Source organism: Daphnia magna, unplaced genomic scaffold (assembly GCF_020631705.1).
Source record: "Daphnia magna isolate NIES unplaced genomic scaffold, ASM2063170v1.1 Dm_contigs294, whole genome shotgun sequence".
NCBI classification, from domain to species: domain Eukaryota; kingdom Metazoa; phylum Arthropoda; class Branchiopoda; order Diplostraca; family Daphniidae; genus Daphnia; species Daphnia magna.
In genome coordinates this window covers 16310-80274 of record NW_025533228.1, presented here as the reverse complement: position 1 = coordinate 80274, position 63965 = coordinate 16310, and the positions used below count along the sequence as shown (strand labels likewise).

At 34.2% G+C, this 63965-nt stretch overlaps 8 protein-coding genes across 9 annotated transcripts; 3 read left to right on the top strand and 5 right to left on the bottom strand.

Moving 5' to 3' along the window:
• Positions 1 to 17674: 17674 nt before the first annotated feature.
• LOC116930041 lies at positions 17675 to 20306 on the bottom strand. The gene is given in 10 exon segments (XM_045167776.1): positions 17675 to 17853; positions 17914 to 18031; positions 18091 to 18376; positions 18379 to 18439; positions 18502 to 18598; positions 18659 to 18867; positions 18938 to 19176; positions 19244 to 19354; positions 19418 to 19771; positions 19838 to 20306. Coding segments are annotated over 8 exon segments (1698 nt in total). The 5' UTR covers positions 20247 to 20306; the 3' UTR covers positions 17675 to 17853; positions 17914 to 18031; positions 18091 to 18158.
• Positions 20307 to 21207: 901 nt separating this feature from the next.
• On the top strand, positions 21208 to 22556 carry LOC123466448. Its single transcript, XM_045167775.1, has 5 exons — positions 21208 to 21345; positions 21415 to 21519; positions 21589 to 21824; positions 21894 to 22093; positions 22155 to 22556. Exons 3-5 carry the CDS (start codon positions 21804 to 21806, stop codon positions 22411 to 22413), a joined length of 480 nt encoding a protein of 159 aa, XP_045023710.1. The 5' UTR covers positions 21208 to 21345; positions 21415 to 21519; positions 21589 to 21803; the 3' UTR covers positions 22414 to 22556.
• A 996-nt stretch (positions 22557 to 23552) lies between these two features.
• Positions 23553 to 24330, bottom strand: LOC123468114. The gene is made up of 3 exons (XM_045167774.1): positions 24291 to 24330; positions 24022 to 24221; positions 23553 to 23959 (listed from the first exon to the last, which is right to left on the bottom strand). Exons 1-3 carry the CDS (start codon positions 24309 to 24311, stop codon positions 23701 to 23703), a joined length of 480 nt encoding a protein of 159 aa, XP_045023709.1. The 5' UTR covers positions 24312 to 24330; the 3' UTR covers positions 23553 to 23700.
• A 15-nt stretch (positions 24331 to 24345) lies between these two features.
• LOC116934524 lies at positions 24346 to 25626 on the bottom strand. Its single transcript, XM_045167771.1, has 4 exons — positions 25301 to 25626; positions 24771 to 25240; positions 24598 to 24699; positions 24346 to 24528 (listed from the first exon to the last, which is right to left on the bottom strand). The coding sequence occupies exons 1-4, from the start codon at positions 25521 to 25523 to the stop codon at positions 24514 to 24516; spliced, it is 810 nt and encodes a 269-aa protein (XP_045023706.1). The 5' UTR covers positions 25524 to 25626; the 3' UTR covers positions 24346 to 24513.
• A 13-nt stretch (positions 25627 to 25639) lies between these two features.
• On the top strand, positions 25640 to 26377 carry LOC123468113. Its single transcript, XM_045167773.1, has 2 exons — positions 25640 to 25986; positions 26058 to 26377. The coding sequence occupies exons 1-2, from the start codon at positions 25660 to 25662 to the stop codon at positions 26190 to 26192; spliced, it is 462 nt and encodes a 153-aa protein (XP_045023708.1). The 5' UTR covers positions 25640 to 25659; the 3' UTR covers positions 26193 to 26377.
• A 64-nt stretch (positions 26378 to 26441) lies between these two features.
• On the top strand, positions 26442 to 27571 carry LOC123466447. Of its 2 annotated transcripts, none has more exons than XR_006642074.1 (7): positions 26442 to 26586; positions 26649 to 26735; positions 26793 to 26873; positions 26932 to 27012; positions 27073 to 27126; positions 27223 to 27290; positions 27353 to 27571. XR_006642074.1 is itself a non-coding variant. In XM_045167772.1 (7 exons), the coding sequence occupies exons 1-7, from the start codon at positions 26563 to 26565 to the stop codon at positions 27431 to 27433; spliced, it is 483 nt and encodes a 160-aa protein (XP_045023707.1). In that variant the 5' UTR covers positions 26442 to 26562; the 3' UTR covers positions 27434 to 27571. The 2 variants fall into 2 exon arrangements, 1 of the variants encoding a protein (XP_045023707.1); XM_045167772.1 differs by having other exon boundaries at positions 27216 to 27290.
• A 2356-nt stretch (positions 27572 to 29927) lies between these two features.
• On the bottom strand, positions 29928 to 31523 carry LOC123468116. The gene has a single exon (XM_045167778.1). The coding sequence runs from the start codon at positions 31521 to 31523 to the stop codon at positions 29928 to 29930; it is 1596 nt and encodes a 531-aa protein (XP_045023713.1).
• A 10992-nt stretch (positions 31524 to 42515) lies between these two features.
• On the bottom strand, positions 42516 to 45900 carry LOC123468115. The gene is made up of 2 exons (XM_045167777.1): positions 44456 to 45900; positions 42516 to 44412 (listed from the first exon to the last, which is right to left on the bottom strand). The coding sequence occupies exons 1-2, from the start codon at positions 45898 to 45900 to the stop codon at positions 42516 to 42518; spliced, it is 3342 nt and encodes a 1113-aa protein (XP_045023712.1).
• Positions 45901 to 63965: the final 18065 nt, after the last annotated feature.

The following is a 63965-nucleotide window of genomic DNA, read 5'->3' as shown; positions in this document are numbered from 1 at the left end:
TAAATACCATGAGTTTTTACTTCTATATGTAAACTGCATGGAATATACTTGTATTCAATGTGAATACACTGTTATACCATGAGTTTTTACTTCTATATGTAAACTGCATCAAATATACTTGTATTCAATGTGAATACACTGTTATACCATGAGTTTTTACTTCTATATGTAAACAGCATCAAATATACTTGTATTCAATGTGAATACACTGTTATACCATGAGTTTTTACTTCTATATGTAAACAGCATCAAATATACTTGTATTCAATGTGAATACACTGTTATACCATGAGTTTTTACTTCTATATGTAAACTGCATGGAATATACTTGTATTCAATGTGAATACACTGTTATACCATGAGTTTTTACTTCTATATGTAAACAAAGAGCATGGAATATACTTGTATTCAATGTGAATACACTGTTATACCATGAGTTTTTACTTCTATATGTAAACTGCATGGAATATACTTGTATTCAATGTGAATACACTGTTATACCATGAGTTTTTACTTCTATATATAAACTGCATGGAATATACTTGTATTCAATGTGAATACACTGTTATACCATGAGTTTTTACTTCTATATGTAAACTGCATCAAATATACTTGTATTCAATGTGAATACACTGTTATACCATGAGTTTTTACTTCTATATGTAAACTGCATGGAAATATACTTGTATTCAATGTGAATACACTGTTATACCATGAGTTTTTACTTCTATATGTAAACTGCATGGAATATACTTGTATTCAATGTGAATACACTGTTATACCATGAGTTTTTACTTCTATATATAAACTGCATCAAATATACTTGTATTCAATGTGAATACACTGTTATACCATGAGTTTTTACTTCTATATGTAAACTGCATGAAATATACTTGTATTCAATGTGAATACACTGTTATACCATGAGTTTTTACTTCTATATGTAAACAGCATCAAATATACTTGTATTCAATGTGAATACACTGTTATACCATGAGTTTTTACTTCTATATGTAAACAGCATCAAATATACTTGTATTCAATGTGAATACACTGTTATACCATGAGTTTTTACTTCTATATGTAAACTGCATGGAATATACTTGTATTCAATGTGAATACACTGTTATACCATGAGTTTTTTACTTCTATATGTAAACTGCATGGAATATACTTGTATTCAATGTGAATACACTGTTATACCATGAGTTTTTACTTCTATATGTAAACAGCATCAAATATACTTGTATTCAATGTGAATACACTGTTATACCATGAGTTTTTACTTCTATATGTAAACTGCATGGAATATACTTGTATTCAATGTGAATACACTGTTATACCATGAGTTTTTACTTCTATATGTAAACTGCATGGAATATACTTGTATTCAATGTGAATACACTGTTATACCATGAGTTTTTACTTCTATATGTAAAACTGCATGGAATATACTTGTATTCAATGTGAATACACTGTTATACCATGAGTTTTTACTTCTATATGTAAACTGCATGGAATATACTTGTATTCAATGTGAATACACTGTTATACCATGAGTTTTTACTTCTATATGTAAACTGCATGGAATATACTTGTATTCAATGTGAATACACTGTTATACCATGAGTTTTTACTTCTATATGTAAACTGCATGGAATATACTTGTATTCAATGTGAATACACTGTTATACCATGAGTTTTTACTTCTATATGTAAACTGCATGGAATATACTTGTATTCAATGTGAATACACTGTTATACCATGAGTTTTTACTTCTATATGTAAACTGCATGGAATATACTTGTATTCAATGTGAATACACTGTTATACCATGAGTTTTTACTTCTATATGTAAACTGCATGGAATATACTTGTATTCAATGTGAATACACTGTTATACCATGAGTTTTCTTTCTATATGTAAACAGCATCAAATATACTTGTATTCAATGTGAATACACTGTTATACCATGAGTTTTTACTTCTATATGTAAACTGCATGGAATATACTTGTATTCAATGTGAATACACTGTTATACCATGAGTTTTTACTTCTATATGTAAACAGCATCAAATATACTTGTATTCAATGTGAATACACTGTTATACCATGAGTTTTTACTTCTATATGTAAACTGCATGGAATATACTTGTATTCAATGTGAATACACTGTTATACCATGAGTTTTTACTTCTATATGTAAACTGCATGGAATATACTTGTATTCAATGTGAATACACTGTTATACCATGAGTTTTTACTTCTATATGTAAACTGCATGGAATATACTTGTATTCAATGTGAATACACTGTTATACCATGAGTTTTTACTTCTATATGTAAACAGCATCATGGAATATACTTGTATTCAATGTGAATACACTGTTATACCATGAGTTTTTACTTCTATATGTAAACTGCATGGAATATACTTGCATTCAATGTGAATACACTGTTATACCATGAGTTTTACTTTCTATATGTAAACTGCATAAAATATACTTGTATTCAATATGAATACACTGTTATACCATGAGTTTTTACTTCTATATGTAAACTGCATGGAATATACTTGTATTCAATGTGAATACACTGTTATACCATGAGTTTTTACTTCTATATGTAAACTGCATCAAATATACTTGTATTCAATGTGAATACACTGTTATACCATGAGTTTTTACTTCTATATATAAACTGCATCAAATATACTTGTATTCAATGTGAATACACTGTTATACCATGAGTTTTTACTTCTATATGTAAACTGCATGGAATATACTTGTATTCAATGTGAATACACTGTTATACCATGAGTTTTTACTTCTATATGTAAACTGGCATCAAATATACTTGTATTCAATGTGAATACACTGTTATACCATGAGTTTTTACTTCTATATGTAAACTGCATGGAATATACTTGTATTCAATGTGAATACACTGTTATACCATGAGTTTTTACTTCTATATGTAAACTGCATGCAGAATATACTTGTATTCAATGTGAATACACTGTTATACCATGAGTTTTTACTTCTATATGTAAACTGCATGGAATATACTTGTATTCAATGTGAATACACTGTTATACCATGAGTTTTTACTTCTATATGTAAACTGCATGGAATATACTTGTATTCAATGTGAATACACTGTTATACCATGAGTTTTTACTTCTATATGTAAACTGCATGGAATATACTTAGTATTCAATGTGAATACACTGTTATACCATGAGTTTTTACTTCTATATGTAAACTGCATCAAATATACTTGTATTCAATGTGAATACACTGTTATACCATGAGTTTTTACTTCTATATGTAAACAGCATCAAATATACTTGTATTCAATGTGAATACACTGTTATACCATGAGTTTTTACTTCTATATGTAAACAGCATCAAATATACTTGTATTCAATGTGAATACACTGTTATACCATGAGTTTTTACTTCTATATGTAAACTGCATGGAATATACTTGTATTCAATGTGAATACACTGTTATACCATGAGTTTTTGCTTCTATATGTAAACTGCATGGAATATACTTGTATTCAATGTGAATACACTGTTATACCATGAGTTTTTACTTCTATATGTAAACAGCATCAGAATATACTTGTATTCAATGTGAATACACTGTTATACCATGAGTTTTTACTTCTATATGTAAACTGCATGGAATATACTTGTATTCAATGTGAATACACTGTTATACCATGAGTTTTTACTTCTATATGTAAACTGCATGGAATATACTTGTATTCAATGTGAATACACTGTTATACCATGAGTTTTTACTTCTATATGTAAACTGCATGGAATATACTTGTATTCAATGTGAATACACTTTTATACCATGAGTTTTTACTTCTATATGTAAACTGCATGGAATATACTTGTATTCAATGTGAATACACTGTTATACCATGAGTTTTTTCTTCTATATGTAAACTGCATGGAATATACTTGTATTCAATGTGAATACACTGTTATACCATGAGTTTTTACTTCTATATGTAAACTGCATCAAATATACTTGTATTCAATGTGAATACACTGTTATACCATGAGTTTTTACTTCTATATGTAAACAGCATCAAATATACTTGTATTCAATGTGAATACACTGTTATACCATGAGTTTTTACTTCTATATGTAAACTGCATGGAATATACTTGTATTCAATGTGAATACACTGTTATACCATGAGTTTTTACTTCTATATGTAAACTGCATGGAATATACTTGTATTCAATGTGAATACACTGTTATACCATGAGTTTTTATTTCTATATGTAAACAGCATCAAATATACTTGTATTCAATGTGAATACACTGTTATACCATGAGTTTTTACTTCTATATGTAAACTGCATGGAATATACTTGTATTCAATGTGAATACACTGTTATACCATGAGTTTTTACTTCTATATGTAAACAGCATCAAATATACTTGTATTCAATGTGAATACACTGTTATACCATGAGTTTTTACTTCTATATGTAAACTGCATGGAATATACTTGTATTCAATGTGAATACACTGTTATACCATGAGTTTTTACTTCTATATGTAAACTGCATGGAATATACTTGTATTCAATGTGAATACACTGTTATACCATGAGTTTTTACTTCTATATGTAAACTGCATGGAATATACTTGTATTCAATGTGAATACACACTGTTATACCATGAGTTTTTACTTCTATATGTAAACTGCATCAAATATACTTGTATTCAATGTGAATACACTGTTATACCATGAGTTTTTACTTCTATATGTAAACTGCATCAAATATACTTGTATTCAATGTGAATACACTGTTATACCATGAGTTTTTACTTCTATATGTAAACAGCATCAGAATATACTTGTATTCAATGTGAATACACTGTTATACCATGAGTTTTTACTTCTATATGTAAACTGCATGGAATATACTTGTATTCAATGTGAATACACTGTTATACCATGAGTTTTTACTTCTATATGTAAACTGCATGGAATATACTTGTATTCAATGTGAATACACTGTTATACCATGAGTTTTTACTTCTATATGTAAACTGCATCAAATATACTTGTATTCAATGTGAATACACTGTTATACCATGAGTTTTTACTTCTATATGTAAACAGCATCAAATATACTTGTATTCAATGTGAATACACTGTTATACCATGAGTTTTTACTTCTATATGTAAACAGCATCAAATATACTTGTATTCAATGTGAATACACTGTTATACCATGAGTTTTTACTTCTATATGTAAACTGCATGGAATATACTTGTATTCAATGTGAATACACTGTTATACCATGAGTTTTTACTTCTATATGTAAACTGCATGGAATATACTTGTATTCAATGTGAATACACTGTTATACCATGAGTTTTATTATTCTATATGTAAACTGCATGGAATATACTTGTATTCAATGTGAATACACTGTTATACCATGAGTTTTTACTTCTATATGTAAACTGCATGGAATATACTTGTATTCAATGTGAATACACTGTTATACCATGAGTTTTTACTTCTATATGTAAACTGCATCAAATATACTTGTATTCAATGTGAATACACTGTTATACCATGAGTTTTTACTTCTATATGTAAACTGCATGAAATATACTTGTATTCAATGTGAATACACTGTTATACCATGAGTTTTTACTTCTATATGTAAACTGCATGGAATATACTTGTATTCAATGTGAATACACTGTTATACCATGAGTTTTTACTTCTATATGTAAACTGCATCAAATATACTTGTATTCAATGTGAATACACTGTTATACCATGAGTTTTTACTTCTATATGTAAACTGCATGAAATATACTTGTATTCAATGTGAATACACTGTTATACCATGAGTTTTTACTTCTATATGTAAACAGCATCAAATATACTTGTATTCAATGTGAATACACTGTTATACCATGAGTTTTTACTTCTATATGTAAACAGCATCAAAAATATACTTGTATTCAATGTGAATACACTGTTATACCATGAGTTTTTTTATTTAATGTAAACTGCATGGAATATACTTGTATTCAATGTGAATACACTGTTATACCATGAGTTTTTACTTCTATATGTAAACTGCATGGAATATACTTGTATTCAATGTGAATACACTGTTATACCATGAGTTTTTACTTCTATATGTAAACAGCATCAAATATACTTGTATTCAATGTGAATACACTGTTATACCATGAGTTTTTACTTCTATATGTAAACTGCATGGAATATACTTGTATTCAATGTGAATACACTGTTATACCATGAGTTTTTACTTCTATATGTAAACTGCATGGAATATACTTGTATTCAATGTGAATACACTGTTATACCATGAGTTTTTACTTCTATATGTAAACTGCATGGAATATACTTGTATTCAATGTGAATACACTGTTATACCATGAGTTTTTACTTCTATATGTAAACTGCATGGAATATACTTGTATTCAATGTGAATACACTGTTATACCATGAGTTTTTACTTCTATATGTAAACTGCATCGAATTATACTTGTATTCAATGTGAATACACTGTTATACCATGAGTTTTTACTTCTATATGTAAACAGCATCGAAATATACTTGTATTCAATGTGAATACACTGTTATACCATGAGTTTTTACTTCTATATGTAAACTGCATGGAATATACTTGTATTCAATGTGAATACACTGTTATACCATGAGTTTTTACTTCTATATGTAAACTGCATGGAATATACTTGTATTCAATGTGAATACACTGTTATACCATGAGTTTTTACTTCTATATGTAAACTGCATGGAATATACTTGTATTCAATGTGAATACACTGTTATACCATGAGTTTTTACTTCTATATGTAAACTGCATGAGAATATACTTGTATTCAATGTGAATACACTGTTATACCATGAGTTTTTACTTCTATATGTAAACTGCATGGAATATACTTGTATTCAATGTGAATACACTGTTATACCATGAGTTTTTACTTCTATATGTAAACTGCATGGAATATACTTGTATTCAATGTGAATACACTGTTATACCATGAGTTTTTACTTCTATATGTAAACAGCATCAAATATACTTGTATTCAATGTGAATACACTGTTATACCATGAGTTTTTACTTCTATATGTAAACAGCATCAAATATACTTGTATTCAATGTGAATACACTGTTATACCATGAGTTTTTACTTCTATATGTAAACAGCATCAAATATACTTGTATTCAATGTGAATACACTGTTATACCATGAGTTTTTACTTATATGATGTAAACTGCATGGAATATACTTGTATTCAATGTGAATACACTGTTATACCATGAGTTTTTACTTCTATATGTAAACTGCATCAAATATACTTGTATTCAATGTGAATACACTGTTATACCATGAGTTTTTACTTCTATATGTAAACAGCATGAAATATACTTGTATTCAATGTGAATACACTGTTATACCATGAGTTTTTACTTCTATATGTAAACAGCATCAAATATACTTGTATTCAATGTGAATACACTGTTATACCATGAGTTTTTACTTCTATATGTAAACTGCATGGAATATACTTGTATTCAATGTGAATACACTGTTATACCATGAGTTTTTACTTCTATATGTAAACAGCATCAATATACACTTGTATTCAATGTGAATACACTGTTATACCATGAGTTTTTACTTCTATATATAAACTGCATGGAATATACTTGTATTCAATGTGAATACACTGTTATACCATGAGTTTTTACTTCTATATGTAAACTGCATGGAATATACTTGTATTCAATGTGAATACACTGTTATACCATGAGTTTTTACTTCTATATGTAAACAGCATGGAATATACTTGTATTCAATGTGAATACACTGTTATACCATGAGTTTTTACTTCTATATGTAAACTGGCATCAAATATACTTGTATTCAATGTGAATACACTGTTATACCATGAGTTTTTACTTCTATATGTAAACAGCATCGAAATATACTTGTATTCAATGTGAATACACTGTTATACCATGAGTTTTTACTTCTATATGTAAACAGCATCAAATATACTTGTATTCAATGTGAATACACTGTTATACCATGAGTTTTTACTTCTATATGTAAACTGCATGGAATATACTTGTATTCAATGTGAATACACTGTTATACCATGAGTTTTTACTTCTATATGTAAACTGCATGGAATATACTTGTATTCAATGTGAATACACTGTTATACCATGAGTTTTTACTTCTATATGTAAACTGCATCAAATATACTTGTATTCAATGTGAATACACTGTTATACCATGAGTTTTTACTTCTATATGTAAACTGCATCAAATATACTTGTATTCAATGTGAATACACTGTTATACCATGAGTTTTTACTTCTATATGTAAACAGCATCAAATATACTTGTATTCAATGTGAATACACTGTTATACCATGAGTTTTTACTTCTATATGTAAACAGCATCAAATATACTTGTATTCAATGTGAATACACTGTTATACCATGAGTTTTTACTTCTATATGTAAACAGCATCAAATATACTTGTATTCAATGTGAATACACTGTTATACCATGAGTTTTTACTTCTATATGTAAACAGCATCAAATATACTTGTATTCAATGTGAATACACTGTTATACCATGAGTTTTTACTTCTATATGTAAACTGCATGGAATATACTTGTATTCAATGTGAATACACTGTTATACCATGAGTTTTTACTTCTATATGTAAACTGCATGGAATATACTTGTATTCAATGTGAATACACTGTTATACCATGAGTTTTTACTTCTATATGTAAACTGCATCAAATATACTTGTATTCAATGTGAATACACTGTTATACCATGAGTTTTTACTTCTATATGTAAACAGCATCAAATATACTTGTATTCAATGTGAATACACTGTTATACCATGAGTTTTTACTTCTATATGTAAACTGCATGGAATATACTTGTATTCAATGTGAATACACTGTTATACCATGAGTTTTTACTTCTATATGTAAACTGCATGGAATATACTTGTATTCAATGTGAATACACTGTTATACCATGAGTTTTTACTTCTATATGTAAACTGCATGGAATATACTTGTATTCAATGTGAATACACTGTTATACCATGAGTTTTTACTTCTATATGTAAACTGCATGGAATATACTTGTATTCAATGTGAATACACTGTTATACCATGAGTTTTTACTTCTATATGTAAACTGCATGGAATATACTTGTATTCAATGTGAATACACTGTTATACCATGAGTTTTTACTTCTATATGTAAACTGCATGGAATATACTTGTATTCAATGTGAATACACTGTTATACCATGAGTTTTTACTTCTATACGTAAACTGCATGGAATATACTTGTATTCAATGTGAATACACTGTTATACCATGAGTTTTTACTTCTATATGTAAACTGCATGGAATATACTTGTATTCAATGTGAATACACTGTTATACCATGAGTTTTTACTTCTATATGTAAACAGCATCAAATATACTTGTATTCAATGTGAATACACTGTTATACCATGAGTTTTTACTTCTATAAGTAAACAGCATCAAATATACTTGTATTCAATGTGAATACACTGTTATACCATGAGTTTTTACTTCTATATGTAAACAGCATCAAATATACTTGTATTCAATGTGAATACACTGTTATACCATGAGTTTTTACTTCTATATGTAAACTGCATGGAATATACTTGTATTCAATGTGAATACACTGTTATACCATGAGTTTTTATTTCTATATGTAAACTGCATGGAATATACTTGTATCTCAATGTGAATACACTGTTATACCATGAGTTTTTACTTCTATATGTAAACTGCATAAAATATACTTGTATTCAATGTGAATACACTGTTATACCATGAGTTTTTACTTCTATATGTAAACTGCATCAAATATACTTGTATTCAATGTGAATACACTGTTATACCATGAGTTTTTACTTCTATATGTAAACAGCATCAAATATACTTGTATTCAATGTGAATACACTGTTATACCATGAGTTTTTACTTCTATATGTAAACAGCATCAAATATACTTGTATTCAATGTGAATACACTGTTATACCATGAGTTTTTACTTCTATACGTAAACTGCATGGAATATACTTGTATTCAATGTGAATACACTGTTATACCATGAGTTTTTACTTCTATATGTAAACAGCATCAAATATACTTGTATTCAATGTGAATACACTGTTATACCATGAGTTTTTACTTCTATACGTAAACTGCATGGAATATACTTGTATTCAATGTGAATACACTGTTATACCATGAGTTTTTACTTCTATACGTAAACTGCATGGAATATACTTGTATTCAATGTGAATACACTGTTATACCATGAGTTTTTACTTCTATATGTAAACTGCATGGAATATACTTGTATTCAATGTGAATACACTGTTATACCATGAGTTTTTACTTCTATATGTAAACAGCATCAAATATACTTGTATTCAATAGTGAATACACTGTTATACCATGAGTTTTTACTTCTATATGTAAACAGCATCAAATATACTTGTATTCAATGTGAATACACTGTTATACCATGAGTTTTTACTTCTATATGTAAACAGCATCAAATATACTTGTATTCAATGTGAATACACTGTTATACCATGAGTTTTTACTTCTATACGTAAACTGCATGGAATATACTTGTATTCAATGTGAATACACTGTTATACCATGAGTTTTTACTTCTATATGTAAACTGCATGGAATATACTTGTATTCAATGTGAATACACTGTTATACCATGAGTTTTTACTTCTATATAGTAAACTGCATCAAATATACTTGTATTCAATGTGAATACACTGTTATACCATGAGTTTTTACTTCTATATGTAAACTGCATCAAATATACTTGTATTCAATGTGAATACACTGTTATACCATGAGTTTTTACTTCTATATGTAAACAGCATCAAATATACTTGTATTCAATGTGAATACACTGTTATACCATGAGTTTTTACTTCTATATGTAAACTGCATGGAATATACTTGTATTCAATGTGAATATACTGTTATACCATGAGTTTTTACTTTTATATGTAAACAGCATCAAATATACTTGTATTCAATGTGAATACACTGTTATACCATGAGTTTTTACTTCTATATGTAAACTGCATGGAATATACTTGTATTCAATGTGAATACACTGTTATACCATGAGTTTTTACTTCTATCTGTAAACTGCATGGAATATACTTGTATTCAATGTGAATACACTGTTATACCATGAGTTTTTACTTCTATATGTAAACTGCATGGAATATACTTGTATTCAATGTGAATACACTGTTATACCATGAGTTTTTACTTCTATATGTAAACTGCATGGAATATACTTGTATTCAATGTGAATACACTGTTATACCATGAGTTTTTACTTCTATATGTAAACAGCATCAAATATACTTGTATTCAATGTGAATACACTGTTATACCATGAGTTTTTACTTCTATATGTAAACAGCATCAAATATACTTGTATTCAATGTGAATACACTGTTATACCATGAGTTTTTACTTCTATACGTAAACTGCATGGAATATACTTGTATTCAATGTGAATACACTGTTATACCATGAGTTTTTATTTCTATATGTAAACTGCATGGAATATACTTTTACTCAATGTGAATACACTGTTATACCATGAGTTTTTACTTCTATACGTATACTGCATAAAATATACTTGTATTCAATGTGAATACACTGTTATACCATGAGTTTTTACTTCTATATGTATACTGAATCAAATATACTTGTATTCAATGTAAATACACTGTTATACCATGAGTTTTTACTTCTATATGTAAACAGCATCAAATATACTTGTATTCAATGTGAATACACTGTTATACCATGAGTTTTTACTTCTATATGTAAACAGCATCAAATATACTTGTATTCAATGTGAATACACTGTTTTACCATGAGTTTTTACTTCTATACGAAAACTGCATGGAATATACTTGTATTCAATGTAAATACACTGTTATACCAAGAGTTTTTACTTCTATATGTAAACAGCATCAAATATACTTGTATTCAATGTGAATACACTGTTATACCATGAGTTTTTACTTCTATATGTAAACTGCATCAAATATATTTGTATTCAATGTGAATACACTGTTATACCATGAGTTTTTACTTCTATATGTAAACAGCATCAAATATACTTGTATTCAATGTGAATACACTGTTATACCATGAGTTTTTACTTCTATATGTAAACTGCATGGAATATACTTGTATTCAATGTGAATATACTGTTATACCATGTGTTTTTACTTTTATATGTAAGCAGCATCAAATATAATTGTATTCAATGTGAATACACTGTTATACCATGAGTTTTTACTTCTATATGTAAACTGCATGGAATATACTTGTATTCAATGTGAATACACTGTTATACCATGAGTTTTTACTTCTATATGTAAACAGCATCAAATATACTTGTTTTCTATGTGAATACACTGTTATACCATGTGTTTTTACTTCTATATGTAAACAGCATCAAATATACTTGTATTCAATTTGAATACACTGTTATACCATGAGTTTTTACTTCTATATGTAAACAGCATCAAATATACTTGTATTCAATGTGAATACACTTTTATACCATGAGTTTTTACTTCTATACGTAAACTGCATGGAATATACTTGTATTCAATGTGAATACACTGTTATACCATGAGTTTTTATTTCTATATGTAAACTGCATGGAATATACTTTTACTCAATGTGAATACACTGTTATACCATGAGTTTTTACTTCTATATGTAAACTGCATGGAATATACTTGTATTCAATGTGAATATACTGTTATACCATGTGTTTTTACTTTTATATGTAAGCAGCATCAAATATACTTGTATTCAATGTGAATACACTGTTATACCATGAGTTTTTACTTCTATACGTAAACTGCATGGAATATACTTGTATTCAATGTGAATACACTGTTATACCATGAGTTTTTACTTCTATCTGTAAACTGCATGGAATATACTTGTATTCAATGTGAATACACTGTTATACCATGAGTTTTTACTTCTATATGTAAACTGCATGGAATATACTTGTATTCAATGTGAATACACTGTTATACCATGAGTTTTTACTTCTATATGTAAACAGCATCAAATATACTTGTTTTCCTATGTGAATACACTGTTATACCATGTGTTTTTACTTCTATAAGTAAACAGCATCAAATATACTTGTATTCAATTTGAATACACTGTTATACCATGAGTTTTTACTTCTATATGTAAACAGCATCAAATATACTTGTATTCAATGTGAATACACTGTTATACCATAAGTTTTTACTTCTATACGTAAACTGCATGGAATATACTTGTATTCAATGTGAATACACTGTTATACCATGAGTTTTTATTTCTATATGTAAACTGCATGGAATATACTTTTACTCAATGTGAATACACTGTTATACCATGAGTTTTTACTTCTATACGTATACTGCATAAAATATACTTGTATTCAATGTGAATACACTGTTATACCATGAGTTTTTACTTCTATATGTAAACTGCATGGAATATACTTGTATTCAATGTAAATACACTGTTATACCATGAATTTTTACTTCTATATGTAAACAGCATCAAATATACTTGTATTCAATGTGAATACACTGTTATACCACGAGTTTTTACTTCTATATGTAAACAGCATCAAATATACTTGTATTCAATGTGAATACACTGTTTTACCATGAGTTTTTACTTCTATACGAAAACTGCATGGAATATACTTGTATTCAATGTAAATACACTGTTATACCAAGAGTTTTTACTTCTATATGTAAACAGCATCAAATATACTTGTATTCAATGTGAATACACTGTTATACCATGAGTTTTTACTTCTATACGTAAACTGCATGGAATATACTTGTATTCAATGTGAATACTCTGTTATACCATGAGTTTTTACTTCTATACGTAAACTGCATGGAATATACTTGTATTCAATGTGAATACACTGTTATACCATGAGTTTTTACTTCTATATGTAAACTGCATGGAATATACTTGTATTCAATGTGAATACACTGTTATACCATGAGTTTTTACTTCTATATGTAAACAGCATCAAATATACTTGTTTTCTATGTGAATACACTGTTATACCATGTGTTTTTACTTCTATATGTAAACAGCATCAAATATACTTGTATTCAATTTGAATACACTGTTATACCATGAGTTTTTACTTCTATATGTAAACAGCATCAAATATACTTGTATTCAATGTGAATACACTTTTATACCATGAGTTTTTACTTCTATACGTAAACTGCATGGAATATACTTGTATTCAATGTGAATACACTGTTATACCATGAGTTTTTATTTCTATATGTAAACTGCATGGAATATACTTTTACTCAATGTGAATACACTGTTATACCATGAGTTTTTACTTCTATATGTATACTGCATCAAATATACTTGTATTCAATGTGAATACACTGTTATACCATGAGTTTTTACTTCTATATGTATACTGCATCAAATATATTTGTATTCAATGTGAATACACTGTTATACCATGAGTTTTTACTTCTATATGTAAACAGCATCAAATATACTTGTATTCAATGTGAATACACTGTTATACCATGAGTTTTTACTTCTATATGTAAACTGCATGGAATATACTTGTATTCAATGTGAATATACTGTTATACCATGTGTTTTTACTTTTATATGTAAGCAGCATCAAATATACTTGTATTCAATGTGAATACACTGTTATACCATGAGTTTTTACTTCTATATGTAAACTGCATTGAATATACTTGTATTCAATGTGAATACACTGTTATAACATTAGTTTTTACTTCTATATGTAAACTGCATGGAATATACTTGTATTCAATGTAAATACACTGTTATACCATGAGTTTTTACTTCTATACGTAAACTGCATGGAATATACTTGTAGTGAATGTGAATACACTGTTATACCATGAGTTTTTACTTCTATACGTAAACTGCATGGAATATACTTGTATTCAATGTGAATACACTGTTATACCATGAGTTTTTACTTCTATATGTAAACTGCATGGAATATACTTGTATTCAATGTGAATACACTGTTATACCATGAATTTTTACTTCTATATGTAAACTGCATGGAATATACTTGTATTCAATGTGAATACACTGTTATACCATGAGTTTTTACTTCTATATGTAAACAGCATCAAATATACTTGTTTTCTATGTGAATACACTGTTATACCATGTGTTTTTACTTCTATATGTAAACAGCATCAAATATACTTGTATTCAATTTGAATACACTGTTATACCATGAGTTTTTATTTCTATATGTAAACTGCATGGAATATACTTTTACTCAATGTGAATACACTGTTATACCATGAGTTTTTACTTCTATACGTATACTGCATCAAATATACTTGTATTCAATGTGAATACACTGTTATACCATGAGTTTTTACTTCTATATGTATACTGAATCAAATATACTTGTATTCAATGTAAATACACTGTTATACCATGAATTTTTACCTCTATATGTAAACAGCATCAAATATACTTGTATTCAATGTGAATACACTGTTATAGCATGAGTTTTTACTTCTATATGTAAACAGCATCAAATATACTTGTATTCAATGTGAATACACTGTTTTACCATGAGTTTTTACTTCTATACGAAAACTGCATGGAATATACTTGTATTCAATGTAAATACACTGTTATACCAAGAGTTTTTACTTCTATATGTAAACAGCATCAAATATACTTGTATTCAATGTGAATACACTGTTATACCATGAGTTTTTACTTCTATACGTAAACTGCATGGAATATACTTGTATTCATTGTGAATACTCTGTTATACCATGAGTTTTTACTTCTATACGTAAACTGCATGGAATATACTTGTATTCAATGTGAATACACTGTTATACCATGAGTTTTTACTTCTATATGTAAACTGCATGGAATATACTTGTATTCAATGTGAATACCAACGTATGCTCACAAACTTAAGACACAGGTTTGTCTGGATTTTTCCGAAAGTAACAGAAGAAGGGTTGTCTTAAGAAAACAAATGTTTTTAATTTTTTTATGATTTTAGAACTGATATGGTTGTTGCATTGAACAATTGATTTTATCACGCTTAATTCGACGTGTTTTCAGTTGCAGGACAGTATCATATATATATCATAAATCTTATATCTTAAAACAAAGCTTTGTCTTATGTTAAAAACTTAGTAATTTCATTTATTTTTCTTTTTATTCAAGGAAAAGTAATTATAAATTGTTGGTTTTATTACTTTGTTTCATTTTTATCGATTTAAATTCATTTTTTGTAACTTAGTTTGCGAAAAAGAGCGAAGCGAGGCTATTGAAGCTACATTTTCTTAAGACTTAGCTTTGTCTTATGTTTATTGAAAAATTTAAGTTGATTAACTAATTTTTTTTTCAAGTTAAGTTAATTTAAAATATAAATTTTTTTTATTAATTTTATTTTCATAGATTTATAATTAAGTTTGTATTTTTTACGTTTATTTAATAATCATCAGAGTCACTAGAATGTGTTTCAGTCTCCTCATCAGAAAATTCAAATTTTGTGTAAGAATTGTCAGTTTCCTCATCAGATGTTTCAAATTCAAATTCTGTTCCAGAATTTGAATTAGTTTCACGTACGAAATTCGAAAAATCGTTGTTACAATTCAAATTAAATATTTTTAGAGAAAGTTGAATTTGTAAATTCAGACGCTCAATTTCGGAATGGGCCATGACTGCTTTTCCTTTACAAAATGTTTCGTCCGCTTCCTCAGAATGTGTTAATTGTTTTAACGATGATCGCTTGTCAGTCAAGAATCGAATGTAGTTTATCATTTCAATCTTAGTTAGTTCAACTTCCTCCTTTGCTCTTTGCAAAAGCATCCAAACAATCAACAACATGATATTTATCGGCATACGAAACTGTCGAAAATATGGATTTAATAATTTGTATAAGTGGTAGATTATGCTAATTTTTCGTTTACGTGTTGGAAAGTTCGTGTCGTTTTCATTTATGACTGCTTCCCAAGGAAAAATACCTTGATTGAAATCCTCGTAAGAGATTGGTAGGTCTTTATCCTTTGATTTTAAAAGGTCAATTGTCTGTAAAACTTTTTTCTTAGTTTCAATTAAAATTCGCCTAAACTTTGTCCGAGCCTTCGAATTTTCTGTAAGGTTAAAAGTTTTTTTCTGAAGATAAAACATTCCAGTTTACTTGAAAAATTATTAATATAAAATAACCTGCTTCTTTAGAGATTTTTATGCGAACCGTTTTCAGCTGAACATAAAATCCTTCCAGCATTCTTCTTAATTTATCAACCGGAGTAGTCTTTGTTCTTCGTTGGTCAATGATTTCTATAGCTTTTCTTTCCAGTTCCTTGTGAATCAATGGGAGATCACCATTTTCAAGGTTGTATGACTGTAACAATTCTTCAACTTTTGTTACGCCTTTTCTGATTTCCTTCCTAGCCTACAAATCAAGGTGGTGCTGTAAATACTTGCTTGCATTGTAAAAGTTACTCACTCTCTGTAATTTGTTGCGTAAGAGGAATGGCATGTTCTGAATTTTATTCCAGTTCCAATAGAGGATGGCTAATGTAGAAAATCCGCTCTGTCTTCAGATTGCATTATTTAAGTTTAATATTGTTAAAGGATAACAGTTTAAGATGTCTTACTAATTTTTGACATATGCTTGAGAACATAAGCATAAAGATACAGTTTTGAGAATACTTGCTCGTGCTCCTCTCCTCCGGTTAATCCAAGTCCTTTTGTCCATCGGGGATTCCAAAGCACCTGTTATGAATGTTGGACTTCAGAAAAATATTTCTCTTACATAAAAATTCAAATGGTACCTGGCAAGGTAATTGATGTGCCATTTGATGCATTATCGGCAAAATTCCTGTCATTTCTTTTGTTAGCATCATATATTCTGGAAATTCCGGACCAACTTTTGATGCATCCATTTCCAATATTGACACACAACATCGTAGCAAAAGAATGTAGCCTGACTCTTCCAAGCTTCGTAATGCATAAATGCCGTATGTGTCCACGATTCACCTTTAAACATATTGATGGCATACGGCACTATACAGTGCTTGCAAGAGCTAACGACGAGCCCAGTCTCGTCATATTTTTTATTTTATTGGAATCTTCTCTTGCAGCTTTAAAAGCCGATCCCCCACACATGTTTTTCTTTTTCGACTGAAAAAAGCAAAGAAACAAATTGCACTACAATAATGTTAAATTAATAGAATATTGCTTACTGTTTGAATTTTGTTGTAAATCCTTTGACGAAAACTTTCAACTTCAACATCCGACTTGATTACTAAATTCTCGAACCTGGATTCTACATCGTCCATTCTATGGAAAAATTTAAAAACTGAATACCAACAATTATCTTAACTTATAAATAATGCTTACACTCTTTCATTTTCTGGTCTCCTCGCTTTTCCGGCAGAGGCCAAACGCCTTAGCTTAATGATAGCATCAGATGATCTCACTAAAGGTTTTGTTCCGCAACTGGGGCAATCAATTTTGTTCCTTTTAAATACTTCCTGGTCAATGTAGTGGCGACATGTTTCCCACTCTCTTTCCGCAGTAGTGAACAATGGTATATTGATTGGTCCAGTCTGAAAAAGCCGAATCATTTTAATGTCGTATCATGGTCTTTATTTAATTTTAGTGTTTTATGTTACGTACCCGTCCATATTCCTTAGATACTTCTTCAAGAGTGTGAGCGTACATGTTCTTCGAAGAACCTGGACATTTGTGGGAAATGTGGTGGCATAGAAGAAGTGCCTCTTCTGAAAACAGGTATGTGACCGTTTCCGATAAACTTGCCGGGAAAAACCCAGAAAATACATAATCATCGATTGTTGCTTTCGTTAGAGAATTACAAGTATCGCAAACGAAAGTTGCCCCCTTTAAAACAAATCGACCTGTTGAAAAGGTTTACGAATATTAGAAAATATTTCTAATATAGTTTATATTCAGCGTAATTCTTACCTTGCTCAGTGACAACCACGATTGATTCTGTAATATTGGGAATAAGTGACATTGATCCATGGCAGCTTATATCGCAGCATTTATGAGGTACGAAGCATGGGACGCAGACCTCTGTAAAATAACAAGAAAGTTAAAAGTTAGCTATGTGTGGTGATTTACCTTCTTATTCCTTACCTTTTGTTATAATGTTTCCCTCTGCATCGATAAAATGATCTGGTTGTAATATTTCCAAGCGGTCGCAAGAACAGAATAGCCGTCGATGAAATGGCATACCAGAGTGAGTGTTTGTATCACATTGATAACAAAGATGTTTCTTGCAGGTCATACATCTTACAGAGCAATGATCGAGGTCCTCGTGACACTGGTCACATTTTGAATGATACAGTGGCTGTCTTGAAACATATTCTGTGAAAATTCTTCTTCTATCATTCCGTCCCCATGCAGCTATTGCTTGCCGTTCTTGCCATGTTTGATGTCGTCTAATCTGCATGCTATCTAAGTCATTTTGAACCTGTCTCCTAAGGTCGTCTATAAATACACAATTTTAGATTATTAATAACCAAAATAACATTCTATTAAATTTTTCATACTAACCAAGAGCTTCTGGGCTGATGACTGATGCCACATCATCAAACAGTGAATCATGTGCTGCACTGTTAGACGGTGAAACAAATGGTGGCTGTTTGAGGGATGATGAACAATGTGGAAGGGCATCACCAAAACTAGGGTCTTTTTTTTTTTGTCGAGTTTTTCCCACATAAGTAAAGCACTTTCCGGCAGTAGGTTTTTGTACGGTTTTCGGTTTCTTTTTATTTGCCTTAGACTTAGAAAAAGAAGAAAAACCCCTCTTTCTCTTGGAATCAATGCACTTGCCTTTCTGTTCTGTTGACGAAGTTTCCGAATCACTGTCTGATGAGTTTTCTGCATCATTTGATGATGAACTTTCTAAATCACTTGATGATGAATTTTCTGAATCTCTTGATGATGAACTTGCTCTTTCCATTGTAAATATGTTTGTTATTGAACGGAAACTATTTGACAAACGTATTTACGGGCCAAGAAATGAAAATGTGAATTCGTCTGCTATACCGCTAGTGTCGTCTGGTGGGGAACGGCGACAACTCTCTTAGATTTCGTCGTCTTTCTAGTAGGCAAAGTGTCAGGGAAACCAATCGTTAAAAAGAAAAAACTTTCAATAGAAGAAAAAACAGCCATTTCGCTGGAAAAAAAACTTGCTCGTGATAAAAGAAAAGCAGATACTAGACGGTTAAAGGGAAATCCATTAAACCTCCCGTTTGTTTCCAGGTATGGGGATTTCAAAGAAGAAAAGAATGAAAAACTTGCCAGAAAAGCTGTTAATAAAGTTTGTAAAATGAAAGGTAATCATATTTTGAGACCAAAGTTAACCCAAAGACATTATTTACTCTGTTTCAATATAGGATTGGTAAATAAAAACCCTGTTGAGGAAAGTGAAACAGACCTTCTGCCTCACAATGGAAATGAACTCGAACAACATTCTTCTACATCTGCATATGATACGATGTCTACAGCTTACAGCTGTGCCAGCATAGTATTGTTGTCCTGTTTGGCAAGCAAACCAGAGCTTGAGCCTCAAAGTGAAATTGATCATCATCTTTCCACCTCTTTCAATTATACCATGTACTATCAGAACAGCTGTACCAACACTCTATTAAGTTCCTGTTTGGAACAGATGGAAATGGCTGCTAGTATTCACATTGCGGCTCTACAAGGAGAAAGAGTCACCGAACAGCAGCCATCTTCAAAAAAAAAGGATGAAGCAGCAGAAGGAGAGAAGGCTGAAAATTTGTGGAAAGAAAAACAAGAGGATGTCTACAAGGCTTTCGTAACATCACATGCCTCATCTGCTCATGGGAGGATGTGTTCTTCAGATGGATGTCTTAATTCCCTTTTCGACCATCATATTCGCTGTGATGATTGTTAACGTCACCTCTGCCATAGCTGCGATAAATCCATTCATTTTCGGTTACCGTTCCATAAACGAATATGGCTTAATACGGAAAGCTCTAAGGTATTGGACCACACACAATTTATTAAGGAAAACGGATCAGTTTCCAAGCAAGGTATTGTCATTTTTACATGTATGCGTTTTTTAACTTATGGTTATCAAAGAACTTTTTTTTATCGTTTAGAGGTTCCAGTTCCAGTATTTATTCCTTCAGCTTTCCAAAAGTATCAATCGTCTTCTCTTTCAATTGCTGCTGGAAACGACTTTTGTATCGTCATTACTGCGAATGGTAAACAAAATACCAATTAAATAATTTAAAAAATTTTTTTAGCTGAATAATTTAATTCCGAATTCACAGGAAGGTTTGATCTAAGTACAGCTTTGTTTCGCTGCAATTCATGCGAATGTACTTTCGATGCCACACTTGATGATTGCATTCTATCCGGTTTTTGGCCACCCGTGCCTAACAAGTTCACTTTTCTATGTTGCAGTCAACTGCTAACTCTGTGGCATCATCTAAAATTGCTTACCCCAGGAACTTCTGAACAAAAGTTCTTGGAAACGATTTCAGCTATGTTAGTAGAGGGATCGAGAGTGAGTATTAAAAAGTTAACCTTTTAAAGTAATTAAGTCGTCATGTTCACATTTTTCAATTACTTTTAGTGTCCCTCAATTAAAACTCCTATGTTTGCAAGAGCTGGCCAGGCTCATGAGTTTACCCGACACTTAACTGATTCACGAATAAAGCAGGTGGATACGCTTTCATGTCGTGCCTGTATTGATGAAAAAACCGGGAATCCTTCCCTCCTCTCCGGCCATCCTGATGCAAATCATAAACTAACAAGGACTGATCGTAAAAATGAGTAAAATTTATATATTTAGTGATCTTTCGTCATCTGATTTTTTTTTCAAACTTTAAAATAGACGCCCAGCTAGGTCTTGGTATGGTAGTGAGGTTATTGCTGTGAAGGAACTTAATATTTCGAAATCCGGAAGACTAATATTCTTGGAAGTTAACATTTTATCGGAGGAAATGTTGAGATTAAAAGCTGTTTATGACGAAGCATGGTCATACCTCCGATACTTCTGCGAAACCCCCATTTTCTCTGAATCTTTGCTTGATGTTGATGAAAGTGATGACTACGACTCCGACACTGATAGTGAAAACGACGATGTTGTGTAGGATGTTGTGTGATTTATTATTAAGCAGCTTGTGCCTTGTCTAAATTGCATAATCTGACTGTACAACTTGGAATATATCATACGGTTCCTGCATACAACTGTATCATCAAATATGAATAATATACCGTGGATCGTGTTGATAAAGTAAATGTGGTTTTTTATTATTTGTTTATATCAAGAATCAGTTCTATAGTAAACGAAGTCATGAAACATATATAAACACTTCCATGAAATATAAAATTCGAATCGCCGCGAAAATATAGCCCCTGGTTGTGATTGGTTGTTGCGTTTTTTGGACATATATTATACAAGACAGCAAAATTTTGCCATTTTGTACACACCAAAACATTCCTTGTCTTACGAGGAATCTAATTATTGGTTTTAAAATACGAAACGAGAAAAAACAATGCCCGAACGGAGTGCCCAAAGTTTGCCACTTTCTGTGGTTTTCCCCTCCCCCATGAAATCGTCAAAAATTAAAAAGTGAATTATCGGACAAACTAATAATCCAAAATGAATTATCTAACTTGAAATGAATAGAGGTAGGTAAGAGCTATCGATTCCTGTAAAATTTAAAGCAAGATTTTTATAAACAAAAAATTTTAAAAATAAATGTTGTTTACAATTTTTGCGTTTCAGAGAAATACTGGACTTAGGCGAGAAAACGAAAAAAAAATATTCGTTCCTAAAATTTTTGCTTATGGAAAACTTGCTATAAATTTTACAGGAATCGATAGCCTTTACCAACTGCTATTCATTTCAAGTTAAATAATTCATTTTGGATTATTAGTTTGTCCAATATTTCACTTTTTAATTTTTGACGATTTCATGGGGGAGGGGAAAACCACAGAAAGTGGCAAACTTTGGGCACTCCGTTCGGGCATTGTTTTTGCTCGTTTCGTGTTTTAAAACCAATAATTAGATTCCTCGTAAGACAAGGAATGTTTTGGTGTGTACAAAATAGCAAAACTTTGCCGTCTTGTATAATATATGTCCAAAAACGCAACAACCAATCACAACCGGGGGCCATTTTCTCGCGGCGATTCGAATTTTATGTTTCATGGAAGTGTTTATATATGTTTCATGACTTCGTTTACTATAGAACTGATTCTTGATATAAACAAATAATAAAAAACCACATTTACTTTATCAACACGGTCCACGGTGTACTATTCATAATTGATGATACAGTTGTATGCAGGTACCGTATGATATATTCCAAGTTGTACAGTCAGATTATGTAATTTAGACAAGGCGCAAGCTGCTTAATAATAAATCACACAACATCCTACACAACCTCGTCGTTTTCACTATCAGTGTCGGAATCGTAGTCATCACTTTCATCAACATCAAGCAAAGATTCAGAGAAAATGGGGGTTTCGCAGAAGTATCGGAGGTATGACCATGCTTCGTCATAAACAGCTTTTAATCTCAAGATTTCTTCCGATAACATGTTAACTTTTAAGAATATTAGTCTTCCGGATTTCGAAATATAAAGTTCCTTCCCAGCAATAACCTCACTACCATACCAAGACCTAGCTGGGCGTCTATTTTAAAGTTTGAAAAAAAAAATCAGATGACGAAAGATCACTAAATATATAAATTTTACTCATTTTTACGATCAGTCCTTGTTAGTTTATGATTTGCATCAGGATGGCCGGAGAGGAGGAAAGGATTCCCCGTTCTTTCATCAATAAAGGCACGACATGAAAGCGTATCCATCTGCTTTATTCGTGAATCAGTCAAGGATCGGGTAAACTCATGAGCCTGGCTAGCTCTTGCAAACATAGAAGTTTTAATTGAGGGACACTAAAAGTAATTGAAAAATGTGAACATGACGACTGAATTACTTTAAAGGGTTAACTTTTTAATACTCACTCTCGATCCCTCTACTAACATAGCTGAAATCGTTTCCAAGAACTTTGTTGTTCAGAAGTTCCTGGGGTAAGCAATTTTAGATGATGCCACAGAGTTAGCAGTTGACTGCAACATAGAAAAGTGAACTTGTCAGGCACGGGTGGCCAAAAACCGGATAGAATGCAATCATCAAGTGTGGAATCGAAAGTACATTCGCATGAATTGCAGCAAAACAAAGCTGTACTTAGATCAAACCTTCCTGTGAATTCGGAATTAAATTATTCAGCTAAAAGAAATTGTTTTATTATTTAATTAGTATTTTGTTTACCATTCGCAGTAATGACGATACAAAAGTCGTTTCCAGCAGCAATTTAAAGAGAAGACGATTGACACTTTTGGAAAGCTGAAGAAATAATACTGGTACTGGAACCTCTAAACGATAAAAAAAAGTTCTTTGATAACCATAAGTTAAAAAACGCATACATGTAAAAATGACAATACCTTGCTTGGAAACTGATCCGTTTTCCTTAATAAATTGTGTGTGGTCCAATACCTTAGAGCTTTCCGTATTAAGCCATATTCGTTTATAGAACGGTAACCGAAAATGAATGGATTTATCGCAGCTATGGCAGAAGTGACGTTTACAATCATCACAGCGAATATCATGGTCAAAAAAAAATTAAGACATCCATCTGAAGAACACAACCTCCCATGAGCAGATGAGGCATGTGATGTTACGAAAGCCTTGTAGACATCCTCTTGTTTTTCTTTCCACAAATTTTCAGCCTTCTCTCCTTCTGCTGCTTCATCCTTTTTTTTTAGTAAACATGACAACAATACTGTGATGGCACAGCTGTCACCTGTAGACATCGTATCATATGCAGATGTAGAAGAATGTTGTTCGAGTTCATTTCCATTGTGAGGCAGAAGGTCTGTTTCACTTTCCTCAACAGGGTTTTTATTTACCAATCCTATATTGAAAAAGAGTAAATAATGTCTTTGGGTTAACTTTGGTCTCAAAATATTATTACCTTTCATTTTAGAAACTTTATTAACAGCTTTTCTGGCAAGTATTTCATTATTTTCTTCTTTGAAATCCCCATACCTGGAAACAAACGGGAGGTTTAATGGATTTCGCTTTAACCATCTGGCATCTGCTTTTCTTTTATCACGAGCAAGTTTTTTTTCCAGCGAAATGGCTGTTTTTTCTTCTATTGAAAGTTTTTTCTTTTTAACGATTTGTTTCCCTGACATTTTGCCTACTAGAAAGACGACGAAATCTAAGAGAGTTGTCGCCGTTCCCCACCAGACGACACTAGCGGTATAGGAGAACTGCGAGAGGGAAAGTGGCGTGCGACTTGTGCGATATATCGCACTTGTGCAGTCAGACATGGGTTGTCAAATTCCAACACTTCTGACCCCTCCCATTTCCACGTTGACTTCCGCGCAGTACCGTTCCAAGTTCCGCGTTCCATGTATAAGAATAGAGGATTATCGATCGAAATCAAAAACTGTTTATTTACATTATCACCATAAGAAAATGATTTCAGAATCGGAGGGTGACAACAGTTGTGAGGAAGGACAAGACGAAGCAAGGAGGAGGCTGGATGAAGCTTTGATACAGAAGAAAAAACAGTTCCAGAATTTAAGGAACATTAAAGGAAGAACAATAAAACGGCGAGATACGGATAAACAACAGAGACTTACTGCGTTCAAGGTAGGTTTTCGAGTGTTTTAATACATTTTTCTTATTTGTATACTAATGAACTATATTTATACGTCGCATAGGAGTCTTACAAAGGGAAAAAAGAGGTACCTCAAAGAAACAAGCCATGGTCGGTTCTTGAGTGGCAAAACCATTGGAATTCCCTTGACCAAAGACAACAGGACAATCTAGATCGCAAGAAGTCTCACTGCCATTGAAGTATTGGTTCGAAGATTAATGAGATGGCTGCAGATTACAATGCCTCAGTAATTTGCTTAATCCGTTACCCCAATGGAACTCAACACACCAAGTATGTGTTAGTAAGCGGAGGTGGAATTAAATATTCCAAATCAAGAGACGGTGTTCTAACTGAACAACTCTGGCATAGATATTGGAACAAAAACAAAGTTAGTAGTTAGTTATATAATTTAGCAGTTAGTATTAAAGATATCTATTATTTACAATTTTAAATTATGTTTTTCAGATAAACGACAATAGTTATGTGAGGAGAATGGCCTGTGGCTTGAGAGAGCCAGTAAAAGAAAAAGAAAAGAGAGAACAGTGGAAAGGACAGAGAAAGAGAAAAGTATGCAATCAGGAAACAGGAAACAGGTAACAAATATCTTCAAAATATACACACAAATATTTAAAGATTTTTATGTTGTTTACATTAGAGGAAGAGAGAAAGACAATTTGATAATGGGAGCGTAGAGAGTGAAGAAGAATACAATGAAAGATTGGACAGCGGAATAGAGAATCAGGTAATAAATAGATACAATATATACACATAAGTTTAATATAATTTAAATTTACAATAGAACATAGGAAAATCACACAACGAGACAGTAGAAAGCGAAGAAGATAACGACGAAAGATTGGAAAGGGGGATATGGAATCAGGTAGGAAGTATATAAAAACAAAAAAAACAAGTTTAAAAAGATTTTTTTAACTAAAAAGACAATAGGACAAACACGTAATGAGAGCGTAGAGAGCGATGAAGAAAATGATGAAAGATTAGACAGGGGAATATGGAATCAGGTAGGAAGTATATACAAACTAAAGAAAAACAAGTTTAAAAAGATTTTTTTAACAAAAAAGACAACAGGCGACAATGGGAATAATGAGAGAGTAGAGAGCGATGAAGAAAACGATGTAAGTTTGGACAGGGGTATATGGAATCATAATAAGATTTATATGCAAAACAAAAAAACAAGTTTAAAAAAATTTCTCTTTACAAAAAGAAAATAGGAGAAACAGGTAATGTAGAAAGCGAAGAAGAATACGACGGAAGATGGGACAAAGGAATAGGGAGCCAGGTAAAAAAATATAGACAAAATATACAAACAAGTTTTAAAAAATTTTATTTGCAATAAAACAGAAAATAAGACAATCAGATAACGAGAGCGTACGAAGCGAAGAAGAAAACTTTGAAATATGGGGGAAATGGGGGAACAGGTAACAAATATATACAAAATAGAATTCAAATTTCAAAGATTGTTTGTTACAACATAACAAGGGTACAAAGCAAACAGACAATGACACTTTAGAAAACGAAGAAGAAGACGAGGAAGGAAGGAGCAAAGGCATGGGAAAACAGGTAACAAATATATACAAAATAAACATACAAGTTATAAACATTGTTATTTACAACAGAAAAAAGAAGGAAGGGAATCAGATAATGAAATAGTACAAAACGAAGAAGAAGACGAGGAAGGATGGGACAAAGAAATGAAAAAACGGGTAACAAATATATACCAGAATAAACATACTAGTTTGAAACATTCTTTTTTATAATAGAAAGAGGAAAGAAGGCATCCGTCGACTGAGGCTTCCGAGGCCAGCGAGACGGCTGCTGCTGAGGCTGAATCGTATGAAATCACGGTCAAAGCGAATCGATCATTCGCGGACAGAATCGGGGCGGTTACGCGTTCAAAATTGGCAATTGAAAATAGAGGTACTATTATTCACATAAACTACATAGAATGGAAATAAAGATAAACAATTTTTGTAGATCCTAAATTGGCACAATTGCCTCATGTAAAAATAAACCGTCTGCCGTCATCTATTGCTCACCAGGAAAAAAGAACAGAAACAGGAAGAGGAGAAGGAAGAGGAGCAGGAAGAGGAACAGGAAGAGGAACAGGAAGAGGATCAGGAAGAGGATCAGTATCAGGTTCAGGAACAGGTTTAGGAACAGGAACATGTACAGGAAGAGGAAGAAGGAGAGGGAGAGGAACAGGAACAGGAACAGGAAAAGGAAGAGGAACAGGAACAGGAACAGAAAGAGGAACGGGAACAAGACGAGTAGGAAGACCACGAAAAGAAGAAAAACGTTTGTTGAAGCAGTAAAATTAACATTGTGCGTACTTTTTGTGTATGTTTAAAAATAACTGGCAGTAACCTAGTCCTTATTTTGATATTAATCCGGTCAGGCAAGAGGAATACAACGAATTCAGAAGCAGAAGATTTTTTAAAATTTTGATTAAAAAAATAAATAATACGTCTTCTTCGGCAGTAATCTGGGCTTACCGACGGACGAATTATTTATAATTCCGGACTTATCGACAAATATATTTATTCTTAAGAGATAGCTTTGTCTTAAGTTAGTTGCACGTCATTTTTTAAAAAGGTTGGTTCATCTTTGAAAGAAAATGTATTTGTAAAATTTTTTTTACATTCTACGAACCACAAATTTCACATCATTGTCAGCATGAGTTAGTAAGTCCTTCAAGGTCATTAATACTGGAACATTTTAATTTCAATTCGTTTGTAAATAGTTCATATTCAACCGCTAGATGACGAATTGGTAGAGAATATTTTGTTAAAGAAAATATATATGATGTAAAATCGACCATTCGCAGGTATGAATGAATTTAATTGGCTAATTAAATTTCCCGCACAATTTTTTCATCTGGTTAAAATTTTAATAAAATTCAAGGAGACCCGGGTCGGATCGGGTTGCCCAAAACTTGATCCTCAACACGCCCCGAATGCCCTTATCAAAACCCACCCAAATATAAAGTAAAATGGAACCAGTTTTTAAAAAATTAACTTTACTTGAACGATTATTAATGAAATCAACAATTTTGAAACATAAGAAAGAGCTATGTCTTAAGAAAATATATGGCCTATGAAAGCCTCGCTTAGGGCGTAAATCGATAAAATTATTTACAGTTAAAATTTAAAATTATGGTAAGTGTGATGAAATCTCCTGTTCAATAAAGCAACCGTTTAAGGTCTATAATTATTTAGAAAATAAAATAATGTTTTCTTAAGACAACCCTTCTTCTGTTACTTTGAGAAAAACCAAGACAAACCTGTGTCTTAACTTGGTGAGCATGTGTTGGTGAATACACTGTTATACCATGAGTTTTTACTTCTATATGTAAACAGCATCAAATATACTTTTTTCTATGTGAATATACTGTTATACCATGTGTTTTTACTTCTATATGTAAACAGCATCAAATATACTTGTATTCAATTTGAATACATTGTTATACCATGAGTTTTTACTTCTATATGTAAACAGCATCAAATATACTTGTATTCAATGTGAATACACTTTTATACCATGAGTTTTTACTTCTATACGTAAACTGCATGGAATATACTTGTATTCAATTTGAATACACTGTTATACCATGAGTTTTTATTTCTATATGTAAACTGCATGGAATATACTTGTATTCAATGTGAATACTGTAATAAACTACGAGCACTTAAATAAATATTCGGGACAGACAACTATGAAATTCCGCGAACGATTCAGCTTTATTGGTTACAAAAAAGGGTTTTTTTTTACACACAATCTTGCAACTTGACTTCTCCACTCGTTCGCCTTCACTGTCGTCTCCTTTTTTTGCTTCGTCTGCTCTGCCGTTGCTAGATCCTTCTCCGTCTTTTGGCGCTGGTGCGCCACAGTCCCAGCCAGCACAGAGCTGATAACGTGATTACTCCGGGCGCTGACCTGAAATATAACAGAGTTTAACAGTGGGTCGGATTAACACAGAATTAGCCATTTTGACTGTTGCTTTCCGCACGACTCCGTTGTGGCTCGGGTGAACGGCCACGATCGAGCCCATTAACCATTCTCCTCGCTTGTTGTTCTCGTCCATTATTAGGACCTTGTCGCCGACTAAAAGAGGACGAACTGATTTTTCCCATTTCTTGCGCTCGATGAGACTGGGAAGATATTCTCTCATCCATCGTCGCCAGAACTGGTCGACGATAAACTGGGCCTGCCTCCAGCGACGCCTCGTTAGTCCGTCAAATGCTTCTTCTCGATCGGGTGCACGATGAGGGTGCGGTCCACCAAGCATAAAATGATTCGGGGTCAGCGGCTCGGGCTCATTCGGGTCCGTTTGAACATGGGTGAGGGGTCGGCTGTTTAAGAGCGACGCAACTTCGGCAAACACGGTGCGCAGCACTTCGTCGTTAACTGAGCGGGTCTCGAGAATGGCACGCAATGCTGCCTTTCTGGAGCCAATTAGCCGCTCCCAAATTCCGCCGTAGTGTGAGCCGGTTGGTGGCGAGTACCGCCAGTCAATTCCACGGTCCGCCATTTCTCCTGATACGCGAATAGAGTTTAAGTTTTTGATTCCTTCGGCGAGCTCCTTGCCGCCTGCCTTCAGATTCGTGCCGTTGTCCGAATATACGACGGCTGGACTGCCGCGGAGGGAAATGAACCGGCGAAGGGCCATGATGAAGGAATCAGCATCCATTGAGTCGAGGACCTCCAGGTGCACCGCACGAGAGGAAAGGCAGGTGATAAGAAGGCCATATCTTTTAACTGATCGCCTTCCGATTACGACCTGGAATGGCCCAAAACAATCGAGGCCGACATTTGTAAAAACGCGAAGGAAAGCCTGAAGACGTTCTTTTGGTAGGCTTGCCATTTTCGGTGCTTGGGGCAGGGAACGTAAGAGCTTGCACTTGACACATTTTCTCAATGCCCGACGGATGGCCCTGCGACCCTGGGGGAGATAATTTTGCTTGCGCAAGATGCTTAAGGTGTGCTCAACGCCGGAGTGCCGCACTTTTTGGTGACAATCTTCTATGATTAACCTGGTCATCGGGTGGTTCGGTGCAATTATAGTTGGGTGACGAGTGCGCGCCGGGAGTTCGGCGTGCTCCAACCTTCCGTCCACTTTCATTAAGCCACAATCCGGATCGATGTATGGGCCAACACGCCGCAGCACTGAATTTCGAGGAATTTCGGTTCCGTTAAGAAGGGCCTTGCACTCGCGCACGAAAACTTCACTTTGGGAGACCAGCAAGCACACACGAAGGGCTTCTGCAAGCTCTCCAACGGTCGGCTCCGCATGCGTGGCCGGATCGTGTCGCACCAGCTGGGCAACTTCGCGTTTCAGAATGCTTAGTTCCGTGGCGTGGGATATGAGCTTAGATACGGCGGCTGCCTTCGGGTGGCAGCAATATGGCGCGACATCCAGATGCCCAATGCTGATGTTCAGTGTTTCATCGTCTTCCTTTTCAGCAGGTTTAGTGGCGCGATGGTCAAATGGCTCTGCAACATAGGACGGATCCATGAGAAAAGAGGGGCCAGTAATCCAACGGCAACCAGGACCAAAGTCTTTCGGTTTGACACCGCGAGTACATTCCCCGGTAGGAAACAATACTGACCATTCTTAATCCGATGTTGATTTTAGGTCGGTTCACGTTGTAAATGCGTTATAAGTTACATGAGATTGGTCCATGGTTGGAAAAATATTGGAATGTGGTTTTTCAAAAACCAACTCAATTCTATCCTGGGCCATTCTTAGAAAGTTGAGTTTTAACGATGCATGTATCCCGCTACTAAACCAATGTCGATACAATTTGGAACCTTTGCTGTTGTTCGATATCGACTAGCCAATAATAATCCAATGTCCGAAACCCAAATTTCAACGATGTAGGGTAAAAACGCGAATTCGGACACCGTTTTGGCTAAGAGGCTTCCTTATGGGAAATGTGTGTATGGCCGATCTGCTAATTCCGGACAAATTTTCTAATTCACCGGACATTTTTGCTAATTTCGGACAGTAATATTTTTAAAAACTAATTGATTCATTCGATTCAATTTCTTATTCTTAATCAAATTGCTTAAGACATTAAAGGGGATGCAATGAGAAAAAAACGAGATATTAATGATTAAAGTAATCATAACAATGATCTGTCAAAATGAAATGTCGTCTGCCCAAACCCAAATTACACTAGATCGGCACTCTACCAAAACACAGAATTCTATTTAATTAATACATCAATTAATTTATCTCAATAAGTAGCCAATAGTTTAAAAATTAATAGATATACATTTAAAAATTTTTAAGTGGTGAAAATTTCAAGAAAATTGCGTTGAAACTACGGCAAGTTTGGCTTAATGTCCGATATTACAAATCATAAAAATACCTCCTAAATTGACATTTCATCGACCATTATTGATATCACTACATTCGTTAGGATGGCCTCTGTTGAACTGTGGAAATCGTAATGTTTAAAGTCTTGGTATATTTATAAAATGAGTGATTGCGTTTCTCCTTTTTCACCTAAGCCACCGTGTTGCTAATTCCGGACAGCAGACTACAGAAGACGACACAAAATGACATGCTATTTATTTCAAAATATAAATACTATAATAGCTCAGTGGTAGAGTACATTGCTGTTAACAATGGGTTGGTTGGTTCAACACTCATGGTGGATAAATGATTTTTTTCCTCATATTTTGTGTACTTAGGGAAAACTTTGAATCGCTTAATATGTCTTAAACTTACTTTAACCTTATTAATATTCATATGGTTAGATACCCTGAAAGTGCCTTTACAAAAAAATTCAATTTGTTGTCAATGTTTGATGAAAAATGTTCATCCAATTCGCGATTGCATTCTCATTTTTTTTACATAAGCTCCCGTGTTGCTAATTCCGGACAGTACATTGCAGCAGAAGGCACAAAATTACATACTTTTTATTTGAAAATTCAAACAACCGTTATAGCTTAGTGGCAAGGTGTTGGGCTGTAAAGTGAAAGGTCTTTGGTTCAATACTTGTGTAGTACAAAACAAACATTTTTATTTTTTCAAATTTTCGTTTTTTTTTCGTATTATTGGAACATTTTTAAAATCACTTAATATCTCTGAAACTTACATTAACCTTACTAATTTTTGTATGGTTAGCTTCCCTAAAGTGTCCTTTACAAAACAGCTCAATTTTTATTTCATTTTCGATGGAAAATGTTCATCCAATTCGCGATTACAATTTTAATTTTTTTACATAAGCTCCCATGTTGCTAATTCCGGACACTACGCTGCAGCAGAAGGCACAAAATGACATCCTTTTTATTTGTAAATCAATACAGCTACGATAGCTTAGTGGTAAGGTGTTGGGCTGTGAACTGAAAGGTCTTTGGTTCAATACTCGTGTAGTACATTATAAAAATATTTTTTCTCAAATTTTAGTTTTTTGCGTATTATTGGAACATTTTTTAAATCGCTTAATATTTCTTAGACTTACATTAACCTCACTAATATTTGTATGGTTAGATTCCCTGAAGTGTCCTTTACAAGACAGCTCAATTTTAATTCCATTTTGAATGGAAAATGATAATCCAATTTGCGATTGCATTCTAATTTTTTTACATAAGCTCCAGTGTTGCTAATTCCGGACAGTAAATCGCAGCAGAAGGCACAAAATTACAAGCTTTTTATTTGAGTTGGTTAATAACTATGTTAGGTTAGTGGTAAGGTGTTGGGCTGCAAACCAAAAGATCCGTGGTTCAATACTTATGGAGAACATTGAAATTTCATTTTTCAAATTTTCGTTTTTTGTGTATTATTGGAACATTTTAAAAATCACTTAATATCTCTGAAACTTACATTAACCTTACTATTTTTTGTATGGTTAGATTCCCCAAAGTGTCCTTTACAAAACACCTCAATTTTTATTTCATTTTGGATGGAAAATGTTCATCCAATTCGTGATTGCAATTTTAATTTTTTTACATTAGCTCCCATGTTGTTAATTCCGGAGAGCAGATTTCTGCACAAGACACAAAATAGTATCTATTCCATTAAAAAATATATAAAAAAGTTTAATTGGCTAGCGGTAAGGAGTTGAACTGCCAACCAAAACGTCGATGTTTCAATACTTTATGGGGTCATTAAATTCTGTTACTTTTAATTTCTGGAATTTTTGGGTATTTATGGAAAAATTATTAAGTCGCTTTATCTGTCTTAAACTTATATTATCGACTTAATATTCATATCATTAGATTCTCTAGAATGTCCTTTACAACACTATTGGATGCGTTATTATGAGTGATGAAAAATATTCATCGAGTTTGTTACTGCATTCTTCCTTTTGAATGAAATTTTGAAGAATTTTGAAAATAAAAAACTCAAATGTATTTTGAAAATTAAAATTTACAACTTTTATTTTAAAAAATAAACAAACGAGACAGGCAGCAGAGCATAACAACTCATTTTCTGGCCAATTAATTTCCCATGTCCCTATTCCTTAAAAGAAAACAGATTGTATTAAAAGTTTATGAAAAAGACAAAAGATTAAAAAAGTTAAAACATACTTTACAAAAGTGTCGATGCAGTTGGGACAGCAAAAGCTGGGTATGTCATGTTTTTTGGGGATGTCCCTATGAAAACATGAATTATGGACCCAGCAATCACAAATCCTGCATTGGTTGCAATCGTCCTCTGTACCTGTGCTTTTACACAGTGTACACAGAACGATTGGTAGCTCTCGTTGGATTTTGTTGTCAACAATGGCTGAGGGTACGTCTGATTCAGAACAATCCACGACTTTCAATCTTGCTTGAAGCCTTGATGATCGTCGTGAACCTTCTACAATGAATTTGTCGTTTCTCCTTCTAGCTTTTGTTTCTTTCCCTTTTGGTCTGCAATTCAGATAAAGTATTAAACAATAACGTAAAACAACCATTAAACGGAACAAGAGCTAAAATTTCAAACCCTGATGGCAGAGCCTCCTTTGTCAGACTACTGTCTGTAGCCGTATTGGCCCCTAGATGGCCCCGGTTTTGGCAAGGACTCGTGTAGAAAATGTCCGTTCCTATTAAATTTTGTCTTAACTGAATGCTTACAAATTTGAAAATGAGCACTTACATTTCCATATATTGAAGATATCCTTCATCAATGTCCTCATCAAAATCCTCGTTCCGCTGCGGTTCATTCTTTTTCAGAATAGCTTTCCCCTTTTCTGTCCTGGTTTCACCCTGCTGCCTCTTCCGCTGCTCTATGCCTGACAGCTGCTTCCTAGCTTTTTCTCCAGTGAGAATGGGAGAGGGTGGATCTCGCTTTCTTGAAGACTTTGGAATCGTCGGAATGGGGCTAAAGTCTAGCTTTGAAGCAGGCGTATACCTGGCAACTGGTGGGATTTCTTAAAACAAATATTAGTCGCAAAAAGTGGTTGGAATTCTTGCTATTTAACTTACCATCAATGTTTCCAAAATATCTCTGAATAAGGTCTTTCCACAAAGTGAACTTCACCCTATCCATGTCACTTAGTCGGCCGAATTCTTCGGAGACTTCGCCTAGTTCTTCATTTTTCAGAATTTTGATAAAACTGTCAATGATAACTGGCGAAATCATCTTTTCAAATTCGGCCAGGATTACGTGTCCACTCTAAAATTGGAACAAGAGTTAAAGACATGTTTGTTTAACTGCAAATAAAAATGGGCTTACGTATGATGGGTTCAGTCGTAGATCACGGCAATCGTCAAGGGCCTCTTTTTCGCCAATGGGTGTGTATCTAGATTGAGACTGAATGTATTCAATTAGAAAAGCTGCCAAGAAATCCAAATGTAGTGTAAAAATTACTGTACTTACATAATCACGAAATCCACCAGGAAAATTTTCCAGTAACGAAGAAGAACGTTCTTGGGCTGCAAAATCTTCCAGGGAGTCCAACGATGAAGAGGGCTTGTCGACATCATTGGTCTCAAGGTCTCCATGATTTTCCAGTAGTGGTTCTTGACTTCCATCATCCTTAGACAGACATTTGGAAAAGCTAAAGGCAAAAGCGGCTGGTTGTAGTTCAAAAGTTTATAGAATATTCTTGTACTTAAAAACTTACTTCACTGCATCGGGATTCCAGGGATATAAACCACAAGCTCGAAATCCGTTTTGGCCATATTTAGGCGACAGATCTGCCCAAACTTCGTTAAGTAAAGGAATCATGTTCCTAACGGTGACCCTGTTGTTTTGATTTTTTCACGACCACTCGTGAACTTTGGCTTTCCACAAGCTCTTTAAGGGTTTAAAGAGAGCCACGTCACACGGTTGCAATATGTGAGTGGTGTTTGGAGGGAAACAAATCAAAACAATGTTGTTTTCCACGCAGATATCGGAAATTCGGATGTTGATATGGCTGCGGTGGCCATCCAGGTACAGCACTACCGGAAATAAAACATTCTTGCCCTTCAGTTGTGGAACAAATTGATGCACAAGCCAATGGCAGAATGCATCAGCTGTCATCCACCCTTTTTTGGTGCAAAAAACTTCAATTCCAGGTGGCATCTCCTCCTTGGCCATCCAAGGCTGCGACCGTTCGTATGGAAAGATTACGGAAGGGGGAAGGATCCAACCAGAAGCTGAAATGGTGGCCAAAATGGAAACACCGGTCTTAGCAGAACTTTTTAGTGAAAGATACACATCTTTACTTCCAAGTTCTGCTAAGACTTTCCCTTTTCCAGGCGAAACCAAAAAAAAACTTTCGTCGCAGTTGAACGACCTCGCTGGGTCAGTAAGTAGGCCTTCCAAACCGTTATCACTATGAAACCAAATGTCCTTTAATTAATGAAAAAATCTTTGGAAGTTCTAATGAAAAACACACTACGGATATAAGGTGGTGCAGTTTAAGCTAGTGAGGGTGCAAAGGGAAGCGGCTACGGCAAAAAGGGCACTATGACCAACTTGAAATATTCCTCCACATGCTTAGCCCATTGTCGAAGGTCATGAGGAGTGATTTGGCTCTTCCCGGGATCCAAAATCTCCGCAGTTCTTAGGGACAGGTTGCGCCGTTGCCTAAATTTTGGTATCCATGTTTCTGCCGGTCGATTATTGGCGAATAAGGTAACCCTCTTCGCTTTGTTTAAGGTGTGCTGAACGGAATCTAGCAATTCCTTGTTAGTCACCGGAAATCCAGCTTTGGCCATATTCCGGACCCAATTAGCAATAAGAAGTTCATCTTCTTCCAACAAAAGAGTTGGCCTTCCTCTTTTGTTTTTGATGGGGCGTTCATCATTGCAACCTTGCGCATACTTTAAGATCTTATGACGTAAGGAAAGCAAAATAAAAATTTACATTTATGAATTTGGGTTATTTCTAATAAACCACTTGCTGCTAATAGTTTAGATCTAAAGAATCAATGACTGGTTTTCAAAATGGGCGAAAACTGGAATTTTCAATTCGGAAAAGCCACAATTGCCATTTTAATTCCTTGCTTTTCTTTCCCCGCATAATTTTTGTTTAAATTCAGGATGTTTTTAGTTTTATTTAATAAACTTTGATCAGTTGTTTTGATTTTAGTGAGAAGAAAGGAAACCATTCCTTGATTGTAGGGCTCGGCCCTGATGTCCCGAGAGCCAGCTTACTACCGGAACGTACTGGCGCTAAGCAACAACAAAAAACTTAAAAAAGGAAATGTAATGTGTGTCGCGCCAGTACGTTCCGGTAGTAAGCTGGCTCTCGGGACATCAGGGCCGAGCCCTACAATCAAGGAATGGTTTCCTTTCTTCTCACTAAAATCAAAACAACTGATCAAAGTTTATTAAATAAAACTAAAAACATCCTGAATTTAAACAAAAAATTATGCGGGGAAAGAAAAGCAAGGAATTAAAATGGCAATTGTGGTTTTTCCGAATTGAAAATTCAGTTTTTTACACATGGGGAAAAAAGTCTAAAATAGAAAAGCGAAAGCCGCTAAATGAGTGGCTCTCTTAATAACTGTTGAAAACCTAAATTACAAATACCTTTTCCCTGAGGGTAGATTTTGGAATGCCAAACATGCTGGCGATGCTTCTATAAGAGCCACTACCGGTAATGTAAGTGGCAACCGCATTTTCCAGATCCTCAGTAGTGTAAGCCATCTTTGAAAAATAAATATGAAAACCGTTAGATTGTAGGACAATTTTGTAAAAAAATTTTCAGGAATATTCTAACATCCACTATCAATCACTAGATCCAATAAACATTTCTTATCGCTTCACAGAATCGAACCACAGGTCAGCGGATCATGAAGCAAGTGCTTTACCTCACAGCTACTTTACTACTAATAATCTTCTTTCCGTTATGATACGGTGTGATGCGGCGCAAATATTTTACAACCGATTTTTGAATAAGACAGCAAAATGAATTTAGAAAACAAATTCTTTCCCTGAAAATTTTAGAGATGTATACATGTCCAGCTAAACAGCACAATATTGCAAAGAACAAATTTTCAACGCATGTAATGAACTTGTCGCTTCTGAGACTTGAACCATGCAACTTCGGATTACTAGCCAAGAATTCACCCACAGAGCTAATTCTGATAACAATTTATAAAATTTCCAGCTATGTGGTGGTTAACAAAAAAAGTGTCCGGAATTAGCAACACCGTTTTACACGCAATGAGATAGGGATACAACAAGAGCAATTTAAAAACACTTTTTACATTTTTACAAAAATTAGACAATTCAAAATTAAATGCGTATCACGCTGGAATTAAGGACTGAAAAAAGTGGAAAAATTTCTTGCGTTTTTGTAAAATCTAATTTTAAAAAGGTGTGTCCGAATAAGGGGCAATGTTTCCAAAAATATTTCTCGTTTTAAGAATAATGAGGAAAAGTAATTTTTTTTCAATGTCTTTAAAATTAAATAAACCGTATTGGCGTTGAACTTCAATGCTAATTTAAAAAAAAAATGCAAAAAAAAACTTTTTTGGATGAAGCCGGACTAGATTCTAAGTCCCTAATGCATTTTTCATGAATTCCGTCAAAATGGTGAAAAATAACACGAAAACATCGTACATAAATCGACTGCTTTTAAAATTCTGCGTCGATTGATGTAAAAACATAAACAATAAATTTTTTAATTTTTTTTGACAAAAATCACTGTCCGACATTAGCATCGGCTGTCCGAAATTAGCAAAGTTGGGTGTTTGTTTAGATTGCTCACATTCCGACTAAATGACCACTAAACTGGACAGACTTATATATAATTTATAGAGCTTTTCCTGGTCTACATTTAGGTGTAATTAGTAACAGAATTTGTTCAATCTTACCTTAAATATTTGTTTAGCCGTCTAGGTATCAGCTAGCAGAAAGTGCACTGTTTGGGTTCTTTGGCCGCAAGCAAAACGCACGGATTTTAATTAGCGTTTTTCCGTTTATTGTTGCGTTTCATAAAATGCCCTTTGGCCGAATAACGCATCCCCCCATTTAGTATGAATTTTGTCTATTAGATGTCCCAATAAACACCCAATTAGACGGATATTAATAAAAAAAAAAGTCGCATTTTTTTGTCCGGAATTAGAATGAAACTGCTCCGTGTCCGAATTTGCGTTTTTGCCCTATATATCCCAATATTTATCCAATGTCAATACAATTTCGAATTTTTGATGCTGTTCGATATCGAAATGCCAATGGTGCCCCAAAGTCAGAAATTCAAGTTTAAATGATATATATATCCATATACTAATCCAATGTTGGTACAATTTAAAAATTTTGCTTTTGTTCGATATCAAAATGCCAATAGTACCCAAAAGTCAGAAACCCAAGTTTAAACGATATATATATCCATGTACAAATCCAATGTTGGTATAATTTCAAATTTTTGCTCTTGTTCGATATTGAAATGCCAATAGTACCCCAAAGTTAGAAACCCAAGTTTAAACAATATATAAATCCATATACAAATCCAATGTTGGTACAATTTCAAATTTTTGCTCTTGTTCGATATCGAAAGGTCAATAGTATTTCAAAGTAAAAATCCCAAGTTTAAACGATTTATATATCAATATACTAATCCAATGTTGGTACAATTTCAAATTTTTGCTCTTGTTCGATATCGAAATGCCAATAGTATCCCAAAGTCAGAAACCGAAGTTTAAACGATTTATATATCCATATACTAATCCAATGTTGGTATAATTTCAATTTTTTTCTCTTGATCGATATCGATTAGCCAATTATAAGCCAATATTGGACAAACAAGATTAAACGATCTTTATACCACGATACCAACCCAATGTCGATGCGATACGAATTTTTGTTGTTGTTTAACGATAATATTATTGGTATGTATGTATATATGTATAGTTTTGGGGTAGAAGTCGGGGAACGGTAAAACCCTGTTTTTGGAACTGGTTTTTGGAACCGGGTTTAATTTTAGCGAGTAATTTTTAACATAGGTCCTACGATGTTACCTAGTCTCGTCATTCGATAACTGATATAAGTGCAGAATTCCATCATTGGCCGAGCATTGGCTTGCCAATAGAAAGCTTTCGTTTTTGTGCATCAATCCAAGCCTATACGAACATCGAATTAATTTTGGCGAATGTTGTTTCCTGCCCGGGTATACATCGAACAATAACATAAATTCGAAATTGTATCGACATTGGATTAGTATCGGAATATATAGATCATTTAATCTGTTTTTCCTAATTTTGGTTTAGTATTGTCAAATTGATATCGATCAACAGCAAAAATTCGAAATTGTTTCAACATTAGATTAGTATCGGGAGATAAACAACGATTTCTGACATTGGTTTACTGTTGGCTAATCAATATCGAACAAGAGCAAAAATTTGAAATTGTACCAACCTTGGATTAGTATATGGATATATATATCGTTTAAACTTGAATTTCTGATTTTGGGGTACTATTGGCATTTCGATATCGAACAGCATCAAAAATTCGAAATTGTATTGACATTGGATAAATATTGGGATATATAAATCGTTGAAATTTGGGTTTTGGACATTGGATTATTATTGGCTAGTCGATATCGAACAACAGCAAAGGTTCGAAATTGTATCGACATTGGTTTGGTAGCGGGATACATGCATCGTTAAAACTCAACTTTCTAAGAATGGCCCAGGATGGAATTGATTTGGTTTTTGGAAAACCACATTCCAATATTTTTCCAACCATGGACCAATCTCATGTAACTGATAACGCATTTACGATGTGAACCGACCTAAAATCAACATCGGATCAAGAAAACAGAATGGTCAGTATTGTTTCCTACCCGGGTGTGCTTTTTAAATTTGTTATTTTTAATTACATTTTTTGTTGTATTTTTTAAATGTTTGGTCTAAATTAACGATTAAACATGAAAATGAAATTATTGTTGTGTAAATTTGTATCTATAATCAGTAAAAATAATAGAACTGTAACCACGTACTAAATTTAAACTAACTTTGGTTTTCACTGGGAAATTTTTTCTAAGTTTTTAACCAAATTCCAGAATTACACCGGAAAACATATTACTTGATATTTATAGAAATAGCTAAGTGGATAAAGCGTCTGAAAGATGAAGTTGTTGTACAGTGGTCTAGGGTTCAAATCCGGCAAATCCGGCTAGGTTTGTCTTTACTTTATATTACAATGAGTAAAGCTATTGTTTTGTTTTAGGCTACTATTTAATTTTTGATGTTGGAATGTTGAATGTTGGTCCAATGTTGTTTTACGCCATTATTGGCTGCATATCGAAATCGCACATCGGCCCGGGTCATTTCCAACTTGAGTCGCCAAACCTTGTCCATTTCTGTTATGCCACTACTGATAAAATTATAATGGATAAACACTGCTCGCCAATGTTCTACCAAAATACATTTATAACATTGGTTAGGTGTTCAATTATTAACATCGATACAATGTTGTTTTTCGCTGTTATTGGCTGAAGATCAGAATCGCACATCGGCCCGGTTAATTTCCAACTTGAATCGCCAAACCTTGTCCATTTCTGTTATGCCAATATTGATAAATTAATCCCGGATCAACACTGCTTGCCGGTGTTCTACCAAAATACATGTGTAATATTGGCATAGCAGAAATGGACAAGGTTTGGCGACTCAAGTTGGAAATGACCCGGGCCGATGTGCGATTCTGATCCTGAACCAATGGCCGATTCTGTATCGGCAACAACATTGGACCTAGATAAAATTCCTACCCGGGTTCGTCGGCCGGGTTATCGCTACTACGAACGAAATGCCAGTCGTTGAGTGCCGAGTGGGCGAGGATCTCCTCTCTTCTTGCGCGCACGAATGACGGACGTCAATGGTCATCGGATCGCAGCTGCCATAAAACGATCTGAGAGTCGGTGTGATATTCAACAGAAGCAATTGGGATGCGGAGTTCTTTTTTTATTAGTGCTGACAAGCGCACGGCCAGTACAGCCGCCTGTAACTCCATCCGCGGAATTGTCGTTGGCCTCAATGATGCTGAACGATCTTTTGCCATCACGAAACTTACATGGACCTTGTTATTCAATTGTGTGCGGAGGTAGGCGACCGCTCCAATCGCGACTGATGACGCGTCAGCAAACACGATCAGCCGAGATACAGAGCCCAAAAAATGGTAAATCGGCGGGGCGGAAACATCTGCTCACATTAGGGAACGATAGCTTGGCCAACCCATCTGCCCAAACATTCCACTTTTCCAGCAGGTCTGCTGGCAAAGGCTGGTCCCACCCGCGAGCGTTTCTCTCCAATCTGTTTGTAAGCTGAAACAGTAATTTAGCCCCAGCGATAACCGGGAGACAGATCCCAAGCGGGTCGAACGTCAGCGACATGGCAGCTAGCATTTCTCTTCTAGTGGACACTTGGGGCATCGTTTTGACCCTGACACTGTACGAATCTGTTGTTAGATCTAGCTCGATTCCTAGATGGTATTCTACCGGCAAGGCGTCCACGTTGAGGTCTAAAACGCTAGCTGACCTTTGATGCAAGGGAATGCTTTCGAGCACTCGCGGAGCAGACGAAGCAAATGCCGTCAAACTGAATCCACCAGCTTCGAGGGATTGCCTTACCGCCATGCTGAATTTAATCGCCTCATCCTCTGTTTCGAAGGAGTCGATAAGATTGTCTGAGTAGAAGTTGTCTGGCATCTTGGCCGCAACTTGAGGAAAGGCAGCACATTCGCTGGCTGCATGTTGTAGCGTGTAAACGGCCGCGGATGATGAGAATACAGCTCCAAAAATTAGGGTAGTGAATTGATACGTCAGTATTGGCTCTTTGCTGCCGAATCTTCGATAAACGAAACGCTGCAGAGGCTGGTGTTGACTGGCTACGCCGATGCGATGATAAAACGCTGTGATATCGGCGGAAAGCGCAACACGAAACTGACGAGCGCGTAGAAGCACACCGACTAAGCTGGGAATAGATGGCGGTCCACGCAACATGATGGAATTATACGAGGTCGAACAAAAACGTGCTTTAGCATCAAACACTACACGAATTTTTTGTGGCTTGGTGGGGTTTACTACAAAAAAATGCGGGAGATACCAGATTTTACCCTGTGGCTCACATAAGTCGGACTGGCACACAGCAATCACGGTGCCGGACGAAATGAGATTCTGCATAATCTTTTCATAATTTGATGCCACGTCACGCACCGTCGGCTCCACGAGGCGGCGCTCGACGCCAAAAAATCGAGAAAGCGCTTGACTTCGGTTGTTTGGAACGACGGACACTTCTGGTCGAATGGGTAGCTCAATTTCGTAGCCACATCCAACGAATTTTATTGACCGCTTGATCACGTTTAACATCTGCTGATCTTCTTCTTCCTGGGATTTTTTCGATTTTGATTTTACAACGACGCCAAATGACTGGTTTGACTGGAAGCGTTCAACGGTGGTTGCTAGCGACGGTTCCACTTCTGTAGACCCGAGGTTGACGTCTATTTTAAGGCTTGGACCAGAAACAAGGGATCGGGGAATTTTTCCAACAACTGCATAGCCAAAGCACGTTTCGTGTGCCGAAGGCCCGTCTTCATTGGCAAGAGGTGTAATTACACGAAGTGTTTGGTGGGCTGATGGTAGATCCATTCCTATCAAGAGTTCGACCTTAGTTGAGTCGATTGCTGGTAATTGTAAACAAGCAAGGTGCGGCCATCCATACTTCATTTTCGGCCAATTAATTTTTCGATGCGAGAGATTGATATTTGAGACCACGAACGCCTCATCCAGTGCGAAGGAGTGCTTGCTTTCCGCTGAGCGCAACCGAAATGACACTACGGATGTGTCGAGCAGCGTCGAACTGGCAAAGGAACCGAAATGAATTTTGGTGGGATAGCCCTTTAAGTTTAAACGGTCCGCCAATGAACGCGTTACAAGGGTTGCTTCACTTCCGGGGTCGAGAACGGCAAATACTGTGCGAGAACGATTACCAGCTTCGACTATTACTCGGACTATTGCCAGCAGGACTGGCCCGATGCTGTTACGCGGCGCGTGAACTAATAGGACACTTAAATTGTTACCTTGCTTTGATGAAGCAGCTGGGAATTGGCGGTCGGCACCGTGAAGCAGGAGATGGTTGGGGGCCACCGCATTCGCTACAACCATTGTAGGGCTTTCTGCACTTGGTTGCATAGTGTCCGCGAATGAGGCACTTGAAACAACGGTTATTCGTGGCGCACAGTGTTGCTCGGGTGTTCACGAGCATGCGGGTGAACGTGTTGCAGCTTTCGAGGCGATGGCCAGCTTTTTCGTGACAAGCGGGACATTCTGTCGCGGTGTTAGGCAATAATGACCCAGCGAGAATTGTTGGACCGCGATTGTTGTAGTTGCTACTGCCGGCCGATTGGATGTTGTTGCGAGTGTAATTAGCGGCTGGAGTCTTGACGGCCTGGTTGCTGTTTAACGTTAACTTGGCACCACGTAGTTCTTCGGCTCCGACAACTGTATCTATCCATCTGTCGAAATCAATAATCGTAGGCATTCGCTTAAGGCTGTAGGCGAGCTTGCCCCAGTCAGTCAACAGATGCATTGGCATTTTCGCGGGGAGCGAACCGATAACCGAGGTGAACATAATGCAGTTTTCGGGACTAACACTTGAAACTGCGTCGCGAACGGCTGTCGCCATGTCGAAGAGCCCGCTGAAATCGCCGGTTTTGAAAGGTGTGAGCTGCTGCAGATGCTGGTTATGAGCCTGGATTATTAAGCCAGGGTTGCCGTATTTGGATTCAATTTCTGCCCATGCGGCTTGAAACGCTCGAGAACCGGTGAAGACATGGGCCATCCGCCTTTGAATTACTTCCATTAAGCTTTCTTGTAGCGCTAGTAGTTTAAGCGAGTCTGGCATGCTAGTTTCTCCAAGAGTTGCATTGATATTACGTGCGTATTTGGTCCAGCCGTGAGGGTCGCCGTCGAACTTTGCTACAACCAGCTTGGGCCAACGGTGTGAAGGAGCGTATGTTGACGATGGGGCGAAAATGGGCTGCGTTCGCGATGAAAGTGGAATGCATACTTCTGTTACATTAGGTGCAAGGGGTGTCAAAACGGGAAACGGGGCATTGACAGACGAAACTCCGGCGAAAAAATTGTTTTGACGCGTTTCGATTGGGGTGGAACACAAATTGCTACTTGCTGTCGCTACTGGTTGCAGAAAGGCAAGCAGCTGTTCTTCCTTTTGAATTTGGAATAAGATGTCTTCTTGTTCTCTTCGGCTTTTAGTTTCGAGATCCATATGCTCACGCTCAATTTGAACCTTCTTCTGTTGTAACAAAAATTCGAGATCGAGTTTCCGTCGCTTAGCCAACGCGACTTGGTCGATTTTCGGATTAGACTCGAAGTTTGTTTCCAGGTTATGGCGACCGGTGGCATCGTTATTTACTTGACTGTCGTTTTCAATGGCGAATGCAACGTTTCGATTGGGCGCGACTGGCGCGTTTTGTTGCTCATCGTCGTTGACAGGGTATATCATCGTCGTTGTCAGGTATCTCGGGCGCTGTGACTTGTCGCGTTAACGTTTACGGATACATTCCATCCTCCTGCTGCACCTGCCCTTTGTGCACGCTCAACATGCCCGAGGCAAGCGGTGTGTAATATTTGGACGCTTTCCAAATAAACTTGCGCCGCGTGGAGATCTTCACCGTCAAGCCGTGAGACCGCCACGAAGCGTTCGTGTACGTCTACTAGGCTTGCGTACGCTTGGCTTAGCGATGCCAGGAGATCGTTTAGTTCTGCACGAGACGTGCCATTTTGAATTATCGTATTAATTCTTCTAGCGAGGTTAGTGTGCCTGCGTTTGGCGGTAGTACGTGCCGTGAAATGGGCTTGCAGCTCGGCCTGTCGCGTCTCTTCCTCGTCATCCGCCATTAATGGAAAACAAAAGCTTTTTTTTTTTTGTGTTCGAGTGAGGGAATAGTTAAAATCTGAGGGGGAAAGTCTTTCGAGAGGGAAAACGTAGGACCTGTGCGAGAGAGAAAAATAATGAATACAAAATTTGTTCGTTAGTTCATCGATTCAATTTAACATACGATAATGAGAGATCGGTTTAATAAAGTACAACCACAGTAGGGTAATTAGTCAGCAGTCTAAACTCCGTTGAGGTATTCTTGTTTTGAGTTGGAAAATAGCCGAATCTGAAAAATTAATAGTTGTTATCTTGTGGTCTTTGAAATGCGTGTGCACATATATAATTATTTTGGCATAAAGTTCGCTAGTCATTTGTGGACCAACTGGCCATATGTTCGACAACTGACGTGCGGATGGGTCAGTTGCTGTTCGAGTTCGAAATGATGTTCGAGTTCAAAATCTGTCGAGTTCGGAATTTGTCTCGAGTTCGAAATTTGTTCGAGTTCGAAATGCTGTTCGAGTTTGAAATTTGCCGAGTTCAACATGCCGTTCAAGTTCAAAATCTGCTCAGGCTTAACGACAATACGAAACGCTTACCGACAAAGGAAGATGGCTGCGGCCACACGCGGTGGGAGTAGACCAATTCGACTTAGCTACCTGAAGTATTCGTCGTATGGGTTTCGGCACCATGTAATAAACTACGAGCACTTAAATAAATATTCGGGACAGACAACTATGAAATTCCGCGAACGATTCAGCTTTATTGGTTACAAAATGGGGTTTTTTTTACACACAATCTTGCAACTTGACTTCTCCACTCGTTCGCCTTCACTGTCGTCTCCTTTTTTGCGTCGTCTGCTCTGCCGTTGCCAGATCCTTCTCCGTCTTTTGGCGCTGGTGCGCCACAAATACATTGTTATACCATAAGTTTTTACTTCTATATGTACATGCATGGAATATACTTGTATTCAATGTGAATACACTGTTATACCATGAGTTTTTACTTCTATATGTAAACTGCATGGAATATACTTGTATTCAATATAAATACACTGTTATACCATGAGTTTTTTCTTCTATATGTAAACAGCATCAAATATACTTGTTTTCAATGTGAATACACTGTTATACCATGTGTTTTTACTTCTATATGTAAACAGCATCAAATATACTTGTATTCAATGTGAATACACTGTTATACCATGAGTTTTTACTTCTATATGTAAACTGCATGGAATATACTTGTATTCAATGTGAATACACTGTTATACCATGAGTTTTTACTTCTATACGTAAACTGCATCAAATATACTTGTATTCAATGTGAATAAACTGTTATACCATGAGTTTTTACTTCTATATGTAAACTGCATGGAATATACTTGTATTCAATGTGAATACACTGTTATACCATGAGTTTTTACTTCTATACGTAAACTGCATGGAATATACTTGTATTCAATGTGAATACACTGTTATACCATTAGTTTTTACTTCTATATGTAAACTGCATGGAATATACTTGTATTCAATGTAAATACACTGTTATACCATGAGTTTTTACTTCTATATGTAAACAGCATCAAATATACTTGTATTCAATGGGAATACACTGTTATATCACGAGTTTTTACTTCTATAATTAAACAGCATCAAATATACTTGTATTCAATGTGAATACACTGTTATACCATGAATTTTTACTTCTATATGTATACTGCATGGAATATACTTGTATTCAATGTGAATACACTGTTATACCATGAGTTTTTACTTCTATATGTATACTGCATGGAATATACTTGTATTCAATGTGAATACACTGTTATACCATGAGTTTTTACTTCTATATGTAAACAGCATCAAATATACTTGTATTCAATGTGAATACACTGTTATACCATGAGTTTTTACTTCTATATGTAAACTGCATGAAATATACTTGTATTCAATGTGAATACACTGTTATACCATGAGTTTTTACTTCTATATGTAAACTGCATGGAATATACTTGTATTCAATGTGAATACACTGTTATACTATGAGTTTTTACTTCTATATGTAAACTGCATGGAATATACTTGTATTCAATGTAAATACACTGTTATACCATGAGTTTTTACTTCTATATGTAAACGGCATCAAATATACTTGTATTCAATGTGAATACACTGTTATACCATGAGTTTTTACTTCTATATGTAAACAGCATCAAATATACTTGTATTCAATGTGAATACACTGTTATATCATGAGTTTTTACTTCTATATGTATACTGCATGGAATATACTTGTATTCAACGTGAATACACTGTTATACCATGAGTTTTTACTTCTATATGTATACTGCATGGAATATACTTGTATTCAATGTGAATACACTGTTATACCGTGAGTTTTTACTTCTATATGTAAACTGCATGGAATATAATTGTATTCAATGTGAATACACTGTTGTACCATGAGTTTTTACTTCCATATGTAAACTGCATGGAATATACTTGTATTCAATGTGAATACACTGTTATACCATGAGTTTTTACTTTTATATGTAAACTGCATCAAATATACTTGTATTCAATGTGAATACACTGTTATACCATGAGTTTTTACTTCTATATGTAAACAGCATCAAATATACTTGTATTCAATGTGAATACACTGTTATACCATGAGTTTTTACTTCTATACGTAAACTGCATGGAATATACTTGTATTCAATGTGAATACACTGTTATACCATGAGTTTTTACTTCTATATATGTAAACTGCATGGAATATACTTGTATTCAATGTGAATACACTGTTATACCATGAGTTTTTACTTCTATATGTAAACTGCATGGAATATACTTGTATTCAATGTGAATACACTGTTATACCATGAGTTTTTACTTCAATATGTATACTGCATGGAATATACTTGTATTCAATGTGAATACACTGTTATACCATGAGTTTTTACTTCTATACGTAAACTGCATGGAATATACTTGTATTCGATGTGAATACACTGTTATACCATTAGTTTTTACTTCTATATGTAAACTGCATGGAATATACTTGTATTCAATGTAAATACACTGTTATACCATGAGTTTTTACTTCTATATGTAAACAGCATCAAATATACTTGTATTCAATGTGAATACACTGTTATACCATGAGTTTTTACTTCTATATGTAAACAGCATCAAATATACTTGTATTCAATGTGAATACACTGTTATACCATGAGTTTTTACTTCTATATGTATACTGCATGGAATATACTTGTATTCAACGTGAATACACTGTTATACCATGAGTTTTTACTTCTATATGTATACTGCATGGAATATACTTGTATTCAATGTGAATACACTGTTATAGCGTGAGTTTTTACTTCTATATGTAAACTGCATGGAATATAATTGTATTCAATGTGAATACACTGTTGTACCATGAGTTTTTACTTCTATATGTAAACTGCATGGAATATACTTGTATTTAATGTGAATACACTGTTATACCATGAGTTTTTACTTTTATATGTAAACTGCATCAAATATACTTGTATTCAATGTGAATACACTGTTATACCATGAGTTTTTACTTCTATATGTAAACAGCATCAAATATACTTGTATTCAATGTGAATACACTGTTATACCATGAGTTTTTACTTCTATACGTAAAGTGCATGGAATATACTTGTATTCAATGTGAATACACTGTTATACCATGAGTTTTTACTTCTATATGTAAACTGCATGGAATATACTTGTATTCAATGTGCATACACTGTTATACCATGAGTTTTTACTTCTATATGTAAACTGCATGGAATATACTTGTATTCAATGTGAATACACTGTTATACCATGAGTTTTTACTTCTATATGTATACTGCATGGAATATACTTGTATTCAATGTGAATACACTGTTATACCATGAGTTTTTACTTCTATACGTAAAATGCATGGAATATACTTGTATTCGATGTGAATACACTGTTATACCATTAGTTTTTACTTCTATATGTAAACTGCATGGAATATACTTGTATTCAATGTAAATACAATGTTATACCATGAGTTTTTACTTCTATATGTAAACAGCATCAAATATACTTGTATTCAATGTGAATACACTGTTATACCATGAGTTTTTACTTCTATATGTAAACAGCATCAAATATACTTGTATTCAATGTGAATACACTGTTATACCATGAGTTTTTACTTCTATATGTATACTGCATGGAATATACTTGTATTCAACGTGAATACACTGTTATACCATGAGTTTTTACTTCTATATGTATACTGCATGGAATATACTTGTATTCAATGTGAATACACTGTTATACCGTGAGTTTTTACTTCTATATGTAAACTGCATGGAATATAATTGTATTCAATGTGAATACACTGTTGTACCATGAGTTTTTACTTCTATATGTAAACTGCATGGGATATACTTGTATTCAATGTGAATACACTGTTATACCATGAGTTTTTACTTTTATATGTAAACTGCATCAAATATACTTGTATTCAATGTGAATACACTGTTATACCATGAGTTTTTACTTCTATATGTAAACAGCATCAAATATACTTGTATTCAATGTGAATACAGTGTTATACCATGAGTTTTTACTTCTATACGTAAACTGCATGGAATATACTTGTATTCAATGTGAATACACTGTTATACCATGAGTTTTTACTTCTATATGTAAACTGCATGGAATATATTTGTATTCAATGTGAATACACTGTTATACCATGAGTTTTTACTTCTATATGTAAACTGCATGGAATATACTTGTATTCAATGTGAATACACTGTTATACCATGAGTTTTTACTTCTATATGTAAACTGCATGGAATATACTTGTATTCAATGTGAATACACTGTTATACCATGAGTTTTTACTTCTATATGTAAACAGCATCAAATATACTTGTATTCAATGTGAATACACTGTTATACCATGAGTTTTTTTTTCTATATGTAAACAGCATCAAATATACTTGTATTCAATGTGAATACACTGTTATACCATGAGTTTTCACTGATGTAAAATATTTTATTAATAAATACACTGTTATACCATGAGTTTTTACTTCTATATGTAAACTGCATGGAATATACTTGTATTCAATGTGAATACACTGTTATACCATGAGTTTTTACTTCTATATGTAAACTGCATGGAATATACTTGTATTCAATGTGAATACACTGTTATACCATGAGTTTTTACTTCTATATGTAAACTGCATGGAATATACTTGTATTCAATGTGAATACACTGTTATACCATTAGTTTTTACTTCTATATGTAAACTGCATGGAATACACTTGTATTCAATGAAAATACACTGTTATACCATGAGTTTTTACTTCTATATGTAAACAGCATCAAATATACTTGTATTCAATGTGAATACACTGTTATACCATGAGTTTTTACTTCTATATGTAAACAGCATCAAATATACTTGTATTCAATGTGAATACACTGTTATACCATGAGTTTTTACTTCTATATGTATACTGCATGGAATATACTTGTATTCAATGTGAATACACTGTTATACCATGAGTTTTTACTTCTATATGTATACTGCATGGAATATACTTGTATTCAACGTGAATACACTGTTATACCATGAGAGTTTTTACTTCTATATGTATACTGCATGGAATAAACTTGTATTCAATGTGAATACACTGTTATACCGTGAGTTTTTACTTCTATATGTAAACTGCATGGAATATAATTGTATTCAATGTGAATACACTGTTGTACCATGAGTTTTTACTTCTATATGTAAACTGCATGGAATATACTTGTATTCAATGTGAATACACTGTTATACCATGAGTTTTTACTTTTATATGTAAACTGCATCAAATATACTTGTATTCAATGTGAATACACTGTTATACCATGAGTTTTTACTTCTATATGTAAACAGCATCAAATATACTTGTATTCAATGTGAATACACTGTTATACCATGAATTTTTACTTCTATACGTAAACTGCATGGAATATACTTATATTCAATGTGAATACACTGTTATACCATGAGTTTTTACTTCTATATGTAAACTGCATGGAATATATTTGTATTCAATGTGAATACACTGTTATACCATGAGTTTTTACTTCTATATGTAAACTGCATGGAATATACTTGTATTTAATGTGAATACACTGTTATACCATGAGTTTTTACTTCTATATGTAAACTGCATGGAATATACTTGTATTCAATGTGAATACACTGTTATACCATGAGTTTTTACTTCTATATGTAAACAGCATCAAATATACTTGTATTCAATGTGAATACACTGTTATACCATGAGTTTTTACTTCTATATGTAAACAGCATCAAATATACTTGTATTCAATGTGAATACACTGTTATACCATGAGTTTTTACTTCTATACGTGAAACTGCATGGAATATACTTGTATTCAATGTGAATACACTGTTATACCATGAGATTTTACTTCTATATGTAAACTGCATGGAATATACTTGTATTCAATGTGAATACACTGTTATACCATGAGTTTTTACTTCTATATGTAAACTGCATGGAATATACTTGTATTCAATGTGAATCCACTGTTATACCATGAGTTTTTACTTCTATATGTAAACTGCATGGAATATACTTGTATTCAATGTGAATACACTGTTATACCATGAGTTTTTACTTCTATATGTAAACTGCATGGAATATACTTGTATTCAATGTGAATACACTGTTATACCATTAGTTTTTACTTCTATATGTAAACTGCATGGAATACACTTGTATTCAATGAAAATACACTGTTATACCATGAGTTTTTACTTCTATATGTAAACAGCATCAAATATACTTGTATTCAATGTGAATACACTGTTATACCATGAGTTTTTACTTCTATATGTAAACAGCATCAAATATACTTGTATTCAATGTGAATACACTGTTATACCATGAGTTTTTACTTCTATATGTATACTGCATGGAATATACTTGTATTCAATGTGAATACACTGTTATACCATGAGTTTTTACTTCTATATGTAAACAGCATCAAATATACTTGTATTCAATGTGAATACACTGTTATACCATGAGTTTTTACTTCTATATGTAATACTGCATGGAATATACTTGTATTCAATGTGAATACACTGTTATACCATGAGTTTTTACTTCTATATGTATACTGCATGGAATATACTTGTATTCAACGTGAATACACTGTTATACCATGAGTTTTTACTTCTATATGTATACTGCATGGAATAAACTTGTATTCAATGTGAATACACTGTTATACCATGAGTTTTTACTTCTATATGTAAACTGCATGGAATATAATTGTATTCAATGTGAATACACTGTTGTACCATGAGTTTTTACTTCTATATGTAAACTGCATGGAATATACTTGTATTCAATGTGAATACACTGTTATACCATGAGTTTTTACTTTTATATGTAAACTGCATCAAATATACTTGTATTCAATGTGAATACACTGTTATACCATGAGTTTTTACTTCTATATGTAAACAGCATCAAATATACTTGTATTCAATGTGAATACACTGTTATACCATGAATTTTTACTTCTATACGTAAACTGCATGGAATATACTTATATTCAATGTGAATACACTGTTATACCATGAGTTTTTACTTCTATATGTAAACTGCATGGAATATATTTGTATTCAATGTGAATACACTGTTATACCATGAGTTTTTTCTTCTATATGTAAACTGCATGGAATATACTTGTATTTAATGTGAATACACTGTTATACCATGAGTTTTTACTTCTATATGTAAACTGCATGGAATATACTTGTATTCAATGTGAATACACTGTTATACCATGAGTTTTTACTTCTATATGTAAACAGCATCAAATATACTTGTATTCAATGTGAATACACTGTTATACCATGAGTTTTTACTTCTATATGTAAACAGCATCAAATATACTTGTATTCAATGTGAATACACTGTTATACCATGAGTTTTTACTTCCATATGACGTAAACTGCATGGAATATACTTGTATTCAATGTGAATACACTGTTATACCATGAGATTTTACTTCTATATGTAAACTGCATGGAATATACTTGTATTCAATGTGAATACACTGTTATACCATGAGTTTTTACTTCTATATGTAAACTGCATGGAATATACTTGTATTCAATGTGAATCCACTGTTATACCATGAGTTTTTACTTCTATATGTAAACTGCATGGAATATACTTGTATTCAATGTGAATACACTGTTATACCATGAGTTTTTACTTCTATACGTAAACTGCATGGAATATACTTGTATTCAATGTGAATACACTGTTATACCATTAGTTTTTACTTCTATATGTAAACTGCATGGAATACACTTGTATTCAATGAAAATACACTGTTATACCATGAGTTTTTACTTCTATATGTAAACAGCATCAAATATACTTGTATTCAATGTGAATACACTGTTATACCATGAGTTTTTACTTCTATATGTAAACAGCATCAAATATAATTGTATTCAATGTGAATACACTGTTATACCATGAGTTTTTACTTCTATATGTATATACTGCATGGAATATACTTGTATTCAATGTGAATACACTGTTATACCATGAGTTTTTACTTCTATATGTATACTGCATGGAATATACTTGTATTCAATGTGAATACACTGTTATACCATGAGTTTTTACTTCTATATGTAAACAGCATCAAATATACTTGTATTCAATGTGAATACACTGTTATACCATGAGTTTTTACTTCTATATGTAAACAGCATCAAATATACTTGTATTCAATGTGAATACACTGTTATACCATGAGTTTTTACTTCTATATGTAAACTGCATGGAATATACTTGTATTCAATGTGAATACACTGTTATACCATGAGTTTTTACTTCTATATGTAAACTGCATGGAATATATTTGTATTCAATGTGAATACACTGTTATACCATGAGTTTTTACTTCTATATGTAAACTGCATGGAATATACTTGTATTCAATGTGAATACACTGTTATACCATGAGTTTTTACTTCTATATGTAAACTGCATGGAATATACTTGTATTCAATGTGAATACACTGTTATACCATGAGTTTTTACTTCTATATGTAAACAGCATCAAATATACTTGTATTCAATGTGAATACACTGTTATACCATGAGTTTTTACTTCTATATGTAAACAGCATCAAATATACTTGTATTCAATGTGAATACACTGTTATACCATGAGTTTTTACTTCTATATGTAAACTGCATGGAATATACTTGTATTCAATGTGAATACACTGTTATACCATGAGTTTTTACTTCTATATGTAAACTGCATGGAATATACTTGTATTCAATGTGAATACACTGTTATACCATGAGTTTTTACTTCTATATGTATAACAGCATGGAATATACTTGTATTCAATGTGAATACACTGTTATACCATGAGTTTTTACTTCTATATGTAAACTGCATGGAATATACTTGTATTCAATGTGAATACACTGTTATACCATGAGTTTTTACTTCTATATGTAAACTGCATGGAATATACTTGTATTCAATGTGAATACACTGTTATACCATGAGTTTTTACTTCTATATGTAAACTGCATCAAATATACTTGTATTCAATGTGAATACACTGTTATACCATGAGTTTTTACTTCTATATGTAAACAGCATCAAATATACTTGTATTCAATGTGAATACACTGTTATACCATGAGTTTTTACTTCTATATGTAAACTGCATGGAATATACTTGTATTCAATGTGAATACACTGTTATACCATGAGTTTTTACTTCTATATGTAAACTGCATGGAATATACTTGTATTCAATGTGAATACACTGTTATACCATGAGTTTTTACTTCTATATGTAAACTGCATGGAATATACTTGTATTCAATGTGAATACACTGTTATACCATGAGTTTTTACTTCTATATGTAAACTGCATGGAATATACTTGTATTCAATGTGAATACACTGTTATACCATGAGTTTTTACTTCTATATGTAAACAGCATCAAATATACTTGTATTCAATGTGAATACACTGTTATACCATGAGTTTTTACTTCTATATGTAAACTGCATGAAATATACTTGTATTCAATGTGAATACACTGTTATACCATGAGTTTTTACTTCTATATGTAAACTGCATGGAATATACTTGTATTCAATGTGAATACACTGTTATACCATGAGTTTTTACTTCTATATGTAAACTGCATGGAATATACTTGTATTCAATGTGAATACACTGTTATACCATGAGTTTTTAGTTCTATATGTAAACTGCATGGAATATACTTGTATTCAATGTGAATACACTGTTATACCATGAGTTTTTACTTCTATATGTAAACTGCATGGAATATACTTGTATTCAATGTGAATACACTGTTATACCATGAGTTTTTACTTCTATATGTAAACTGCATGGAATATACTTGTATTCAATGTGAATACACTGTTATACCATGAGTTTTTACTTCTATATGTAAACTGCATGGAATATACTTGTATTCAATGTGAATACACTGTTATACCATGAGTTTTTACTTCTATATGTAAACAGAATCAAATATACTTGTATTCAATGTGAATACACTGTTATACCATGAGTTTTTACTTCTATATGTAAACAGCATCAAATATACTTGTATTCAATGTGAATACACTGTTATACCATGAGTTTTTACTTCTATACGTAAACTGCATGGAATATACTTGTATTCAATGTGAATACACTGTTATACCATGAGTTTTTACTTGTATATGTAAAATGCATGGAATATACTTGTATTCAATGTGAATACACTGTTATACCATGAGTTTTTACTTCTATATGTAAACTGCATGAAATATACTTGTATTCAATGTGAATACACTGTTATACCATGAGTTTTTACTTCTATATGTAAACAGCATCAAATATACTTGTATTCAATGTGAATACACTGTTATACCATGAGTTTTTACTTCTATATGTAAACAGCATGAAATATACTTGTATTCAATGTGAATACACTGTTATACCATGAGTTTTTACTTCTATATGTAAACAGCATGAAATATACTTGTATTCAATGTGAATACACTGTTATACCATGAGTTTTTAATTCTATATGTAAACTGCATGGAATATACTTGTATTCAATGTGAATACACTGTTATACCATGAGTTTTTAGTTCTATATGTAAACTGCATGAAATATACTTGTATTCAATGTGAATACACTGTTATACCATGAGTTTTTACTTCTATATGTAAACTGCATGGAATATACTTGTATTCAATGTGAATACACTGTTATACCATGAGTTTTTACTTCTATATGTAAACAGCATCAAATATACTTGTATCCAATGTGAATACACTGTTATACCATGAGTTTTTACTTCTATATGTAAAATGCATGGAATATACTTGTATTCAATGTGAATACACTGTTATACCATGAGTTTTTACTTCTATATGTAAACTGCATGGAATATACTTGTATTCAATGTGAATACACTGTTATACCATGAGTTTTTACTTCTATATGTAAACTGCATGGAATATACTTGTATTCAATGTGAATACACTGTTATACCATGAGTTTTTACTTCTATATGTAAACTGCATCAAATATACTTGTATTCAATGTGAATACACTGTTATACCATGAGTTTTTACTTCTACATGTAAACTGCATGGAATATACTTGTATTCAATGTGAATACACTGTTATACCATGAGTTTTTACTTCTATATGTAAACAGCATCAAATATACTTGTATTCAATGTGAATACACTGTTATACCATGAGTTTTTACTTCTATATGTAAACTGCATGGAATATACTTGTATTCAATGTGAATACACTGTTATACCATGAGTTTTTACTTCTATATGTAAACTGCATGGAATATACTTGTATTCAATGTGAATACACTGTTATACCATGAGTTTTTACTTCTATATGTAAACTGCATGGAATATACTTGTATTCAATGTGAATACACTGTTATACCATGAGTTTTTACTTCTATATGTAAACAGCATGGAATATACTTGTATTCAATGTGAATACACTGTTATACCATGAGTTTTTACTTCTATATGTAAACTGCATGGAATATACTTGTATTCAATGTGAATACACTGTTATACCATGAGTTTTTACTTCTATATGTAAACAGCATGAAATATACTTGTATTCAATGTGAATACACTGTTATACCATGAGTTTTTACTTCTATATGTAAACTGCATGGAATATACTTGTATTCAATGTGAATACACTGTTATACCATGAGTTTTTACTTCTATATGTAAACTGCATGGAATATACTTGTATTCAATGTGAATACACTGTTATACCATGAGTTTTTACTTCTATATGTAAACTGCATGGAATATACTTGTATTCAATGTGAATACACTGTTATACCATGAGTTTTTAGTTCTATATGTAAACAGCATCAAATATACTTGTATTCAATGTGAATACACTGTTATACCATGAGTTTTTAGTTCTATATGTAAACAGCATCAAATATACTTGTATTCAATGTGAATACACTGTTATACCATGAGTTTTTACTTCTATATGTAAACAGCATCAAATATACTTGTATTCAATGTGAATACACTGTTATACCATGAGTTTTTAGTTCTATATGTAAACTGCATCAAATATACTTGTATTCAATGTGAATACACTGTTATACCATGAGTTTTTACTTCTATATGTAAACTGCATGGAATATACTTGTATTCAATGTGAATACACTGTTATACCATGAGTTTTTACTTCTATATGTAAACTGCATGGAATATACTTGTATTCAATGTGAATACACTGTTATACCATGAGTTTTTACTTCTATATGTAAACTGCATGGAATATACTTGTATTCAATGTGAATACACTGTTATACCATGAGTTTTTACTTCTATATGTAAACAGCATCAAATATACTTGTATTCAATGTGAATACACTGTTATACCATGAGTTTTTACTTCTATATGTAAACTGCATGGAATATACTTGTATTCAATGTGAATACACTGTTATACCATGAGTTTTTACTTCTATATGTAAACTGCATGGAATATACTTGTATTCAATGTGAATACACTGTTATACCATGAGTTTTTACTTCTATATGTAAACTGCATCAAATATACTTGTATTCAATGTGAATACACTGTTATACCATGAGTTTTTACTTCTATATGTAAACAGCATCAAATATACTTGTATTCAATGTGAATACACTGTTATACCATGAGTTTTTATTCTATATACGTAAACTGCATGGAATATACTTGTATTCAATGTGAATACACTGTTATACCATGAGTTTTTACTTCTATATGTAAACTGCATGGAATATACTTGTATTCAATGTGAATACACTGTTATACCATGAGTTTTTACTTCTATATGTAAACAGCATCAAATATACTTGTATTCAATGTGAATACACTGTTATACCATGAGTTTTTACTTCTATATGTAAACTGCATGGAATATACTTGTATTCAATGTGAATACACTGTTATACCATGAGTTTTTAGTTCTATATGTAAACAGCATCAAATATACTTGTATTCAATGTGAATACACTGTTATACCATGAGTTTTTACTTCTATATGTAAACTGCATGGAATATTGTAGCACGGAGGAATAACGCTGAGACTCAAGTAGCGATTAAGATTGTATTCACTGTCGATGCGCTCACACACACACAGTACTAACAAACAGTTACAACTAGACTGGGGGGACAGCAAGGGACACACACAAGTATTTATGCACTAACGTAGACAGCAGCTACCGGGAGAAATATCTGCTGACAAGACTGCCGGACATCTCGGGTAGAGTTGCGGTCAATAGCCGATACAGAAGCGCCGGACGTGACAACTAGTCCATGGGGCCTCAAATAACCGCGACATCTCCCTCCCTAGATAGCGAGTCGTCCCGACCGCTATTATTTATTTTTAACCAGAAAAACGAATCTAAATTTTGAGACTTCTCCCTTTAGCTAAAAGTTCTACAATTCGCTATACTACTGTTTCCCACTAAGGCCTACGGTACAAAGCTTTCTTTATTGTAAGAGTGCTATAGCCTCTTTTGACTAAACTATGGAAGTCATTTGATCTGATCTACCCATTACAAGGTCAACACTATGCGAAGCATCAAGAAAAAATAAAACAGTCATCAGAACACGGAATAACATCAGTAGGGGGATTTGCCGCTTCTATTTAGTTAACTGCTCCAGACTTCGAAGCGTCTCCAAACAGTGCTGCTCATGTTCTATTATTCGAACCTCCAATTTAGCCAGTTGAGTGCTCCATTGTGCAGCCTGCTCTCCGTCACCTGCACCTTCAACGCTGCCTGTTGTCTCCAACACCTCGAGCCGCTTTCTCACCTCGATTCTTTCTCGGTCATGTTGTTGCTTTTCCCTGAAAAATAGAAACCACAAAGTGAGATTTGCCATAACCGTGAGTATCGTACCCATCAACAACTCGTATGGGTAAGACGGCGGGGTTGACTGTAGACGTATTCGGGTTTCATCCTCTTCTTTCAGCTGACGTATAGATTTCCCAACTATATCGGCCATTGTTCTGGCTGCCTTGTTTTTTCCAAGGGTCGAGGCGATCATAGCCTGTAGTGACGTCGACGTCGATTCTTGGGGCTTGTCTATCGATCCTGTTGGGAGTGTCCAGTTGATGCCCTTCAGTTGGGATGGCGGGGATTCCTCCCAGGAAGTAGATGACTCCCTCTGATAGCTTGCCTGAAGGATCCAGTCATCTGTCTGACCCGAACACCCTTTTGGAATTTCCACAATTTCGACGGTCGCCAACTCTCGTTTATACTGTTTCCGACTTCCAGCTCGCGCCGGGCACGTGATTACCAACGTTTGGGTTCTCCCTATTGACAACGCCCACTGACGCTGTCCAAGATACAAAGCTTCAGGTCCTTTCCATTTCACAAACACTTGTTGACACTCAAGTTTTTGCTTTTCTGTATCCTGTAAAAACAACGCCATGGAACACGTTTTCTTCGCATTTTTCCGCTCGATGGCCCTTGCGAGGGGGCATACCGAACCCGAGTTATCTTTGCAGGATCTTACCTCTTCCTCGGTTAATTCGATGAACGTTTGTTGATCTCCTGCTACTGCCAAAAATTGGGGTAAAGAAGAATGACGAAGTCCTACCCCACCTTCCGCGTCATACACGGGTAACACAAAAATTTCATATAACTCAAAAGTCTTTTCAAATTCTACTATAGGGAAATGAATGAATAACTTGAGACCATTTTCTGTGGATGCTGTCACAACATTCGCTTCCTGATAAGCCCGCCAAAGATCTCCTCTTTGAAGTGCGGGAGTTAGGGCCCACCCTGAGGCTAGAGAGGAACGGATTTCAGACAGAACCGTTCTTAATTGGGCGGGAGGAAACATTTCAGGAGGTAATCGGCCAGACGCCAGTAGAGCTAACCCAATGCTTATGTCGTCTACTGTCATCTTGGTCCATTCCAATAACCGGTGTGCCGCTCGGAAAGCCTCATCCACTCTTGCCGTGACTATTGACTGCCGTTCCAATACATTCATTGCGTTTACGAAATTTATTTTGGCTCTATTTAATTCCTTTTCCAGCGTCTGATGGGCTCGCTCCAATTGACTCAAGACTACAGTGTGCTCGTGTAGTTCCCACAAGCTTTCATTGACAAGGGTCGCCTGCTCAGCCAGAGTGCTCACAATACCGGATGTCTCTTTTGACAGAGAGTCGAGATGTTTACTAAGCTCCTCCAGTTCTCGATCCGTCGCTACGCCGAAAAGCCATTTCAGGGCACTCCCACCGGCATCAATTAAACCTCTCTTGGCCCTCTGCTGTTTCCCGGATATTGCTTCCTTCAGGTGATTGAATCTACTCTTGACTACCCCTAGTTCCTCTAGGCAGCCTGTTGCTCGTTCCGTTAATTGTTCTTTGATTCGATTACCGATCTTAAAATCCTCGTTCAGTGGCCCACCTTCGTGCTGTGTTAGTTTCTCCGCTAACCATTGTCCAAGATGGCCCAGGGTAGCCTCAACTTGTCGAAAAGACACCTCAGTCACGACTACCCATTCCGAATCGCTGAAGTTGACTTCCCCAAGATTTTGAAAAACCACCCCACTCATTACGAATCTCTCCCGAGGAGATGCTCCACATGGCATTGCCCCACATAGTAGTGTCAAGAGTAGCATCAAGGGGCTGAAGGTTATTGGGTTGCCATAGCGCTTGGGTTGTTTCCGACTTCTCTCCGATCTCCTCTCCCTCCCCCTACTTTGCTCAGGTGCTTGTGGTTCCGGGCGGGATATTTCGAGATCGACACCCTCCTCCTCCTCTGGCTCCTCCTGGATTGCTTCTAGCCGTGCAGTTCTTTCCCCTTTCTCTTCTCTCTGCTGACGCAGCTCGCCGATTGGGCCTTTTCCACGTCGGGGTTCAGTTGTTACTGGTCGTTGACTCCCCTCCGGTGGCGGAGTTACTGGTAAAGTATCCCCTAGGAAGTTTTCTTCGTTAGGCCTATCCGTCACCTCTGGCGAACCTCTAGCAAATTTTTTCATGCTGACCACGTGAACAATTTCTGATTTTCGCGCCCGTGGCAACTTTACCTCGTAATTTAACGACGACGTTTCACGGACAATCACGTAGGGTCCTCGCCATCGATGTAGTAACTTTTCAGACCGCCCTATTTTGCGAAAAGGTTTATACACCAGGACTTCATCCCCAACCTTGAAATCTGTTGCCACTCTTCGTCCTGCATCATAAGCGTCCTTTTGTTTTTCTTGCACTCTATGTAACCATTGGGCCACCACTTGCTGAGCTTCCCCCAGTTTTTTCACCACCTCGTCTTGCCCGTCATGTTTCACCGGATTCGGGTTCCCATTCATCATGACATCTATGGGTAGTATTGCCTCCCTACCATACAAAAGAAAAAAAGGCGTTCTGCGAGTTGATTCCTGGCGGCTTGAATTATAAGCAAAAGTGACATAGGGTAGGATGGTATCCCAGTCTGTATGTGCCTTATTCACATACATTGACAACATGTCTGCCAAAGTATGGTTTAACCTCTCCACTAAACCATTTGACTGCGGATGGTATGGAGTAGTAGCTCGGTGGTTTACCGCCAGAGCGGCCATTATGGACTTAGTAAATTCTGCAATGAAACACTTCCCACAGTCGGTCACGATGCTTTCCGGTGCCCCATGGCGGAGTACCACGTCCTTAACAAAAAATTCTGCTGCATCTTTAGCCGTAGCGGTGGGTAGGGCCCGCGTCTCGGCCCATTTAGAGAGATAATCTACCGCTACAATGATGTTCCGATTGCCCCCAACCGTCACCGGAAATGGTCCTAAAACATCAATTCCCACCTTCTCAAAGGGTCGTTCTACTCTTATTACTTCCATGTAGCCCTGTGGTTTCATGGGAGGTGATTTTCGTGCCTGACACAGCACACAGGCCTGCACGTATCCCAACACATGTTTCTCTAATTTTGGCCAGTAGTAGCGAGCTTTGATCCGATCTGCTGTCCGACGCACCCCGAGGTGCCCAGCGGT

Excerpts from the sequence above, each read along its gene's own strand:
- LOC123468115 (XM_045167777.1), bottom strand. The coding sequence starts at position 45,900 with ATGATATACCCTGTCAACGACGATGAGCAACAAAACGCGCCAGTCGCG. Across the intron at positions 44,413-44,455 it reads AGCTGCTTCATCAAAGCAAG|CATCGGGCCAGTCCTGCTGG; the intron begins GTAACAATTTAA and ends GCCGCGTAACAG.
- LOC123466448 (XM_045167775.1), top strand. The coding sequence starts at position 21,804 with ATGTTAGTAGAGGGATCGAGA. Across the intron at positions 21,825-21,893 it reads TGTTAGTAGAGGGATCGAGA|TGTCCCTCAATTAAAACTCC; the intron begins GTGAGTATTAAA and ends AATTACTTTTAG. Across the intron at positions 22,094-22,154 it reads AGGACTGATCGTAAAAATGA|ACGCCCAGCTAGGTCTTGGT; the intron begins GTAAAATTTATA and ends ACTTTAAAATAG.
- LOC116934524 (XM_045167771.1), bottom strand. The coding sequence starts at position 25,523 with ATGTCAGGGAAACAAATCGTTAAAAAGAAAAAACTTTCAATAGAAGAA. Across the intron at positions 25,241-25,300 it reads TAAAGTTTCTAAAATGAAAG|GATTGGTAAATAAAAACCCT; the intron begins GTAATAATATTT and ends TTTTCAATATAG. Across the intron at positions 24,700-24,770 it reads CGGATCAGTTTCCAAGCAAG|GTTCCAGTACCAGTATTATT; the intron begins GTATTGTCATTT and ends TATCGTTTAGAG.
- LOC123466447 (XM_045167772.1), top strand. The coding sequence starts at position 26,563 with ATGCAATCAGGAAACAGGAAACAG. Across the intron at positions 26,874-26,931 it reads AAAGGGGGATATGGAATCAG|ACAATAGGACAAACACGTAA; the intron begins GTAGGAAGTATA and ends TTAACTAAAAAG. Across the intron at positions 27,127-27,215 it reads AGAGCGATGAAGAAAACGAT|AAAATAGGAGAAACAGGTAA; the intron begins GTAAGTTTGGAC and ends CTTTACAAAAAG.
- LOC123468113 (XM_045167773.1), top strand. The coding sequence starts at position 25,660 with ATGGGTTGTCAAATTCCAACACTTCTGACCCCTCCCATTTCCACGTTG. Across the intron at positions 25,987-26,057 it reads AGAGACTTACTGCGTTCAAG|GAGTCTTACAAAGGGAAAAA; the intron begins GTAGGTTTTCGA and ends TACGTCGCATAG.
- LOC123468116 (XM_045167778.1), bottom strand. The coding sequence starts at position 31,523 with ATGGATCCGTCCTATGTTGCAGAGCCATTTGACCATCGCGCCACTAAA.
- LOC123468114 (XM_045167774.1), bottom strand. The coding sequence starts at position 24,311 with ATGTTAGTAGAGGGATCGAGA. Across the intron at positions 24,222-24,290 it reads TGTTAGTAGAGGGATCGAGA|TGTCCCTCAATTAAAACTTC; the intron begins GTGAGTATTAAA and ends AATTACTTTTAG. Across the intron at positions 23,960-24,021 it reads AGGACTGATCGTAAAAATGA|ACGCCCAGCTAGGTCTTGGT; the intron begins GTAAAATTTATA and ends ACTTTAAAATAG.